The 69,038-nt window shown below is 41.8% G+C and overlaps 2 protein-coding genes across 2 annotated transcripts; both read right to left on the minus strand.

Annotated features, from left to right (window-relative positions):
• Positions 1-741: 741 nt before the first annotated feature.
• LOC147885717 (Histone superfamily protein) lies at positions 742-22,002 on the minus strand. Its single transcript, XM_087396947.1, has 4 exons — positions 21,872-22,002; positions 21,717-21,788; positions 17,924-18,004; positions 742-1,142 (listed from the first exon to the last, which is right to left on the minus strand). Exons 1-4 carry the CDS (start codon positions 21,975-21,977, stop codon positions 1,027-1,029), a joined length of 375 nt encoding a protein of 124 aa, XP_087253073.1. The 5' UTR covers positions 21,978-22,002; the 3' UTR covers positions 742-1,026.
• An 18,125-nt stretch (positions 22,003-40,127) lies between these two features.
• Positions 40,128-49,529, minus strand: LOC147885718 (uncharacterized). Its single transcript, XM_087396029.1, has 4 exons — positions 48,538-49,529; positions 41,660-41,795; positions 40,708-41,472; positions 40,128-40,543 (listed from the first exon to the last, which is right to left on the minus strand). Exons 1-4 carry the CDS (start codon positions 48,612-48,614, stop codon positions 40,292-40,294), a joined length of 1,230 nt encoding a protein of 409 aa, XP_087252155.1. The 5' UTR covers positions 48,615-49,529; the 3' UTR covers positions 40,128-40,291.
• Positions 49,530-69,038: the final 19,509 nt, after the last annotated feature.

Here is a 69,038-nt window from a genome sequence, read left to right on the forward strand (position 1 = left end):
CACATGAAGAGCTTTGGGCCTAAGACAAAGAAAAAGAACAAGGCATCGCTACCTTGTAATAGAGATTTTTGTGCTAAGAGAAAAAACTAACATTTATTATAATACTGCCTCCATACAAACTTGTAACACAATCTTAAAATCTAATCATAGATTTTAATCATAAAATCTAATCATAGAATATTACCATGATAGAATCTTAAAATCTTAACACAATCTGAAAATCTAATCTTAAAATCTAATCATAGAATATCACCCTGTAACACAATCTTAAAATCAAATCATAGAATATCACCACGATAGATTTTTTAGAGCCACATACTAAAAAACCATCGAATTTCAAAAGTTGAAAACATCACCATATTGGCATTCTGGATTTCTTAATCCATGATTGCCAAAATAAACATTTTCACAATCCTTGAAAATGAGCCCATTCAAGCTTGAAAATGCACCCTAGCTTTTATTTAGTTCACTAAATATGTGCACAACAAGAGAGCATGAATGCTCGAGGGTACTCCCACTTTATTTTAAATGGATGGAGTGAGAGAGGTATTCAAAAAAAGTAGCACAATAATTTTGGAAAACTAAATACATGTGGAAAATCCCCAAAATCGCCATTCAAGTCTATGACATTGCACTCCTCTATCAAGGACATGTGAGCAAAATTGAGTTCCCTACCTCTTCGACTAATTAGGTCATGGGTCGTAGCCTTCAAAACAAATAAATGTAGCTCATGGCAAAAGATTTTACTCATGGCAAAAGATTTAAAATTTGAAAACTCCTCCACATCAATGAGCCTCAAATGAGCCATTCGATCACCTTGATGATAGTGCAAATAATTTCCGTTGACTGATTCCCCGGGATAAATTGCTTATCAGCACGAAACCGGGCCGAGGCGACGTTTCCCCCGCACTCGATCGGAGTAATACGATCATATTTCCGGGCATAGGATATGGAGACTTTACACAGCTGCACATAAATGCCCTCTTCACCGTTAACGATGAAACTTTTCATGTATATAAAAGGATGCTAGGCTGTTTTCACAATAGCCTTCTTTCGCTTTCGATCTTGCGCTTGGTCTTTTGACTTTAAAAGATCCTGAGAGACCAATCTTAAGGCAGAAGCAACATCTTCATTCCTGTGAGCTGTGTCAACCATTCAATTGATCAGAACTTCACTCAAATCTTACCTACTTAGTCTTTGGACATGTATAAGATGACAAAGCATCTGTCTTGCCTCATGGACTGGTTTTACAGCACTATAAAGTGTGAAAAACAGTTCAATCAAGCAGAAGTGCCATTATCTCAATCCTGAGCAGTTTTGGAAGAGAAACTGCTTGGATCACTATATCTTCAAACAAGGTAGCCCACACGTGCTCTCAAAATCAAAAGAAGCTTTTCATGAGTCCCGTCAGAATGTTTAAAGACTGTCTTTTAAAGCAGATAACCAGCTTGGTGCAATATCAATCAAGTGCATCTGTGTTCTTATGACCAGAAAAAGGTGATTCCCAGTAGAGATGTGGTATTTGATGAACTTTGAATCAAAACAAAATGTGAGGAATTATGGACAAGGGAAAAATAAAGCTCGCCTTTGGGATGAGACAACAAAGATGAAAAACAAGGTCCAATGGAGGGCTACTTTGATGATAATCATGATGAATTATCCTTACCAACAGAAAAATGCTGTCACAAATCAGTCCATTTCAAGACAAATGTACAGAGCTCCAAGATGGAAGTTTGCATCCAACAAGCAATGGTGAAACAAGCCAAAGAGAAGAACAAGGTAATATCTCAATAATTATGCACTTATGACATCTATTCTCAATGATGTTGGAGAGCCTTAACATATGAAGAAGCCAATCAAGGTTGGGCATTACTCAAATTGTGAAGAACAATAGTTGGGATCTTGTGAAAGCAAGGGATGAACATAGAAAGAAGTACGAGTCCAATGAAATCTTGGACAAATACAAATGCAAGGCTATGGCAAAGGGATATTCTCAAACGTAAGGCGGAGACTATCTAGAAATATTGTCAACCATAGCCACCATAGCAAAGATCACAACCATTCAGCTGATCATGGCCTTTGCTACTCAATTCAGGTGGGAGTTATACCAATAAATGTAATGATTTCATCTTTACACGCTTACTTAGCAAGCATATATGGCCCGATCTCATTGAATTTGAACTAGGGAGGATTTTTCGTGTAAACTAAAGAAGGCACTCCATGCTCTTGGCTCTCAAGCAATCTCTGAGGCAATGATATCAAAGGATGGTTGAAGTCTTTTGAGAAGTCAAATTTTCTGGGACCAAAAAATGTTTTTGAGGAGTCAAATGATGATTTAAACCTCTATTTAAAAGACAAAAAGAACAAGCGAAAGTTTTTTCAATACTGTGTCTCGATGATCACAAGCAATAGTGACGCACTAATCAATAAAGTGAATGGTCTAAAAAGAATTTGACAACAGATTTAAAAAAATTACACTATTACTTGGGTGTCTAGCTTGGAGAGGTGATGGTAGTACGTTTCTTACACAAAGCAGGGTACAAATATGAAGTCTAGGGAAGATACAATATCTGGAATGTAAGCCTGTGTCTATCTCATTTGATGCAATTCAAAGTTGACAATAAATGGCATGCCAAATATGGTGGATGCTACAGTATACAGGCAGCATGTTGGATGACTAATGTACCTGAACATTGCATGCCATAAGATGTCCTACACTCATGAGCAGTCCATGACATTTTGAGCAACCAAAACAAGAATTAGATGTATATGAAATATGCTTGCTTATATGGCACTGAATACACAGTCAAGGACACAAATCTTGAAGGATTTACTCATTTGATTGGGCTAGGGTTAACTAAGATCACAGGTTACAATGGTTCTAAACAGGTGGATACCCTATTTCAATGGTGCACATTCTTTATGATTGAGTCCCATAGCGCAGAACGGCACCCCAAGCAACTATCACTTAGCTATCAAGATCAGGTCTGCAAAACCACGACTCATTAAAACACAATTTGTTCCTGCAAAGCCAGCTGCAACGTTATTAATATGCACAACTCATCACAATGATTTTCTTGAGACTGGATAGTTGAAGTTGCCTTCTTCGGACTTGCACATCCAGCTCCAAATCTCTATCACTCGCAACCAGAAGCCCACGACCTCACCACGAGCAAGGAGCCACTAGGGCTATTGCTTGTCATAGGCTAGGGACCACTAGGGAGACTGGATTATCAGCTACAAATCATAGATATGCATTATCTACAGCAAGAGCTCAGAGAGGTTAAGGCTCAACTTGCCTCTGTAGCAAGATAATAGTCACAAATGAACAAGAAGAGAGATTGCAATATGAATCAAACTAATGAGTCTTTACAATAGTTTTGGAGAAGAATCACTCCATGAAGGATTTCGATACCACCCGTCCACCCCCAAGCTATCTCACTCTCACTCTCACTCGCATGAAGATGTTCAAATCAGATGATCAAATGATCAAATCTCAATCACACTCTCACTCTCAAAATATCTTGATCGTATCTTCTTCTTTGCACTACCTTAATTCACGTGCGCTATTGTCACTTTCGCAACGCCTAGATATGCATGCCTTCTCTTCACTCGAGCAACCTCGAGATGCGTGCCTTCTCTTCTCTTTCGCTCAGCCTCGATATGCGTGCGTTGGATTGTGTGTTCTCCTTCTCACGATCTCCTCTTCTTTTATAGCCTTTCAGGACTCCAAAATAGACGGCCAGAAGCCCCCAAATTCGGCCAAAAACAGCTTTTCTCGAAAAGCATGCGTGTGCTTTTCACCTTCTTTTAGCGTGCGCTTTTGATAGCAAACACGTACGGAATCTCGACTTTTTTTTTTTTAACGACATTGTTCGGAGCATCACCACGCCTGCCTCGTAGATCCATGGTACACAAAGTCTATCATGGTAATATAAATTACCATTCACCAAATGAAACTTTCCTTCAATCTTTTCACAAGGTGTTTGAGCAATCTTTTGAAGAATAGGTGCATAAAAAACATCATGTTCAAGTTCATTTCTAATGTTTTCTGCAAGATCAGAACGAATAAGGGTGATGGCATTCACAAAAGGTCTTCTACTTAAAGCATCAACCACCGTATTCTCCTTTCCCTCAATGTACTTAATCTCAAAGTCATACTTGGAAAGAAGAATCATCCATCCTCTTTGCCTATTATTCAATAATGGTTGAGTGAAGAGGTACTTCAAACTTTCATGATCCGTTCGAAGTTCGAACTTTACACCAAGTAGAAAGTATCTCCAATGTTTCAATGCATGAACAACGGCAGCCAAATCGAGATCATGTGTGGGATAGTTCTCTTCATGCTTCCTTAATTTTTGAGACTCATATTCCACTACACGACCATCTTGAGAAAGTACACATCCAAGTGGGGTACCACTAGCATCACATGTCACTACAAAAGGTTTACCCATCTCGGGTATCTTGAGAATACAATTTTCAGCCACTTTGTCTTTTATAGTATCAAAAGCTTGTTGACACTTCTCCGTCCATATAAACTGCTTGTCAAGTTTTGTCAAATCAGTAAGTGGAGAGGCTATTTTTGAGAAATCTTTGATATGTTTTCTCTCATATTGTGCTAAGCCAATAAAGCCTCTTACCTCCCTTACATTTTTCGGTCTAGGCCACTCCGAAATAAGCCTTGCTTTGTCAAGATCAATATGAATACCATCTTTTGAAATCACACGACCCAAATACACAAGCTTGTCTTTAGTGAAAAAACATTTGCTCTTTTTCCCATGAAGTTTATGCTCCCGTGACTTTTCAAGTGTTTTCCTTAGATGTTGTTCATGTTGTTCCCCATTCTTGGAATATATAAAAATGTCGTCCAAGAAAACCAGAATAAAGTCATCTAAACACTCACGGAATACATCATTCATTAGACACATGAAGGTAGCGGGTACATTGGTCCATCCAAAAGCAAGCACAGTAAATTCATAATGGCCATAGCGAGTTCTAAAAGCAGTTTTAGGAATGTCCTCCTCCTTAATACGAATCTGATGGTAACCAGATCGCAAATCAATTTTAGAGAACACTGTGGCACCATTCAATTGAGTCAATAATTCATCAATGTGAGATAGATGATACTTATTCTTTATAGTATGCCAATTCAATTCTCTATAGTCAATGCAAAGCCTATAAGTTCCATCCATTTTCTTTTGAAATAAGACTGGAGCACCCCAAGGAGAAACGCTAGGCTTTATAAACCCTTTCTTTAACAAGTCATCCAGTTGAAGCTTTAACTCCTTTAGTTCATCCACATTAAATCTATAGGGAGCCCGACAATAAGGACTTGTGCCTGATTAGCATGGTCAAGATGTCTAGGCGGTGGCATCCTAGGTAAATCATCAAGAAACACATCGGAGAATTCTTCAAGGAGTTTTGTAACATAGTGCAGTACTGTCTCATCTTCACTTCCCTCCTTTAACTTATCAGCAAAGACGAGGAATGTGTCACAGCCTTGTCTTACTCCTCGCAGCAATTTCATGGCTAATATGAGAGAAGCTTTACTATCTCTTTCTTCTCCTTGAATAATTTTATCTTTGCCATCTTCATTAAGAAAACTAACGGTCCTTTCTCCACAATCAATAACTGCTTTGTTTACATTTAATCAATCCATTCCAATAATAGCGTCACACTTCCCCATCTCAATAACATAAAAATCTCCCTTACTCTTCCTCTGTGCTAAACTGAAGGAAAGATTTTCTAGAAGCCCTTAAGTATAATGTAATTTTCCATTAGCAAGTTGGACTGGTCTTCTGACTTGATCCCTAATTTCTACGTTTAGAGTCTTGAGGAATTTCGGGGATATAAAACAATGAGTGCTACCGGAGTCAATAAGAAAACTTATGTTTTGATTCCCAATTTTCCCCATCACTTTAATCACAGACGCATGCATATGAGTTGTGGAAGATACCATACATCTCATAGGTTCCAAGCACTTACCTTTGTCCCCCGCTTCGTCGATGGTTGGATTCGTCTGATTCGTCTTTGCTCCCATCATTGATCCTTTCATAAAATTAAATTTTGTTTTATTCAGACACTCAAATGTTCGGTGACCTTGCTCACCACATCGGAAACATAATCCCAATCTTCTTGCTCGTTCAATAAACTCTGGATCACTTTTCCAAGGTACGTTTTCTTGGGTTTTCTGATTTGAAACTCCTTTATTTCTTTGATTTTGATTTTGATTCTGATTCTGATTTCGGTTATTAACGTTTGGCCTTCCCACTTGGTTGTACCCAGGTTAGCTACTCCTCTCTTGAAATCTAGGCATATTCGAATAATCAGGTTTTAGTTGAGGCATACCTGAACCTTGTGACCCTTGAAAACGATGACCTCTTGGAATGAACTTTAATTTTGCTATCTTTCTTAGGTTATATTCTTCCATCTTTTCAAAGTTTTCGGCCTTAGCCACAGCATCCAAGAAATCACTTGATCCTATTCCTTTCATCATATATAAGTTCTTCGAGCCACACTTCCAAATCTTCCCCGATCTTCTCACCATCAAATTCAGAGAGTTTCGCTTTCTTAAAAACTTGCAAAAGAGCAGATTCGGCAACATCTTCCTCACCTCTTTGTCTCCTTCGGCTCGGTACCCCAGCACCAAGCTCAACATAGACCTCTTCATCTTCTAAATTTCTGCCAACAGCACCACCACTAGCTGCATCATCCACTACGCCTTTTCCTTTGGACAATCTATTTAATTCCATGATTAGCCTTCGAATCAATGAATCTTGTTCTTCTAGTTTCTTCATAATTGCCTCGTTGTCTGTCATCGAAACCGGGCTCTGATATCACTTATCACACAACGTTCTTTCACAATCACGATTAAAATTGTAGCAAGATAATAATCACGAATAAACAAGAAGAGAGATTGCAGTATGAATCAAACTGATGAGTCTTTACAATAGTTTTGGAGAAGAATCACTCCGTGAAGGAGCTCGATACCACCCGTCCACCCCCGAGCTATCTCACTCTCACTCTCACTCGCATGAAGATATTCAAATCAGATGATCAAATGATCAAATCTCAATCACACTCTCACTCTCACTCTCAACATATCTTGATCGTATCTTCTTCTTTGCGCTGCCTTGATTCACGTGCGCTATTGTCACTTTCGCAGCGCCTCGATATGCGTGCATTCTCTTCACTCGAGCAACCTCGAGATGCGTGTTTTCTCTTCTCTTTCGCTTAGTCTCGATATGCGTGCGTTAGATTGTGTGTTCTCTTTCTCACGATCTCCTCTTCTTTTATAGCCTTTCACGACTCCAAAAAAAGATGGCCAGAAGCCCCCAAATTCGATCAAAAATAACTTTTCTCGAAAAGCGTGCGTGTGCTTTTCACCTTCTTTTAGCGTGCGCTTTTGATAGCAAACGCATACAGAATCTCGACGTAAGGCATGAAAATGGCCCTGTTCAGAGCATCACCATGCCTGCCTCGTAGATCCAATGGACAAGCTCAATAGCTCATCTTGAAGATCGAACCCTCTTCTTTCCCTTTACAGTTAACCTTTCATGGCTAATTCTTCCATCTCGACCTTCGTCTAATGCCTGCAACTCTTGACACGGAAATCTAGATGCACTTTTAGCTCAAAACCACTTTATTAACAACTTTTGACCTCCATACAAGCATACAAACGAGTGAACCACAAATTCTTCACTAGGACAAAGTTTTTCTACTCAATAAGATCTAAAATTCTCTCATACACAGTTTCTTCAAATTATTTCTCTAACCAACTCAAAATCAAGCCACAAAATCCAGCCGACACCATAATGGACAAAAACCAAAATTTTTCGACCAACACCAAACTTTTCCAAAACCTTCAAAACATCAAAACCATCCTTTTTGAACACTATCTGTGATATATATTCCAAAATATTTCATATACAAAATTGGAGCGTCACAATGAAAGTCTTCAACATGGAAAACAAGAAAAATACAAGAAGTATTGCAGATACACAATGAAGCAGCACCTGCACCACAGTTAGTAACCAAGGTCCAAGACATGATCACCACTCAGCTCAAGTTAGTGAAACATGAAATTACAGAAATAATGGACTATAAAATTAACACATGCGATATGTATGTAGAAATATCTTAACAGGAAAAAAGGGCTGCTACTATCCGAAGCCTACACATAGGAGGACTACCTGAGGGCTGGCATGATGGGACATGACAAAAAAGATTGATCGTATTACAGAAGAAATCCCCCGAATCAAGTAGGACTTGGAAGATATAGCAAGGGGCCAGATTTATTCTTAATGACAAGATTACAAAAAACAAGGTTCTCAAGCAAACCAATAAGCTGAAAGGTACCAAGACATGGATCTTGGACTCAGCTCAAGATGAAAGACCAAAAACAAAGGACACTCAAAAGGAAGGAAAACGGCTATTTACAAAGATGGAAAAGAACTAATCGAAGACTTCGAATATAAACGCAAGGACTATCAGTCTTAAATTGATGTAAATGCAGGCTGATTATCTTTTTATAGCAGACAATATCTGCCATATAATAATCTCAGAGATGCTATACATACTCCCAAGAGACTCTCAATCTTTAATTGATGTTGGAGTTTATTCCTTTTTGGTTTGCTTTTTGTCTCACAGGCCCATGAGGCCTCCTGAAGATGCAAATCTCTCTCTCTCTCTCTCTCTCTCTCTCTCTCTCTCTAGAATTGCAGGTTATGCACACTGGTGGGGGTGGAGACAAAGAGCATTTCCTATGTACTTGCCCAATCTACTATGAGATCCAAGAAGGGGAAGCATTGTCATTTTCAAGAGGGACACAGGTTTGGGCCAATCTCTCGGTTGATCCACTTTCATGACCAACAAGTATGTGGTCTCTATCTGATGGAGATGCGGCAACACAAAGAGACCCTTGATATGGCTCACCAAATACAAAGATCACGAAGACCATGCCCCTGCCACAACGTGAGACGATCCAACGAACACAAATACAAGATATCTCTGCATCTCACAGGAGATCCGCCATGGCACCTGGTCATGTGGTTTGAGAACTAGTTGTAAATTTTGAATTTTTTAAATCTTCTTGGCATAGCACTCAACAAGGGCCCTAGCGAGCCCTTTTCCTCAACCTACAATGGCCTATATGAGTCACCCTTGGATTGTACTTTGTCTCATAGGGGGGGTCGGTTCCGTTAGAGGTCAACATCTTGATATGGTTCACCAAATACAAAGATCACGAAGACCATATCCCTGCCACAACGTGAGACGATCCAACGAACACATACAAGATATCTCTGCATCTCACAGGAGATCCACCATGGCACTTGGTCATGTGGTTTGAGAACTAGCCGAGGTGTCACTCTTGATATGGTTCACCAAATACAAAGATCACGAAGACCATGCCCCTGCCACAACGTGAAACGATCCAACGAACACAAATACAAGATATCTCTGCATCTCACAGGAGATCCGCCATGGCACCTGGTCATGTGGTTTGAGAACTAGTTGTAAATTTTGATTTTTTTAAATCTTCTTGGCGTAGCACTCAACAAGGGCCCTAGCGAGCCCTTTTCCTCAACCTACAATGGCCTGTATGAGTTACCCTTGGATTGTACTTTGTCTCATAGGGGGGGGTCGGTTCCGTTACAGGTCAACATCTTCTTATGTCACCTATAGAGAGAGAGGGCCTTACTTGTGGGTGTGCCCGGCCAGTGAGTGAGGCTAGGATAGATGAGTGAGGGCCAATGTTGTGGGTGTCTTGTGAGGCTTAGGTAGAGTAGGGTTTGGCACGGCTCATAACAAGGGTCGGGTCAATTGGCACGATACCTTGTGCTGAAGGGGTTGCTGGCCATGTGCGGCGCTGTTCAGGGCCTTCTTGAGGCCTTTTTTGCTGCCGTGTGGCAGCCCCTTCTGAGGCACCTTGGATGGGCTGTTATAGGGGCCAGTTTGGCTACCCTTTTGGGGCAGATAGCCAGACCTGCTGGTCGGCTATCTGGCAAAGGTGGGTTGACCTGTTAGTCAGCCACCTAGGCTGGAGCACAGCCCCTTATAGGGCAGGAGGAGGCCAGCCACTAGGGGGTCTGATATAGGAGCCAGGAGGAGCACAGGCAGTCGGCCTAGTGCCCTGCCAGTCGGGTTGCTAGAGCAAAGGCCAGCCCTTATGTAGGGACAGATGTGGGTCGGCCCAGCCCCCCATTGCTGATCAGTGGCCTAGGGCAGGGGGTCGGCCATGAGCCCCCCTCTGGTCAGTTGTTTGAGGCAGGGGCTGACCCTGTATATAGGGCCCCCTCCCCTCATTTGTTTTCATCTTCTTGTGCGGCTTTGGTCCAGTGATTTAGAGGGCTTTTCCAGGAGATCCCTTGTGCAGTCTCTCGAGCTCTTTCTCCCTGTGTACATTTCTTTGTGCTGAGTGCTCTCTCTCACCCACTGTGTGTCCATTCTGCTGTGCACTCTCACGTGGTATCAGAGCTCAGATTGACTGAAGATCCAAGGGGGGTGGGAGAGGTCATAGGGCCAGCAAGCTGTGCAGAGCTACAGGGAAGGAGTCAGAGCTGTTTTCAGGGCAGATCCTGCGTGGAGTATTTGCAAGGGAGACACGGGCTGTTTAGGTCAAGAGGGGGCAGTACAGAGGCTGCTGTTTTCGGCCAGAAACATCTTCTTTTTCCACCCTGCCCCCTTCCTCCTTGTATAGATCTATGCAGGCCCACAAATGGGTTCAATTACAGCATCAGGCAGGTGATGATGAAGTTTGTGTTACAGTTATATGATCTGGCAAATTTCATCTTGGTAGGTGTTGCCAGACTAGATCCCCTTGCAAAGGACCTTGGCATCCTAGCGGCGCAAAAGGAGGCCGAGACCTTGTCTCAGCTCTAGGACCCTATGCAAGGGTAAGGTCATTCATTTTTCTTAACTGTACTCCTCAGGTGATTAATCACGTGAAGCACAGGCACTGGCCAAGAGTATATGGGAGCAATTGGCGTCCATGTATAATCGAACCTCTCCCATGAAGAGGGTTCCCTCGAAGTCCAGATGCGGTTGTTGGATCCCAAGAAGTCTTCATCGATGCGAGACCACATCAACAAGTTACAAGAACTTCAGCAAGAGATCCTCCAAGCACAGAAGCAAAAATCATCCAAGGACATGGCCATAGCTCTCTTGTCCCAGTTATGCTCTCAGTATGGGGCCTTCTATTCATCCTTGATCACCAATGGTAGGATGAATGAGTTGACCTGAGAAGAATTGGTCCCAATGGTACTTGACCAAGAGGAGCACTTTGTCGATCGTACTTATGAGAGTTAGCCTGAGGCTTTGGCAACTAAGCAGAAAGGTAGAAAGCAGTTGATATCTAAGGAACGAGAAGCTCTCAAGGCATCCCATACATGTAACCGTTGTGGCCAGAAAGGTCACTATTGGCGGCAGTGTCCCCAAAGGAACGTTGAAGGGCCGAGTAACCAATTGGCCAATAGTGTTATTGCTGGGACGACGTATAGTCCAACCTTCTAGTAGCACGAGGCACACGCTGCCAACAGGCTTTCCGTTCCAAATGGAGGATTGCTTGCTTGTGGCAACGAGACCTGCCAATCAGGTGCAAGGGAAAGGGAGTCATTGATCAAGGAAAGCTTTCAAGCAGGACCTCGAGCCACGAGGAGTTGTTCCCGCCACTAATCAGTTTGTATTTTGTTTAGACGTCGTGACCTAACAAATCCAAAAGGGGTCTCCTAGTGTTCTGCTGCAGCTATTGTCTGATGCTGCTGGAGATCCGAATGGGTCAACAAATTGCTAGTGCAGGAATCCAGACATAGTTGCTTGATCCTTGTGAGCTATTATATGCCCATTATCGCTGAAGTTCATCGATCTGGCAGCAGTGTACCAGTTTGGACTTGAGAGAGGGCTATCTAGCTCTGAGATACATGTGCCCATGCAAGGAAGCAAACCCTACACCGATGGCGGTATCAGTAGGATTATTATTCCAATACCTTATGTTCCAATGCCAACAGTTAGATTGTTGTACCAGATGACCCATTGTACGATTACTAGACCAAAGGAGTGTACCTAGCACCTATGGCCTTGGAGCAACAGTTCCAAGTCTAGTACCAACAGTTAGATTGTTGTACCAGATGACCTAGTGTAACATTACTAGACCAGAGGAGTATACCTAGCACATGTGGCCTAGAAGCAATAGTTCCAGGTTTCCAGTGATCATGCTAAGGCGGTTCGCGCCAAGAGGGGGCTTCTTCAACGCCTGTGGCAGTCTTCAACGATGGATTCCTCCAATTGTTCCAGCAACACACCCAACTCCTTGACATCTTTGTTCCATCTAGGAGCTCAGAGGGGGTGTTAGAGGTCAACATCTTCTTATGTCACCTAGAGAGAGAGGGCCTTGCTTGTGGGTGTGCCCGCCCAATGAGTGAGGGCTAGTGTTGTGGGTGTGCCGGCCCCTCTTGTGAGGCTTAGGTAGAGTAGGGTTGGGAACGGCTAATGGCATGGGTTGGGACCCTCTGGTTCTATTGGTAGGATGCCTTGTGCTGGAGGGACTGCTAGCCATGTGCGAGGCTGTTCAAGGCCTTCCTGAGGCCTATTTTCCTGCAACATGGCAGCCCCTTCTAAGGCACCTTGGATGGGCTGTTACAGGGGCCAATTTGGCCACCCTTTTGGGGCAGATAGCCCAACCCACTGGTCGGCTATCTGACAAAGGTGGGCCGACTTGTTGGTCAGCCACATAGGTTGGAGCACAGCCCCTTAATAGGGCAGCAAAAGGCTAGCCCTAGGGAGCCTGATATAGGCGCCAGGAGCACAGGCAGTCGATCTACTGCCTTGCTAATCGGGTTGTTGGAGCAAAGGCCAGCCCTTATGTAGGGACAGATGTGGCTCGGCCCACCCCCCCATGGCTGGTCGGCGGCCTAGGGCATGGGTCGGCCATGAGCCCCCCTGTTGGTCGGTTGTTTGAGGGAAGGGGGGCTGACCCTATATATAGGGCCCCCTTCCCTCAATAGATTTTATCTTGTGTGGTTTTTGCCCAGTGATATAGAAGGATTTTCCAGGAGATCCCTTGTGCAGTCTCTCTACCTCTTTCTCCCTGTGTGCATTTCTTTGCTGAGTGCTCTTTCTCACCCACAGTGTGTCCATTACGCTGCGCACTCTCACAAGTTCATCCCCCTACTTGGTCATTTATGTTCAGGGCCCTTGAGGCTTGGGGGCTATAAAAGGGGCCATTTGCAGCCCCATAACACATCACTTGCAGCAGCAAATCGCCAAAAAATAGGAATAGCAAAGGAGCTTCCCTTGGACCTATATTCAAGAGGTGAAGGGAGCACAAGGAGCTGCAAACTAAGAGGTGGGAGAGCTGCCCACCTAGGCTGAGTTTCCGGACAACAAGGAGGAAGAGATCCTTTGGAAAGAGAGTCTACATACGCTCAGTGGAGCACGCAGGCTTAGAGACCTAGAGGTGCCATGCATATAGTAGGAGAACCTTTTGGTATTGTATCTTGTCCAATTTGTCGACGGATGGAAATATAAAGTGTTGCTTCTATATTATCTTTGAGCATAGTCTATTTGCTTAGTCTGCACACACATGAATGGCTGTGAAGTACGCACTTGGTTATGAAGCTTGATACCATAGTGAAACGCTTCCACATGTGATCCCTGGGCTATCTATCAGTCTTGCGCTGCTGCAAAGTTCCCTCTGGTGGGATTTCATTTTCTGACAATACCATGGTATCTATAGCGAAACTGATCTACAAAATAATCTGGCTGTAGAAAAGGATTAGCACTCTCACAAACCTTTTAAAAAGGGGTCCTTTCATATGGTTAGATGAAGCATGTATCACTTACAAGATCCTAAAGGCACCATGACGACTACTTTATTACTAGCATGTCCTCATTTTCAAAGGCACCATAAAGTGGAGATGGATGCTAGTGACAAGGGTTTAAAAGTTTTCTTGTGGCAAAAAGATGTAGTGAAATTTGTGGACATAAAGTTCGATGGTGAAGGTTGACCTCTATGGCGTGACAAGCAGACCTCCCCAAAGACACAATGGACAAGACCGTTCTCTAAAACCGAAGCTCCTCTCTGAGCACATTGCCTTGACTACATTTATTGTGGGAGAGGGGATGGGACCTTGCGATATGAGCCTTCTCTTGTTTTCTTTCATCATTGCGTGCTCTAGTGACACTCTTTAGCTCAAGCCCCCTCATGATTACACCCTTCAGATGACCATTCACTTCTTTTCTTTCAGTGGCAAAGGATCAAAGAGATGGGGACCTTAGGCAAGCGATTAACCATCGGATCTCACAACCAAAGGTGTGTTAGAAATGACCCAACAGAGGGTATGCACAGCGGAAGACTGATAGTAATGCCCACGAGCTCACACAGTGTGCGTATGGGGTGTGGAATCACGGACTTCGTAACTTATGTGCATAGATGTGTAAGCCAGTAAATAGACAATGCTCAGAAACAAATATAGAAGCAACTCTTTATATTTCCGTCCATCCACGAAGTAGGACAGGATACAATACCAAAAGGTTCTCCTACTAAATGTCAAGCACTCCTAGATCTTTGAGCCCGCATGCTCCACCTCGAGCAAATATAGACTCTCTGTCTAGAGTGATTCTCTCCTCAACCTTGCTGCCCTGAATGTCAGCCTAGGTAGGCAGCCCTCCAAGCTCAGTCTGCAGCTCTTCCTTCTCCGGGAATAGGCTCCAAGAGTAGGTCTCCTACTGCTCCTGTTGCCTGTCCTTTGCTGCTCCAGAAGATGTGTTACGAGGCCGAATGCCTCTCCTTTTATAGGCCCCCAAGGGGGCTGGCAAAAACCGACCAGCCTGTCCCAACCTAGCCGACCAGTCTGTGGCTGGTCCATCCCTATTAGGGCTCACAAACCGGGGCCTCTTGGGCCCACTCTTCTAGGTCCTTGGCCCTCCAATCAAGGCAAGGGCCCAGCCTATACAAAGGCAGGTCCCTGCCTCATGGCAGCCTCCTTTGCTGCTCCAACAGGCCTCATCCAGCCCTGTACAGCCTTGTACCCTGCTCTGTACAGTTGCACCACCTGTCTGGGTTTGCACACCCTTGTACCATGTTACGAACACTTGCTGATGTCAGCACCACCTGTGCGCCTCTATTTGGGGCCTGTTCCAGCCCATACAGACAGCCCTTGAAGCGCCTCTGACAGGCTGCTGTGCTGCCCACATGACAGCTCATGTGCTGCCCATGTGGCAGCCCCTTATGGCTGTCCTTTCCCTATGAGGTGTGGCAGCCCCCTCCCTTATCTTTCCTGCCTAGGTTTTTCCCCCCCATGCTCTCCTCATATGGGGGCTTTTAAATGGGGAGGTGACCATTCCAACAAGGTGAGCATGCCCAATGGCATCTTCTGTTATGGGAGGGTCACCCCTTTATGGAGGTTCATTGGGACCAAAGGGAGCGATTTTGGCTTACACAAATAGGAAACCCACATGGACATGCATGTGATGTTCTTCATATTGGCAAACAATTGTAATTGGTAACCACCCCCTAGACAACATCCTACAAGAGGCACAAGCCTGAGTAGCTAAAAGCACCACACAAGCTTCTCCACAAGTTGTTGTCACAACTTTACTCCACTGTCTAGCCACAAACGATCTCATGTTTCTTTTGGATGGTGGCACTCCATTGGCCCATGGCAAGGCAAACGAGAGATGGCACTTGTCATCACTGTTGCTCAACACAGGTTCAAGATATACCTTTTCAAGACTAGAATATATCCAATCATACAAATTCAGAATTTTTTTTATAAAGTCTGAAATTCTACAATGAATACAAAAGAGAAAACAAAAGAGAGGGAAAATGAGCTAGCAAAAAAATTTTTGAAAACCAAAGATAGATGTACCTAGTAAGCAAAGCAATGCTTATGTCGTCATTAGTGCCCAAAGCAAAGCAATGCTTATGTTGTCTTCCATGCCCAATCAATTACTCAACACAAGTTCAAGAGATGATCTCTCATTGCTTATGGAGCTGCCCATCGGCACAAGGGATTTGGCAATGTTCACTTAAGATCCTAGCATGTATATATCTTGTTGAATGCAAGGACATCTCAAACTTCCTCTAAAAACACAACATAGTGCAATTTCAATCTCATGATAGTCACTCAAAAGCTTGAAAACCATAAACTCCATCATGCATAGCAAGGACTAGCTACTATGGCATCCCCACTAACGTCATCAACTGACAACACCCAACAGTGGGTGTAGACCATAATATAACATATGCTCTCACACATACAAATCCACACACCCACACATACTTGAGCATCCATTTATACAAAGTCTTTGTACTGAATTTCTGTCGACACTCTGAGGGTGAAGGGAAGACTCAGCCATGACAAAGTCTAGCACTAAAGGAGAAAGCTAATCAAAAAGTAGTCCAAAGTCTCTTCATTCAAGATCCTAGCATGGTTGAGGAACATTCGCAGAGTGTCACTTGGGAAAAGGTAACCTATCTCTTAAAGGGGAGGCGAGCAGGTTGACAGAGGGAGGACACGCGTTCCAGATTGATGAGATCTCCCCAACCTACCGGATACAAGGTCAGAGCATTCAAAGGATTGCACTCCACGAGGCAGCCCCCCCTGACGCCCTAGCTCCTCCTTCCCCTAGGGAAGACAATGTTTGGGAGGTGGTAGCCAGCATCACGGCTTGGAACATTTGGGTGGCTTGCTGCAGTCTCGTGATGGAGGAGCACCTGGTTCCACCATTGGCTACCTTGGTTGCCATTTGGCAGGATATCATTTACACTCTACGGTCCACTTGGGAGCGTGGGACTCCAAACTCCAAGGCGACTATCGAGAGGCGTGCTCCGTTTCTACAAGACTTGGCCTACAGGTGTTTTCTACATTTTCACTCCACGAGGGATTCGCTAGTTGTATAGTCCCCCCACTTGGTTGTTAGCCCCAGTTCCCGAGATCCCCTAGGCACTAAGTTGGGCTTCTCTGAAACAGGCCAGTTTTTTCTTTCAGCCTTTTCCAATTTAATTACTCAACACCTTCGGGGCTGTTGTCTTGTATGAAATCTTTCAAGCATTAATAGAAGGTTTCTTTCTTTGAAAAAAAAAAAAGGGAGACGAGCATACAACATAGAGACGGTTTCTACTGCTCACTTGGTGAGTGGGAAGGCAATCATACACAAAGATATACAAGATATGCCAAACTCCCTTCAAAGCAACACCCATCAAGTAGTCCGAAAAATAGTTGGGAGACCATTGCCAATGTCATGGCCTAGAAATGTAGATAACACAGTATGGCCTTGTGATGGAGGGAAACAAGTTCGACCTACAATGACTCTCATCAACATCTGGCTGGACATCATGCAAAGGGTTCACGAACACTACTCAACATCATGAGCATTTTGCAAAACCTGGCCTACATGCATCTTTTACATTTCGGTGGATCAAGGAATACATTGGTTGTATAAGCCACCACGCTAGTTGTCGTAACCTGCTCCCAAGAAACCATAGGCAAGCAAGATTCATTTTGGCGACTTGGGCTATGGGCGGCTAAGCAAGCAGGATTCATTTTGGCGACTTGGACTATGGGCGGCTAGGCAACATGGAATAAGGTCCCACATGCACACTATGCGCACAGTGTCTCAAATTGGTGGGAGTATGCCTGCATCACATTTATGGGGTGAGGTACCAAGCAGGCACTTTCCCAACTGGTGAAGGGCCAAATTGCTATAGCCTTTCAAAAGTGTTGGGAATGCATGGATGGCAAAAATAACAAAGGTCTCAGCAATGCAAACAGTAGTAAGGGTGTACTTGTGAACTTACATCATGACCAAGAAAGTAAGGCAAACATTATGCACTCCCATACGTTGGGGGAAAAAATGGGCATCTCAAAAACTTTCCACTATACCCTTTCACAATTTCAAAGAGAGCTGAGTAAAGTGCACAAACCAGCAAGGATCACATCATCTGCATTGATTGACTTGCGATTTGCATGCTGTGCAAACAATTCTAAATCTCGTGCAAGCTGCTCTGCATCACGAAACATGTGAAATTAATTGGAAACATCAGAAGACTCAACAGCCTTATGCACAAACATGGTAACAACAAAATGAAAAAACAGTACAAAATGCAACATAGATAAAGATGCAAATGAATACATCAAAGCATGTAGCTATACTAGAGCTACGTTTTGGCAAAGCCTAGCAGCTTGCCAGACCTCCAAGTGTCAACTGCTCAATTTGAACATACAAATTTCTCAACCAACCCAAATCATGAGAAACATAACAAATACACAAATTAAATTTCATGATAATTTATATGTTTTAAGAAAAGAGGGAAAACATAGGAAGGGAAATCCTTCCTAGTCCTTCCCAATCGAAATTCCTAATTCTGAAGTGATAATTACAATTCAAGAGGAGAGGACGATGCCAAAACATCACATGTTTTCTTCAGCAGATACAAATACAGACATGAGATGTAAATAGGAGTGGAGAATGACCACTTTGTCAAAGACTAGGGATTGCTTAGTGTAGCCAAAACCCTGCAGCAGCAGACAATGGGTGGCCATACTTCAAACAACAACACATGTACAAAACAAGTGGAACACACACAAATCTGGAGAATCACTTAGCTAAGTAGAGAGCCAAAATTGATGTATATATATAATTCTTCAAATAAGATAGATTGAAGTACTAAAGTAGCCCTCAATGTACCTCACACGTACAGCTTTAAGACTTGCTCATATCAGGAAGCCTCAATGTTGCTCCAGCTGCTGCAGATTTCCTCCTGCCACATGCACTTTGCTTAACACTTCTGTGGCTGCTGCTGGGAGGAACAAGTTAGTTGTACTTGGGTCATCCCAGTCTATACATGGTTGCTCTACTGACTGGAGTCTGTCAAGGCTTTCATGCCCTATTCGCCCGGATAGGGTGCAAATCTTCACCAAGGAAGAAGAGCAGTTAGGAGGTCTATTGCAACAGTCATTCCACACTACCCCGTGGCATCAATCTAGAGCCTAAAGTACAAAGTACAAGGCTAATAAAGACGCTACTAAAATACCACTTTTGTTACACTACAAATGTGCCCCCACATGGGGGGGTTTTACAAACTAGAGAGTCGACCAGTAGGGGGCTTCTGGGTAGGCTAGTTTGCCCCTACTGGGTCACTTGATTTGGGGGCATCCAGCCCCTATAAAAGGAGGCCATTGGGGCCTCATTCATTATCGACTGAGCAGCAAGAAGCCCAGCAAATTGGAGCAGCATATCAGCAGCAAAAAGGCCTACTCCAGGAGGTCTAGAGCAGGATGAAGAGCAGCAAACAAAGCTTGGAAGGGCTGCACACCTAGGCTGACAATTAGGGTGGCAAGGTGCACACAGTGATAAAGTCTACAAAAGCTCAGCAAGGAGCACGTGGGCTCAAGGATCTAGAAGTGCCACGGAGGTAGTAGGACAACACCTTTTGGGGTAAGGATAGAGGACCACGATTTGGTGGGACTCTGGACTTCTTTTGTATTGTGTCATGTCGGATGGAAATATATTTTTGGTTGGTGTATATCTCCTGTGGAGTGTCTATTTACTAGCTTACACATACGCACATGTTTTTTGAGTACACATAAGGAAGGAAGTTTTGGATTCCATAGTTAAACACTTCCGCGTGTAATTCCTGGGCCATCTATCAGCCTTCCACCATTGTAGGATACCCTCTGTCAGGTCCGTGGCTGATCTGGAGGTGAACTGTTGCTTGCAGGTTGGATGTCCAGACCAGTCTCATAGATTGGGTCAATCCAATCTGTAGGTCTACTGGTTGAGTACCCCTATGGAATCCACCAGTTCGAAGGGCTAACAACCCAATATAAGGGGGCCCTTGGGGGCCTTGCAATGCTATTCTCGAGCCTCACAATTGGCTGAACTTTGGAGCAATAGGGAGGCCAGGTATCAGGGTACCTTGTACATGACATAGTGGCTGCAGACAGGTGCAACAAGGTCGTCTTGGATCATTACAAGAATAGGAGTCCATATCGAAGCAATACTCTTCTACCAGATGGTGGCACACTGAGCACGCCTTTTGCTAGAGTTTTGTCCATCTTTGGAACAATACATGTTTACTGTTTCTGCTCTACTGTGCATATATGTGTGCATCTATATCTATCTACCTGTGTACACACGATGGAAAAGGAGCAAGATTTGAATTTAGCACTGTGTATTTCCTGGGCTACGTTTCTATACACATTCTTCCACTACTACAAGACGCTTGGCTACAGTAAGCAACCTTCGTCGTCTCGGTTTCCTAACAAAATCAACCTCTGTCTGTACAGATATGGAATCCAAGCTTCTCCCCTACCATGCTCCCTCCCTCCAAAGCTCCAATATGGGTGGAAGTCCTTGACCTTTCACCTCAATTAGAAGCCTTGTGTGTTCCCCTAGGTCAACATTTAGACTTAGAGCGAGAAAAGTTTATTAATAGAAGGAAAATCATCAAGCGTGTTTTGTTTTAATGGATCTTGTTGTGGATCCCTGCGAATGTTATCTTGCTGGAGGACGAGAAAGGTCATAGTATGCTCTAGAAGGTGTTGTATATAAGAGCATCCACAACTTGTGTTTCTTCTGTGGGATAGGGACACTATCAAAGTTTGTCCTCAAAGATTGAGCAAAAAAAACATTGTGAAACAAGAGAGAGAGCCTAGCAAGGGAGCTCAAAATGAGTCCTCCAAGACAGATGGCGCCCTTAAAGAACTGGCATTTGGTTCTCTCCCGCCTAGGACAGTTGTCTATTAAGAGATCGTGCTACTAAGGATACTCTGAAAGTGAATAAACAGAAGCTGAGAGCTTGAGGAGACCTTTGGGATAGGGCCTTTCAAAGTTGGCCAGATCTGAAAGTAGTCCCCCTTTCCGTTTCGACCAAAGTGGGCCCATCCAGGTCACCTATGAAAGACTCCTTAAGCAGCCCCATGTCGGCTCATCAGCCGTACAAAGGGCCACTATGCGGCAGCTAATATTGCCCACATGGCGGCCAGGATGCTGTCCATGTGTTGGTCCACTCAGCCCACATCACTACCCGTATTCAAGCCCATGTGGATGCCCTATGTGGAACCACCTCATTTGCTTTTAATTTGGGGGCTCACATGTGGAGAGACATGACCCTCGTTCTCTGAAACACTCTCTAATTCCACATAATGCTCAAATATCAGTCTGCAACGTTGCAAGATGTGGCACGCTTGCAAAGGTTAGCCGTATTAACAATGCTTTTGAAGACTACCAGCAGTAATATAATGATGAGCTGGGGGCGATACGCAAGCCTGCCCAATGGCGTAGAGGAGAATCTCAACCCATACTTTTGGTTCACCTTTTTAGGAGGCGCTGAATATATCATTCAGTCTGCAAGTATTCTAAAGGTTGGAAAAAGTGTTTATAAGTAAGCATCCATTACGTCATAACCACCAGATCAAATCGGCTAGCCTGCCCAGCATTGTTACTAAACTAAACTAAGTTGATGTAGTATGTACTTTGATAAATATCCCTGACAAATTTTAAAAAGAGAGCACAAGTTTGAACAAATAAAAATTCAGCTCGAGCTACAATTGTCGTGCAAAACACCACGTATGAAACTATCGAAACTGCAGGAAGGGAATGCACGCTCGAAACAAATGCGAGGGTGACTTCCAATTGCCAAACGCCCAAAAAAAACAATCAATCAATACCCATTGAAAAGGGTCCAGCGCACAGTCAGGGAGATTGAAAATTACCTGAGTACTTGAACGTCAAGTCGACCAAAGCTGCCATAACGGGCGTAGAAATGGCGCAATTACTCTTTTGAGCTGAAGAGGAGGAGAGAAAATTTTGTGAGACTTGGATGGAGAAGACAAAGAAGGAAGATTGGAAAGGTGTATCGGGTATTCACCTTCGCTCTCAGATAGACGAATTACAGAGATTGCGAGGCGATCCTTGAGGCGCTGAGCTCGGAGATGGTGAAGCTCGGAATCAACAGGGTCTTCTTCTTCGTCCATCGCCTCAAACTCGTTTTGGCGCCAACAAAAGTTACTTCAGTTTCAAATGCAATTTGCTTTATGTGAACTACCCTAGGCACTCGGGCACAACATGATTGTCCCTAGGCACTGCGGCACAACATGATTGTGCCTAGTCCTGGAAGGTCAAATGCGTGCATCTGGGTGTGCGTGCATCTACGTGTGTAGCGTTGGAGCATTCGGGTGCGATGGGCGGCATTGGAGAAGCTTGAGTCCCACAAATTTTGTTCGACTCGTTTGGCCACCTAGTGTTGGTGCTCTGCACACTGCACAACATTGCCTAGCCAATCGGGGGCCTCGAGCCTCCTACGTCCTGTGTGGCTCTAGCCAATCACGCACCTTCATCCTCCTAATTAAGCTGCAAACACTATGCACCTTGCTCTGGACAGGCACTGTACCTGCCTCTCATGGAAACACGTCCAAAGCAATGAACCTGGAAGCAGCAACAAATCCATGTGCATTGCAATTTCTTGTGTCACCACCACACCTTCATTCGAGAATTCAATAATAGGCAGGAGTGGTGGGCACAGGATGGGGTGTTGGGCAATGCTCGTGGGACAGGGTGCCATGTGGTAAGTCCTTTTTGCCACTTCTTGTGTTGTTTTTTTATTAACACCGCATTTTTGGGAGCTTTGTGAAGGCGACACGTGTAGAGAGAGAGAGCATCGAGTTCTAGAGAGAGCAATGTTAATTATATATAGTAAATGCGGTCAACAAATTTAAGGATGTTTATAGAGCAAACACCACGGGTTGTGCGCATATGTCCACCCCGGAAAAAACGATAGGTTCCTTAAAATTAGAAGTGCCCATCACCATGGGCAACCAAGGTCCCTTGTCCAAGCACCCGTCACTCACAGGTGGAAAGGTGAGGGTGGTGGGGTTTCAAATTTCTACCGACCGTTGATCTTCCACATCGTGTAGGCTGTTGCTCTAATTTCTACATGTTGCTACTTTGGTTTGTTAAGGGGTTGCACCCACATGCCAAGGAGGCTATGGACATTACTTTGGTCTATTCTCAGCCTAAGAAGAAAGGATTTGATAATATAAGCACAAAAATTTTATAATTCACCATTTCTTTAACAATGGATAGTGGAAATTTGCTTTTATAGTAACAACATGCCCTCTCTATGGGTAGATGGTTGGTTTTTTGGGTCCAAATGGCCTTCCATGTTTTTCTGTTGTATTTGGTCAAGCTAACTTTGTTAAGGAGATTATTAGTGTTTTAAATGACTTTAAAATGTTAAGTCAAGTTAGTCTACATCTGGTCTTTCTTTCATTAATAGCTTCATTAAAAGCAAGGCCATAGCAGTTTTGCCACCGTGTTTTAAAATGTCTTAGCAATGCAAAAATGCTTATTAAATACTCATGTGAGGGTAGCGTCGAGCTTTTCCTATTAAGGGTGTTGGCATTCAAAATTTGCAAGTGATTAATGGAGGTGCTAGGAGAGAGATTTGAGAACCCTCCAAAGAAGCCTTACTTGAAGGTATGTGAATGTCTAGAGTTGCACCATCCCTCGTGTCCACGTTGAAGATTAGAGATCTTACAACCTCTCTCATCTCCATACACAAGATGTGTTAAGAAGTAAGTCTTGCACTTCCATGGAGAAACAGCCAGTCCAACGTCTTTCTTATCCAACAAGTGAGAAGATATAAGATACAAGTAGTATATCCATTGCTTTCCTCCTATGTGAGCCACAACCTTATCTTACAATTTTGACCACACAACTCATAAGCAAGTCATGTACTAATTTTCATGTATTTTGGGCTTCAGGGGCACTGCCCTCGAACCCCCTCCAAGGGGGGCCTAATGCATGTCATTGCCCCCCCTTGGAACCTGTCGGCGATGTCCTAGGGGAGTCGTCGTCCCCCCCCAGCATGGAATGGGTATAAGCACGCCTGGGTCCAAAGCACGGCCATAAACAATCTCTAAAAAAGGATCAGGCTCCACATACAACAATCTTTCACTTAAAGACTGAACATAGTCATGTCACTGTTACTAAACTAATTGAAATTCTTTGAATCTGACTGTTCCTCATCTTGAAGACCAATTGAAATTGAGCAAGAGCTCAACTTCTCCCCAGTTACCGTCATGGAGTCACATACCCACTTCAAGCTTAACTAGATATCTTTTGAGAGATGTAAGACATGATTTGTGAGACTCTTGAGAGCGTGACACATGTTTCTATCAACACAGGATCAATACCATGTAGGATTCAAATTGCTATACAATGTATTTTGTTCATTTAGTGTTGACAAGGATGGCAACCATGTGATTCATTCATTCTATACTATGTCACAAGAGGAAGATGTGTTGGAGCATTACCTTCCTTGCATGAAAGGGATATGTGGCACATGTGGTGACCTAGCTAGACTTTCTAGAGTTGAGCAAGTACTGGCATGGAGATAGTGCAGTGGCAACGTTATGAGTATGTTACACATGTGCTAGACGGTTTCGGTAAGTCCAAGAGATTTGAAATTGTAGATAGAGAGACTCAACATGTTATATTCGTTGGATATTTTAGAGGATAGATCTACTTTATCATACCCACAGTACAAAGTGGTAGAATCATTAATTTTACTCAACATATCTGCAGGAGTCTGATTAGTGTGTATCTTTTCCAACTTCAACCATCCATCCTCCAAAACAGATCGGATGAAATGATATCTGAGCTGTATGTTTGGTTCTTGAATAGAAGGCCTAATTCTTTGTGAGATGAATAGCACTCTGGCTATCACTATACAAGCTGTAAATTTCTTGCTTCTTCCCAAGCTCCTCCACAAACCTTTGCAACCAAATCATCTCTTTACTAGCCTCTGTAACTGCAACATATTCTGCTTCTATTGTAGGAAGTGCAACAACCTTTTGCAACTTTGAAACCCATCTTACTACTATTCCACCTACAATGAAAACATACCCGATGGTGTTCCTTCTTCCATCTTTATCACCTGCCATATCTGAATCAACATATCCTTATACAGAAATGTTTGAATCTAAAACATAATGCATGAGTAGTCATATCTCTCAAATATCTGAGAATCCACTTTACAGCCATCCAATGTTCTTTACCTGGATTATTCATAAATCTACTCATTAACTCCCACTGCATGTGCAATATCTGGCCTTGTGCATACCATTGCATTCATTAAGTTACCAATTGCTGATGCATATGGAACCCTTGACATATAGTCAATCTCCTCATGTGTCTTTGGACACATATCCTTTCATAATTTGAAATGATTAGCCAATTTTGTAGAACCAGTTTTGCATTTTGCATTTCAAATCTTTACAATACCTTTTCAATGTACTTACTCTGAGACAATGTCAACTTGCAGTTTTTCCTATTTCTTGTTATTCTCATTCCAAGGATTTGCTTTGCAACACCCAAATCCTTCATTGCAAAGTATTTGTCAACTTCCTCTTGAGCACATTTATATCCTGCATGTTAGAACCTGCAAGAAGCATGTCATCAACATACAATAACAAGATCAAGTATCTGCCATTGTCTAGTTTATGAGGATAAACACAGTGGTCTAAATGAGATCTACTAAAGCCTTGTTCTGCCATAAACTTATCAAACTTCAAATACCACTACCTTGGAGCTTACTATAAACCATACAAACTTTTCTTCAACTTGCATACAATTCCTCCTTTCCTTTGACCTCATATCCCTATGGCTACTACATATACATCTCTTCCTCTAGATCCCCATGAAGAAAAGTTGTCTTCAAATCTAATTGTTCAAGATGCAAGTTTTCTACAACCAGAAGACTCAAAATAGTTCTGATTGAAGTCATTTTAACAATAGGAGAGAACATTCATCAAAGTCTATACCTTTCTTATGTGCAAACCCCTTTACAACAAGCCTTGCCTTGTACCTCCTCTTTCCTCCGTCTTCTTCCTTCACTTGTAAACCCATTTATTCCGCAATGATGCTTTTCCCATAGGCAAGTGAACCAAATCCCAAGTTTGATTTTGTAGGAAAGAGTCCACTTCCTCTTCCAGGCCTCGCTCCCACTCCTTTTTGGATTCTACCTACATTGCTTCTTCATACGCTACTGGTTCACCGAAATCAGACAACAAAACATAATTAAAAGAAGGAGAAAATTGTTGAGGTGGTCTACTTACCCTCGCAGACCTTCTAAATGCACCTGGAGGAATTTGAGGTTCTTACTGCTATTGTTGCTACACATTCTCATTTTTTGCAACCTTTGGAATTTCCTCTCCTATGATTTCATCAAGAGTTGTGTATTCTATGTCTGCATTTTCTTTCTTCCTTTTTTGCAAGTGATATTTATACATAATAGTCTCATTGAATACAACATCTCGGCTTCTGATAATTTTATTACTTTCATAATCCCATAGACTATAACCAAACTCATTACCTCCATATCCAATAAAGATACACTTTTGGATTTTGCCTCAAGCTTTGTTCTCAATTCCTTATCAACATGGACAAGTGCTTCACAACCCAAAAACTTCAGAAAAAAATAGTTAACCTTTTTACCTGTCCATGCCTCTTCTAGAATGCCACCATCTAAAGAACTTAGAGGCGATCTGTTTATCAAGTAAACAATTGTATTTACTGCTTCAGGCCAAAGCTATAAGGGCATCCCTGTGTGTAGTCTCATGCTCCTTACATGCTCCATGATTGTTCTATTCATCCTCTCTGACACATGATTTTCTTGTGGCATTCTTAGAGTTGTCTTCTCTCTACGAATTCCATTGTATGAATAGTAACTATCAAACTCTTTGTTGCAGTATTCACCTCCATTATCAGATTTGAGAGCTGTCAACTTCTTTCCTGCCTCATTCTCATCCAAATCTTTCCATTTATTTAAAGTTTCAAAGACATCAGATTTCCTTTGAATGCAATAAACCCAATTTTTTCTTGTTGCATCGTCAATAAAAGTAACATAACAGTGAGAACCACCAAGAGACGATACATCAGTAGGACCCCATACATCTGTATGCACAAACTCTAACTTTTCTCTCTTCTTTTCTTTCCCAACTCTAAGAAATATGACTCTCTTCTGTTTTCCATCAACACAGTTGTCACAAAAATCCAAAAAGAGGCTGATATGAAAAGCATTATGTATTTTCCAATTATCAGGTAATTCAAGCCTATAAGCTAAATCATTTATTTTCTGAATCACCTTGAAAGGTCCATAAAAACAAGGGGACATCTTGATTACTAGCCATTTCTCAACACTCTTCAAACTTCTTTTCTCAATTCAAAGAAGTACATAATCACCTTCTTAAAAAGGCATGTGTTTTCGTTTCTTATTAGCTTGTTTTGTGTACTTCTCTTGAGCGATTACAATGGCTTCTCGAACCTCTTTGAGAATATTTTGATAGTCATGGGTAAATGAATCTGCTGCCTTCACTCTATGGGTCTATGGAGTGATAGGAATAGGTAAAACCTTCCCATAGATGATCTCAAAGGGTGCTCTTCCAGTTGTTGCAAAATGAGGGGTATTATTATAAGCAAACTGTAAGAGGTGAAGATATTTGTCCCAAATCTTTGGCTGACTTCCCACATAAGCTCTTAACATGTCCAGAATAGTACTATTTGTGACTTCAGTTTGTCCATTTGATTCTGGATGAAAAGCTGATGAGAAATCTAACTTAGTGCCTAGATTATGAAATAATGCAGTCTAGAAATTACTGCAAAACTTCGAATCTTGATCAGATACTATAATCTTTGGCAAGCCATTATGAACAAAGATATGTTTTATGAATATATGTGCTGTTAACATCTTCTTGCATGGGATGAAATAAGCTTGCTTACTAAAGTGATCTACTATCGTCCATATCATATCATTTTGATTCACTGTAGTAGGAAAACCTATTATGAAATCCATGGATATTTGTTCCTAGGGTTTCATAGGAATAGGCAAAGGCATTAGCAATCTAGGGGTCTTTCCTTTGTAACTCTTGATCTTTTGACAAGTGATGCATTTGGCTACAAACTTAGCCACATATTTTCTTATAGTAGGCCAATGAAATTGTCTTGCTATCACTTGTAAAGTGGCAGTTACTCCCCTATGTCCCATATATGGTGGTTGGTGCATTTCTTCCATTACAATTTGTCTAAAGGGTCGAGTGATGCATAATTTCTTTTGATAAAGGAGGTATCCATCATTGCATGAATATTCCAACATAGGATTCCAATTATTATTCTCTAATTTGTTCCATATATTGGAAAAATCTAGATCCTCTTGGTAAGAATTCTTCATACCTTCGAAAGGCTAGGTCTCTACAGCAGTGATGTGATTAATACTTGGCTTTCTGCTAAGAGCATCAGCAACTACATTTTCTTTTCTAAGCTGATACTATATCATGGGCTGAAAACTTTGTATAAATGAGGCCCACCCTATCGGATATTAGTGGCTGAGTCAACAAATGCTTGATACTTTATGATTGGTTTTGATAAGAAACTCAGCTCCCAATAAATAATGTTTCCACATTCGTAAGGCATGCACAACAGTGGTTAATTCTTTATCATATGTACTATAATTGCATTCCGTTGGTTTTAATTTTCAGCTCTCATATGCTATAGGATGTCCATCTTGCATAAGCACGGCTCTAATTCCATATCCACTAGCATCGATTACAACTACAAAGAATGGTCTAGAGAAATCAAGTAATTCCAACACAAGATCTTGCATGAGAGCTTGGTGAGAGCTTCTTTCAAAGCTGCAAACGATTTATCTTGACGCTTGGTCCATAAGAAATGCTTAGCTTTTCTAAGGTCTGTCAATGTATGTGCAATGTATCCAAATTCTTGACAAACTTTCTATAAAAGCTGCACAATCCCAATAATGATCTTAATTCATGTATATCTTGGGGTTTAGGCCATGTGACTATGCATTCACTTTTCTTTGGATCTACTCGAATCCCATCGGCGGATACTATGTGACCCAAATACTCTAATTGATCTTGAAAGAAACTACTCTTTTCAGGATTTATGTATAATTGATTTTCTTTCAAAAGTGAAAAGACTAGCTTTAGATGTTCCTTATGCTCTTTAATGTCCTTGCTAAACACTAGAATATCATCAAAAAATACTACCACATAATCTTGGTGTTTAAGAAAGATTCGGTTCTATGAGTTCCATCACCTGTACTCAAACCACCAATTACATTAGTTAATAACAATCGAATGAACGAATCACCGAATCAATCAATCCCAACATAACCATGCTCAAAGCACAATAATCAAGCACAACACTAATAACAGTAGCAACATCAGTATTAACATGGAATCACCCACAATACCGACCATCTAGCATGGCAAAAACACAAGCTAGTCAGGTGTCCCCAACTAACCACACAAAGTATCCACTAGGACCCCTGCCGCGTCCGGTGCGCTCCTATGGAGTACTTTTCCATAGTCATACTTGACTAAAATAATAATGTCCAAAGCAAGATATACCAGAAATATAATTTCTGTAACAACTACCCATACATCAATGATAGTATCCAACAAAAGAATTAAGGCATATTGCAACACACTACCTACTACATTTGCTTCTCGCATATTCTCTTGTTGTCCATCTCCCTTCTTTTTATTTTGTGACCAAGAGTCTTTCTTCAAATGTCCTTTCTTCCATAATGCCAACACTCTAGGTTCCATTTGTATTTGGATTTGCTTCCTCTTGACTTGTCACGATGTCCTGGGGTGTTTCCTCTCTCCCTTTGTCTTCCCTTATTCTCAAGAGTCAAAGCATTACTTGATGTTTCACATTTGCTCTTCCATCGCATTTCCTTGCTAAGGAAAACACCAACTACATCATCAAACTTTAAAGTGTTTGACCCAAAAACAAAGTTACTCCTAGCCATGACCAAGCTGTCCCAACTTTTTGGCAATGAGAGCACAAATTCAAGAGAGCTCGAACCTCATCATCAAATTTTACTCCTACAGACTCTAGTTGGCTTGTATTTGTATTGAATTGATTCAAATGATCAGCTATAGACCCACCTTCTAACATCTTCAGATTGAATAGATACTTCATAAGAAATACCATGTTAGAAGCTAATGGTTTTTCATACAGTGTATCTAGTGTGATCATCAAGGCCTTTGTTGTCTTTTGTACTAGAATGTTAAAAGCCACTGACGCTCCCAAACACAATCGTATTGTTCCTAGTGCCTTTCTATCAAGAACCTCCCAATCTGACATACCTGCTGACTTCTTTGAGACCCCACCTAATGGCAAGAAAAGGTTCTTCTAATATAGATAAGCCTCAATCTGCATCTTCCAATGCAGGTAGTTTTTGCCATTGAACTTCTCAATTTTTAGCTTGACTTCTTCCATCATTGCTCCCACTCGAACCTAGAACCTCCTTTCGAGCGAGTCAACGGACGTTGCTCAAACAAACACTCTGATACCAGTTATTAGGAGCAACATGATAACAAAGCAACAATGCAAGAAGCGAAATGCGTAAAATACACAATACAGAAAGCGCACAGAATGGAAGAGACAAAGAGACACCAATATACATGGTTCACCCAATGTGGGCTACGTCCATGTAAAAATAGCTAGTCCTGCATCTTCCTATCCATAGCAAATGAGAAGATACAAGATACAAGAAGTATATCCACTACTGTCCTGCTATGTGAGCCACACCCTTATGTTACAATTTTGGCTACACAACTCATAAGCAACTCATGCACCAATTTTTATATATTTTTGGCTTCGGGGTGCTGCTCCCAGAATCCCTACCAAGGGGGGCCTAATGCATGTCACCGCCCCCCTTTGAACCACTGGCGATGTCCCAAGGGGGCATTGCCCCCCCTTACCCCCCTTCATGGAATGGGTATAAGCACGCCTAGGCCCAAAACACAACCAAAAGCAATCTCTGAAAAAGGATCAGGATCTACATACAACACTACACATGTGGTAGCTTGTTCATTCCTTCCCTTGGGGGCTAATTAATGGCGAGTTGACCCTTATTCTTGTTAAGGTGGTGTAAATTGCACCTTACTAGAGGGCATATAGTAAAACCCTAGCCTAACCCTTACTATAAGGTGTAAATTGCACCTTACTAGGGTATATAGGCAAACCCTAACTCGACCCTAAGGGATTTATATATATTCATCTTTATATTCAATACAAAATAGTGTATAGTAAGCTATCTTACAACATAGTGTATAGTTAGTTATCTTGTGCACCCCACTCTCTCCCCCCAATCATCCAACATGGTATCATAGCCAATCCATTGTGAGAAAGTGCAAGTCCTTGCTTCCATCACAGTCACAAGCCCTTGCTTCCATCAAGTCACAAGCCCTTAGTTCCATCAAGTCACATCAAGCCATTTTGAGAAAGTGCAATCCCTTGCTTCCATCAAGTCACAAGTCACAACTCTTTATATCTATTTTGCTATTCCTCTACAACTCCATCTCCTCATCGTTTTGACATAGAAAACTTGTCAATTTGAGTTTTGATGAGGGAGATATGGTTCTTTAAATCTTCTTGAGTATTATATCTTAAAATTTTGTGAGAGTTTTATGATGGAGAGAAATAGAGTCATGAAGGAGCATCTCCAACCATGTTTACCTTCCAAATCAGGTTGCACAAAGATTGTCTTTTTAGTAGTTCTCTTATAGTTATTTCAATTTGAGTCCTCTTATAGTTATGTCAATTTGAGTTTCAATAGTGAAAGTTCTATATTTTCAAAGATACCTACAACTGCAACATTTGAAAGTTTTGTATTTTCAATTTGAGTTCTCTTATAGTCCTCTTATAGTTATGTCAATTTGAGTTTCAATAGTGAAAGTTCTATATTTTCAAAGATACCTACAATTGCAACATTTGATGCAAATTAGCAACAACAAACAACAAGCAAACACATGGTGCATGACAACGGTACAAATGTTCAACAATCATGTGGCATCGCCATATGGCCCCTCTTGTATAGATCTAAGAAAGGAAAAGAAAATGAAGAAGGTGGACCTTTACAGTTGAAGGGTTGAAGAGATGGCGAGATGGCAGGGCAATGATGAAGAAGTGGATCCTGGATGCGTCAATTTTACGAGCAAAAACCTATGAGCAGGTTTATCCGAGCGTGTTTTTCAAGAGATTTTTAAAAATGTTTTTCTTTAGGAAACATGGTTTTTACACTTTTATTTTCACTAGAACTAGATCTCTTTATCATAAAAATATACAGACTAGTCACTCATTCATTTTTACACAACATAATTTTCTTATTTAGAGACATCCCTTTGTACCCCTGTTATTACCTTAAAAAAGTGTTGATTCCTTTAAGAAACATTCCTCATAATCACTCTCAATGTAATAATACTATGCATATATAATTACTTATTAACACATTTATATCATATGGCAATATCTTTTTAGTATTTTTATAGCATATTTATGGACATGTTTCTAAAGAAGTTTAAATTACTATAAATAAGTATTAACTTGGGCTTATATATCACTCTCATAAAATACATGTAATATTTAATACTATCTATGAAAGATTTTCCAAAATATAACTCCATAAATGTGCTCAAATGGGGTGTTCCGATCAATTTGAGTGGTTGAATGACTATATTTGGACATTGGATATGAAAGTTATGTCACTTTTAAAAGTGCTGTCCAAGGTAGTTTCGCCAGCGAAACTACCTTGGGAGACTTGCTTCAAAGGGGTTTCGCTGGCGAAACTACCTGGATGGCTTGCTTCAATGAGTTTTCTTTGAAGAAACTCTTTCATGAAGATAGGTTGAGAGAGGGTTTTCAATGTCACCCCCTATTAAGTAAAAGTTGTAAGAAGGATCATAAGGGAATTTTCATAGAGAAGTCTACTCTACATGTGGGTTTCTTCAAAAGCCATCCCATTATGCTCTCACCATTCCTACAGATTCACCTAAAGATTTTTGTATAAAATAGGCATTGCTGTAATACTTTGCATATTTCTAAGTGAAACTATGTTTTCTTCTGATCGATTTTTGCCATATTTATGCATAGTTGGAAGCTTTTTTTTTCCTTCGCTCGGACGCTCGGAAGATTTCGCTCAGAAAATGCTCGTCCCCGTGGATCCTTAGAGCTAAAGAGGCGATGATGAAGAAATGGACAATGGAGGCCAGTGGAAGCTTGTGAGGATGGAGAGCATCATGGATGCATTGTGCACGTGCATGTTCTTCTTATGTGTTCTTGATTCATTGCTTGGTGTGTCATCTCTTAGTAGTGTGTCAGTTGTAGTTGGCTTTCTTGCTGTTGTAGCCATTCCATATTATATGAGCTTAGTTAGGTCTATGTTGCAATTGAGTGCTATGTGTTGCTTGCTGATGCATGTGTGTTATGTGCACTACATTGCTTTAACAAAGCTTGTCTAGCATCTTTGTTGTTGATTCATGGTCATTGACATCATGTTGCCCTGGCTTGTGTCTTTTATTTATGGGTTTTCATTGCTATGTCTTGTTTGTGCCATCTCCCTTGTGTTCCATATGGGCTGACCACTTACATATATTTAGAACTTGTTGGATGTTTTTTTGACCCCTCCCTCTTTATTTCTTGCAAAACCACCTCTAGCTTAGCAAAACCACTTGACCCTCCATTATGACCCCTCCACATAGGATGAGATTAAGTTCCATAATCGAGCCCCTAATCCATTCCTTATGAGGCCCTTTTGAGACCCCATTTCTCCCCTAATGGCTAAATATGTGTTTTCACATCCTTTATCTGATATGAGAACTTTGTCCTATCTGATTCTCTTCCATGACCTTGAACTCCTAAAATCTCAAAAAATCTTTAGATTTCTCTTGGAAAAAATAGACTCCAATAATGTCTAATACAATCATTGCTGAAAGTCAAGTATTACACTAAACCATTTGTGATGTGCACAATCCCAAAAACCTATGTGAGCCAAATCAAGAGAATTGCTTACTCAAGAGGTGTTTCTTCCAAGTTGGCTCTTGGTTGTTTATGAAAGCAACATGCTTTGCAATATTTTCCAAAAATTTTGATTCTAGGAATGGCAATAAGCATATATTAATATCTCAATTGCATTAAACTTCTTGCAGCCACAGAGGGTTGCAAGGAGGCTATATGGCTTGATCGGCTAGTGGGAGATTTGGGGATTCATATAGGTGTACAGACATTGCATAGTTATTCCATGAGTACTATTCAGCTAGCACGGAATCCACTTTTTCATGCAAAGACCAAACACATTGAGGTCAGGTACCATTTCATCAGGGAGGTACTTGAGGACAAGTGCATAGAGCTTGTCAAGGTTCATACTAATGATAACCCTGTAGATATGCTGACAAAGAGTCTACTTAGTCAGTGGTTTGAGTACTATTGTGTATTCATGGGTATTGGATAATATGTTCATGGGTTGTTCTCCCTTAAAGGCAGATTGGCCTTTAAGTGGGAGGTTGTGGGGGTTAAAGGCCATTGTGGCTTAACCCCTGTTATATACAATACTCAGACACCTATATATATGGATGACATAGAAGCTTAGGGTGTTCTACACCCACCAAAACTTGTGTGGCTCTCTCTCCCCCTCTCACCCTGTTTCGTTCCACTTCCACTTTCACAAGTATTATGTATCCGAAGTAGGGATGAGAGACCCTATGTAGGGGGTATACCTCACATGTACTAGTGGTGTGGATATTCAATATTCCGATAGGCCCTTGCATCCTCTTCAACTTCAACAATAAGCACTTGATCTTGAATAAGTTCTACATAGTCATAAGGAAGATTTGGCTATGGAATTTGTAGACCCATGCCTGAAATAGCGCAGCCATCTAAAAGGTATTAAGGCGAGAGCTCTGGATATTCAATATAGCCTTTGCAGAGAAAAGGAATTGAGGAGGCACTGGCAACTATCAGGGAGTCTCTATTGGCTGTAATAGCCATTTCCTCTAAGGATACTATCTTATATAGCATAATGGTAGAGGCTGAGTTAGCAATGCAAGATGGAGAGCTAGAAGAAGCTGAATCAGCTAGCGTTAAGAGCTGCCACAATTGTGCCTGGCGGTAGGCAACTACTCTTCAAAATCTTTCTTGCAATCAATCAAAATGAAAAAATGTAGAGAAACCATTAATAGGGTGGTCAACTCCCAAGGAAATCTAGTGACCGAGTTTTGGCATGTGGCCAAAATTTTTTGTGAGGAATTAAGTGGCATCATGGGGAAGATTGCAGTACAAGATGTTGAATGGTCTGGTAGTTTGAATGAGGTGACACAATAGTTGCCAAGGGGTTTCTATTAGAGGGTGTTAATGCTAGCCTGGTCAAGTTATTTCCAAAGCAACAAAATCTCTTGAAAGTGGGGGATGAGCATTTTTCGAGCAAAATCTTCCGAGCATCTGAGTGAAAGAAAAAAAGGCTTCCAACTATGTAAAAATATGGTAAAAATAGATCGGAACAAAACATAGTTTCACTCAGAAATATGCAAAATATTATAACAATGTCTATTTTATACACAAATATTTACATGAATCTTTGGGAATAGTAACATAATGGGATGGGTTTTGAAGAAAACCACATGTTTTTTTAATTGTTGATCCATTCGGAGGAACTATGTAAGATATTGGGCACGGTGTTGGGCTTCTTGTAAGGAGAAGGAGAAGGAGAGGGAGAGGGAAGAAGGGGATAGGAGAGGGAGAAAAGGGAAAGTGAGAGGGGAATTGTTAATGTGCATTGATATTTGGTGAATGTGGAACTTTCATTAACATAGGTACGAGTAAATCAACAATGAAGATAAGCTACTGAAAGCCCACAAAGTACCTTGTCAAAGATTTGCGAGCAAAAATGTGAACAAATAAAGAGGATTGCTAGCAAAAATACAAAGCATGGATGAATGCATCCCCCTCCTCCCAAAATTTGATGGTAATATAAATATTAATTCTAGGATATTGACACATCAGTTTTCAAAAAGTATCAAGAAAGTGTTAAACAATGCCCATGTCTAGGCAAGCGGTATAGCGTCCTTCCTCCTTAAGCCACGTGGAATCAATCCTATAGTTATAAATTCCTCCAAAAATATGTGTGTGTAGTTTCTACTCCACATAAATGAAAACTACATTTCCTTGATTTTCTCTTGCAACGTCGTATAGCGCTATTATAGCCTACATCTTTTCTACAGGCCACATGCAAACTCCATCACCCTAGCCTTCCCAACGCTTCCCTCGACCCTCTACACCTTGCTCGCCAATGCTTGCCATCTGTTTATTCTTCATGTTGATGAATGAGTCCATGAACACTAATAATAGCAAACATATGGGACATGGATGTTGGGAAGTCGATGAAGATGCGGTTGGTGCCATTGAGAATAAAGCTATTTCACAAGAATTTCTACACATGATAGATGATGGCAAAGGTAGCTTTAGAACTCTTGATCAAAGATTAAGATATTGGTCCACAAGCGACATCTGTAGGAAGAAAGGTGAGCATAAAAAATGTAATGCCTTGTAAGGATTTTATTTAGATCTTGGCGAATACTCTTCCTATGATTGGATGATAGAGCTTGTGAACAAGATGAAAAAATGGCAAGCAAGGGAAGAGAAGGAGGACTCGATATAGGTTCAAGTAGAAGCATTTGATGATTGTATGTCCACCTCCATCGTTGGGGGCTCACCCCTTTGGTTCCATTCGATGTCTTGTCAATTTTCTCTACAACCTCCAAGAGACAGAGGTTGCTTTGAAAGAAATTGAAAACCTGAGAAGCATGTTGCACAATTACAACAACGTCTTCTTCACTGCTCAAGCCACTGGCAAGATTCCCCTCAACATTGATGAGATGAAGATTGCTTGACATCTTGGAGTAGACACAAAATATATGGGCCTAAAGGCATTGGTGCTTTGTACATGAGGCATATATTATCAAGTGTATAGTTAGAGCCCCAAAATGATTGGTGGAGGGCAAGACAGGGGAATCAAGAGTGGGATAGTGCTTGCACCTTTAGCTATTGGTTTTGTGATGGAGCAAGTGTGTGGCAATTGAATAGGATTCGGTTGTGCCTGGGTCTACCATCATGGTCCTAGTATCTTCTCAGTTCTCCAGTTTCTTACAGAGTAGGGAGTCCACAATAGAGCTGGTTCCAAAAACATAAGATGGGGGGAAAGAGTTTTCCATCTGGTGCAGAGGAAAGATGTCCTCTACATTCGAAATCTTCTCGACAAGTAAGTTATGCACGTAAGTTTTTCTCATTCGCCCACAAATTCATACATGCAAAAGGATTGTGTATATGTAGCACCTTCTGATAGGAGAGTTGAACCGGGCAATCTCACTTTCAAATCCATCTATGAGTAGCATGATAAGAAGAAGATAGCTTGCATCCTGCTCCTCAACAAAGAGATGCTTCAATTAAAGCTTATATGGATCCTTAATATACACCCTGGCCAAGATCCTATGAACGAATTGAAAGATCCTATGAATGTATTGAAAGCGATGTGAAGGACCTCGAGGTGCAATGATCTTGTCAAGAAAAATGGAAGAAGGACTTTGGAAAGTCAAGAATTCTATGGGTTGCATGTTAGGAAAAGAAAACATGAAAGGATGACATCAAGAAAAATAGATTGAAGGCACATGTGCATGAGCTAGGAAGCTCTAATGTTTTGCCTTTTCTTGCAGTTACAAGGAATTTGAGACACAGTGATGGGTCAAACAACTTATTCAATCCATATCAAAAGCCTCAACACCTTCTTTATCACCTCCTTGATCTCTTCTCAAATGAAGATAATTGGGTACTTCATTTGTCTTCTGAAACATGTATAACTTACTTTGCTATTGTGCATAAGCCTTATCTTTTGCTAATGTGTAGACGTCTTACCTTTTTCTACTATAATAAAAATAAACATTTTGAAATCATGTATAATAGGTATTATAGTAGCTTGTACTAAATCTTTGTATTCTATAAAATAGGTACCATAATAGCTTGTGTTGTAAAGCATGGATGAAATCATTTAGCATTGAAGAAGGATGAGATACAAGCATCTTTTATTCAGATGCATGTGAAGGGCATAATGGAGTCGCACAATGAAAAATGAAGAACTTGGTGCTTCTGTGCTAGAAAATAGCGAGTTCCAACCAACATCAAGAAAGCCTAGAGAGATAGCTTAATTGGTTGATTTAGAAACCTCTGTTCCTTTACAAATAGACAAAGAAGGATAGATGGCAACTAATAAAGAGGATGCACCTAGAGAACAACATGAACAACTTCTTGCTGTTTGAGTTGGGAAAGAGGATGTACCCAAAGATCATGTTTTGAGTAGATATTAGGTTATATTGATCATAAATATCTCAAAGTAGCTTTACACTTTGCTTTTTTTGTATGGAACTCTTTTTGTCTTCATGCTTCAGCCCTTTCAATAGTTTAATTTTGGTCTCTATGCTTAAGTGCTTTGAATATCCATGTAAACTTTAGTTCAAGAAACATTTATTGAATCATATGCAAGCTAATAAATTTCTTATTGTTACATAGCAATTTATACATGGTAATTTATCATCATGTTTTTAAAGTTAGAGCATGATGCAGAAAGTAATTGGCTTGTACTCTCTTTTGTAATCATTCTTTGGTTACTTTCGGTTGGATTGTGCTTTTTATCTAATCACTTTGATCTTTCACTTATTTTCTCTCTATCCAATCACTTTGGATAGAGAGAGATATCTATGCTTTGTTACTTTCTCTGTATCCAATCACTTTGATCTTTCACTTACTTTTAAGCACTTGTCCTTCAATTTGAACACCACCAATTTGAGGGTTCAACAACAGTGTCGACTTTTAGGTAGAGAGCGTCTTAAGCAGTATCAACCTTTTAGCTTTTCTTTTTTGAATTGCATGTCCCTCTTAGTCAGTGCTTGGCTAAGGGTGTGGTCAATCTACACAAGTCCCCTTGATCCTCCTCATAGTCTTGCCTCATGAATGGTCTTTTTGCTTTTTCTTACATTTTAAAGGAGCACACCATTCTCAGATAGATATGTTGTTCAAGCATTTATGCACTTCAAGGTTAAGAAAGAAATGAGCAAGCCTTGGCAATCGAGAGATAAGCATCGAGAAGTAGCTAGTAAAGACTAACATCATAGCTTGAAGCACATAGACCACAACAGGCCTTGAGCAACAGTAAAGTAAAGTAGCAATTGAGTGAAGCAATCCACAAGAGACACTGCAAAGTTACGAGGACTGAAACAAAAACCTTAGCAGACTATATTATTGGAGACTTAGGGTTTTCTTGGATGCCTAGGTGAGAGCTAGCGATTGCTTATGATTCCACATAGCCAACTATGTAAACTATATGGTATATTGATGGTCTCACATGATGGGACATACCCAACTCTCCAAATTAAATTCAAGCAAAAGAACGTTTCTAATAAATAGTTTCATAAGAAAGAGAGGATACTTTGACTGTGTTTTGCATGTTTTAAACTTTAAAAAATCACTTATTACACTCTCAAGGTTATGGAATGCTCAAATATATTTGTGTGTCTTCCAAGCTTTTACCTAAAGGAGTCCTTTATAGGCTTTTGTGTATCCCCATGTGATTTAATTGCTAGTGGGAGTGGGTTTTTCGAAAAGTAAAAAATGAAGCTCAAGAAGTGGCAAGGCTCCAACCTTCCCTTCATCCAAGGAAACTGTTCTAAATCTCATTATTTATCCTTCTATTATTTACTTCATTTCTTGTCGGAACCCCCTCCAAATCTAGATTATTTAAGAATTTTGGGAGATGGGGAGATTGAACTAAAAAGAAATCAAAATAAGAGATCCATGGGATTGTGGAAATTGAGGGATGCACTGAAGAGAAAATTTAGACTTGAATTTTGATATAAAGTAGGCTCACTTGGGACTCTAAATACTTTGGATGGATGGGAGAGGGGTACAAATAGATAAATTGAATGACGCTCCTTCCCATCCCAGCGGAGTAAAGAGATAACAGTTGATTAAATTGGAGAAATCAAAGGTCGTTTTGATTATGGTTGGCAATGCATGACTCATGATTAACGAGACTTGAGGATTTGCTTGAATAAATCTGACATCATCCATTATAGAGGAAAACAACATTATCAAATCTTAAGGGGAAGAAAAAAACTTGTGCAAGATGGAAATGTGAAGAAGTAATCTTAGCAAACAATTTGAGTGACAACATATACCATCATAAAGGCAAAAAACTCAAAATTGAGCACGTAGATAGCAGTGCTCTATACATTAGGGGACATGGGATATTAGCCATGACCACACCTTAACCCAGTGTAGTAATTTTGATTATTTGAATGGTTACAATAAAGATGTGATTGCACAAATCATATAGGCTAGAGGCCCTCCTAATTGTCAATCCTAAAGCATACAATCAATTTCAATCCTGAAATTTGTACGGAAACACTGTGTTCATGTAAGGCACAAGACTCGACAGGAACCAGAAGTACATACAACACAGGCATAAAGCTACAACTGTGGCCATAGCTCTGCGAACAGATGGACGGAAAGCTGTCTCAAACAATGGGCCGGATCGCTCCTGCATGGTCCATCTTCCCAGCACGTTTGGCATTTTTCCACCATGCCCAGAAGAGCTTTTTCTGTTGGTCCTACAGCCTCCATTGAATTCCCCCTACATCAGATTGTAACAATAGAAATTAAGATTGTAGGTCTTTTAAAGAGGTTAATATAATTTCACAAGGAATAGACAGTTGTTTACTATTAGTAAAACTATATAGAGGTCTTACTTCAGTAAGGTCCTCCCACTGCTTTTTACAAAGGGCTTTACAAACTTACCTTCTCTACACCAAATAGCAGTCCAGTATCATTGATCATCAGCCTCTCCTCTTCCACATTCAGACTGTGATATCCATTCTTCCATCTTTTGAAACCATTCCTAGATGTTTGAAACTTATCAATTTCCCTGACCTCCCCAAGAGAATTCCAGGGATCTACTTCATTCATGATTTTATCGGTAGTTAGCGGCTTGTTTGAATAGTCCCTGTTGGGACAATCACCTTCTTTTGGAAGTCTTTGCCCATCGAACTCTTTAAATGAGCTAATTTCATCCACTTCAACAATCTCCTCATTAGACCCACGTTCACGACCAGTATCCATGACTGTAAATCCATTTGAAGTAGACGATAAGCCAGATAGTTGAGTGCCATACTGTTCATTCCAAGACTCTGGTTTTGATCTACACTCTTTGTTTTTCGCCACATCAGAATATGTATGTGGTTTCGATGCAATAATTGGGGAGCTTTTTTCAATGTGGTTTTCCTCAATGGGATGAATGCGCCCATCATTTATGGAATGGATGCCATTAGATGGGCATCCAGACAAGAACATTGCAAGTTGATCTCTTTCCTCGTCATTGAAATTGACTGAATATAAAGAATTAGATGTCTTTGGATCTGTAAACTCATATACTGAATTTTCAGTCATGCTAATCTGATCCTGAATAGCATCTATAAACGAAAAATGCCTCTTTGAGGCATCCTCTCTCATTTGAGAACCATATGTTACTGATGCTTCAGTTGCAGCCTTCTTAAACTCCTCCAGCTACTCCACAATGTCACACATAAACCAAATAAGAATAAGCAGACTGCCAACCAGAGCCAACATTCTATGTCTGCACTCACTATAGAGAATGGAAAGAGTAGGGCCACACAAGATTGAACAAAATTCCGCAGTCAAAATATGAGAGCAGCAGACAACACAGGAAATCCCCAAGCTTTCTCTGACTTACCTGCCACTTAGCTGTATCAAGGGCTGTGGTGAGTTCTCGCCAAGACAGTTCAGCACTCTTCAGTTCTATTGCATTTCCTGAATTTCCTTCAGCAATGGCCTTGCTGTACAGCCAGGCTCTGTAAGTAGACTCCAACCTGCAACACAGATGACATTATTGAGAAGTGTCTTCTCTAGTACACTGGTATTTTGACACTGCTATGCCGAGGCAGAGAACAAAGAAATCAAATTCCAAAACAAATGCACATGACCTCACGTCTTGCAGAATCAGATTAAAAACCGTCTTGTTCATCTGCTAGGCAATTCCCTCAACAATGTCAACATTCATACAGCAGGCAGTTTCCAGGGAAACCTTCTCTTGTACAAAGCTCCTTTACACACATTTAGTGTGCCAGACTGACTACATTGTTCCATTTTAGACTCTGAAAGTGAGGAATAGAACACAGAAACTGAAGAAATTAAAAAGTATATCAAATTGGGTTTGAAATTCCTAGATAAACACAATGGGAGAGTTTGAAGAGAGAAACAAGAAAGAACTGAATGCAAGACAAAGCCAACAAGATAGTGTTTCCATTGACAGCTACATTTAATTTGAAGAGACACTGACAGATGCAGGGCCTCTTGAGGAGTGCTTCTGCCAGCCTCACCCTACATCCCTCCCCCTTGCGTGAGCCTTACATCCAACTGCCCCTTACCTGTCCGCGCACGCATGAGGTCAACTGGGTTATCAGGGAGGATCTCTTACATCTACACACATTTAGGACCTGGTTGGCACCCATCGAGCTTCTTGTGAAGCTGAGCTTCGATAGAGACCACTGCTTACAGATTTCAGTGGAGGGCTTCATTGACCCACCAGGCTATACACAGATCCACCTACCCCATTCACTGAGGATAACGATCACGTAGTTCCATGTCTCATCACAATCACTACACATTGAGAGTGAGCGTGTTCAGGACATATCTAGAGAGGGCCACATCTGTACTCTATGTGAATCACCAAGAGATCAAGTCAGAGGCTCAAATTCATAATCAGATAAGGGATTGTTTCAAGGATGGTCTCCATGGGTCTCTTCCCTTCTTGAATCTGATTTCTCTTGAGATGATCAAAGCTTTTGTTCATAGTTGCAGATAAATTTTGCAGCCTTTGACCCATTCTCTACTATTGAGCTTACTTTCATTGGTTAATACCCTGAATTGTTGTAGCATAGGGCCCAAAAAACTTTGAATCAATTGCTCTTGAGTTAACTACACTTGACTACGATGAATATCCTCCGGAACTTGATTATTGCCCACTGGATCCTGATTTCGAAGTGTATTCTCAGCCTGATCTGCTGCTACTGCGCCCAATCCCATAACTGCAATGTCTTCAAGTGCTTCTCCCTCCATCCTAGGATCTGAATCCAACACTGCTTGCTTTTTAACCTGATTTCCAGCGCCCTTTGAAGGCATTTCAATCCCCAAGTTCTGATTCGAAATTGGCACTACACGCTTACCCTGTACCCCTGAGACCGGGATCAATTGAGCTTTTCTCCTATCTTAATGCATATATAAGATTCAATTGAGCATAAACAGAACCCAGGATTGCAGAAAATCAGCTGGAATTAGGCACAATTGTCCATTGTGCCCGGTACTTTAAAATTGGGCCTGTCTGCAGGTTGACATGTGGCATCCACTGAATGGAGCAACTTCTAGCCCAGATTTTGCACAGAGGTGTGCCCTAGCATCAAGAATCAGTGCTCCAGGTTTCAAGTTGAAATTGACATGCTTTACCCACAATTTCCAATGATTCTCATGTTGCTCTCTCATACTATTTTAGCCTAGTTAAACAGTCCTAGTCTAGTCCTTTTCAAACCTAGGGCAGAAATGAGTAACTAAGATAAAAAAGTACTTGCCTAGGCTAGATCCATTCCATTTAGAAGTAGGAAGTACAATGCTGAAGTAAGCAGGAAATACAATGCTGAAATAGGCAGGAAGGTACCTTTTAGAGTTGGAGAGAGAGTGTCAAGGGCTGGACTTGCCACAATACTTGAGTCTTGTAGGTGCTGCTTATAAATTTTGATGGTGATCAGAGTCCAAACACAGAAGCTAAGAACATATTCGTATGCACTTCTATATCTGTGATTCGCATCAATCTTGGTGCACCTCATCGCCTATCTCCCTAAATGCAGATGATTAAGCTTGACAAAGATCTGATATATAATTGTAGGGTAATTCAAAATCGGCTACACTAGCTGGCGCAAGACAACAATTTGACAAAGATGCCAGAATTTCTTGCAATTCAGGTGCACCTTTGTGATTTTCTACCCTTCATTGGCTCTTTGGTTCCTTCTCTACATAAGGATTGCCTAATCAAGGTGGAAATTTCAATTTTCTCCTAAACACTTGACTTGCAAAAATAGGGCAAAGTTGGGAATTTGGGGGTTTTAACTGTAATCTACAATTCTGGCACTATCTTATGGTTTTATATTCCCTTTAGTACTTTTACTCAGAATTGCATTGAACATTAGAGAAATCTGATCCTAAGCTGAAGCAATTGGAAGCAAAGTTGTTTTCAATGGCCCCAAGGAAGGATAAGATGGCAATGAATTTCAATCAGATATGGACTATGAAGAGGCTCAGGAATTGGGCTGAACCGAAGGAGCTGCAAATTTGGTTGTTGCACCTACTGATGATGTCCAATTGACTGACCATGAACCAATAGAATCTGTCCCTACAATAAGTCCAGGAGTCCTTCCCCACGATTCTGTAGGCAATCATCTTCTAAGTCACCCCACCATGGGAGTCAGAGTCCCATGGTTGTTAAGACACTCGTGTCTTATGATAAGACACGTGTCTTATCTTAAGACACCTTTAGACACTCCTTTTTTTGAGAGGGGGGGGTGTAACAACAAACTTTGAGTTTGACTTAATTAAGCTATCATTGATGGTGGCTTTCGATCCAGCAGTGGCAGTGACCGTGCAGATTCGGATTAGGATGAATCTTGAGAGATTTTGACTCTTGAGAGTCAATAGTTTCGTTTCAATATGTATTGAGATGCAGATTTCATTCATGTCACATGTGACTGACAGACTGTTGCCATGATATTTATGTTTATTGATCTATGATGATTGGTATATAATCTATGTAGCCCTCTAGGCTCTTGTTAAGTTGTTTATCTGGATTTTTGAATATCAAGATTCAAGTGTCAGTTTAGACCTTCAAATTTGTGGGTCGTGACTTGCAAGCTCTTGAGTCGTGACTCTTAACTTGCAAGCTCTTGAGTCGTGAGTCTTAACTTTAACTTTGAAGTCTTGAGTGACGAAAACTACATTGTACAAGTGCATTGTTACATCTTGCATTGTTTAAGAGGAGCTTATTGTACTTCTAGAATATAGCAGCTAGCTATGCTAGCAAGTTGTACACTTGTAACTTACACATATATTAATTAAATATTTATTATTATAGCCACAAAGACGTGTCTTATCTTTAGGACACTTTAGATACTCGTGTCTGAAGTGTGTCTGACGTGTTGTGTCTTACAACCATGGATGGGACTGAGCATAATTTTGAGGGCTTCATGGCAGTAATGCTGGATGGAACAAAGCAGGATGTAGCAACTCTTGGACCAACAACAGCAATTAATTGGTCAATTTGGTCAGCTCAGTTCAGCTTTGGAGCAAAGGGGTTGAGGGTGTGGAAAAAGATTGCAGGGCTAAGTTTGGCAATGCCTTTACTCAGTTGAGAAATGTTAGAAGTGATGTGAATTGCGTAAGGAGCATGGTTGAGCCTAAGGGAATGGAGGTCACTAGGAATGAGTAACCTATGAGGCCTATGGATCACGGTCAGGCTGGAATGATCTCAGGAACAGAGAATTTATGGCAGAAGCAAGGATATACCTTTGTAAGGCTAGAATATATCCAATCACACAAATTCAAATTTTTGGACCTTTAAAGTCCAAAATTCTACGATGAAAAAAAAAGAGAAAACAAAAGAAAGAAAAATGAGCTAACAAATATTTTTTGAAAAACAAAAGGCAGCCATACCTAGGAAGCAAAGCAGTGCTTATGTCGTCATCAGTACCCAAGCATAAGCAGCTATACTGGGTTTCTAAAGATCTGCGGAGTCTCTTAGGCCAACCCAGTGCTAACTAAAATACATCAATTAAAAACAAAGGGAAAGATAGCAAGAAATAAAGAAGAAACGAAGAAGGTGACTAAGCAAAAATAAACAAACAAATCAAGAAACAAAAGAGACAATAAAATCAATTCTCTCCCTCTCTCTCTCTCATGTATGAATGAAAGAATAGCAAGGAGGGCCAAATTTTGAATAATCCCTTAAGCCTACACCTACTTCGACTAGCACCATTCCTCCTAGTTCAGATTACAGCCCAGTTCAGGGTACAACCCTTGATGGTGTGCCAAGTTCTTCCAGGGTATATTAAGCATCTGTCAAGAAAGGTGAGTTTCTGTCTCAGCAACTCATGGCTTACAATCAAATAGATCCTGATGTTAGAGCAGCCATCATTTTCACTAGTTTGTGAAGACTATTCACAACGTTATTCAGAAGGAGATGGGGAAGAGTCAGGCATGGGCAAGGAGCAATGGGTAAGACCTTCAATGACTACTTGGGAGGGATTTAGGCAAGAGATGGTTGAGACATTTCTTTCACCTCTTGTTGTTGACCAATATATTTGCCAGTGGCATGACCTAGTGCAACATGGCTCAGTCAAGCATTATATCAAGCAATTCTAGAAACTATCTTTGTTTGTTAGGGGAGTTCATGAAAAGCAGAGGATGATTAAATTTATCCATGGGCTACAGCCACGTATTGCTTCTGATGTGATGGCTCTAGACCTAAGACTTTGGATGAAGCTATGCAGTTACAGAAATGTTTGAGCCAAAGTACAATTCCAAGGAGAAAAGCCATTGCTATTGGGTATTTCAAGAAAGCAGCCGCTGTGGACTTTTCATTGAGGAAGCCTACTGGAGCGCAGAAATCTCATTTGGAAAAAAAACCTTTCCAACCAGCTCCCGGGATCCAAGGTGATTTATTCCTAGGTATTTTCCTGTTAAGGCTTCAAAGTCCAGCCGAGATGGTAAGAATTTTAACTCAGAAGATAAGAGAAATGATTCTCAGAAATTGTAGCTGGTAACAGCCAAACAACTTGGAAGGGTCCTCCAGAAAGATGTAAGTTTGTTTGCTTTAAAGCTGGAGACGACCAGAAACCAAGAAAAGGCTTCAAGGTGGAGGATGTTGACATGCTAGGGTTGCTACAGCAATATCAGAACATATTCCAGGAACCCCCACCTGATCTCCCTCCTAAAAGGGAAGTTGATTATGCCCTTAATTTGAAGGAAGGATCAAATCTCATCAAGAAGGCTCCTTACAGGCTATCGAGGGCAGAAAAAGATGAGGTTGCCAAGCAGATTCAGGAGTTGTTGGACAAAGGCTTCATCACTCATAGCCAATCTCCATTCGCTTCCCCTGCTTTGTTGGTGAAGAAAACAATGGCACTCTCAGATTATGCATTGACTATAGGGAGTTGAATACAATGACAATTAAAAACAGATTCCCAATCCCTAGGGTGGATGACTTAACTCAGACACATTTGGTCTAGACTAGCACTCCACCACAAGAAATAGATATGTTTGATCACAATACTCCCAAGTAAGATTGTGTCCCATACAACACAACCCCATCTGCGCACGATGTCATTAGAGAAACAGAGCTCCAATCTGGCTCATTCTTTGCAAGGCCCCACTCAGTCTTTATAGGCACATGGTGTCTAAAGTGTCTTTACACGAGCGTCCGTTTCGACAGTACTACATGTCCTAAATGTCTTAAGGTTAGAACACAAAACCGTACGTAACTTGACCTCCATAACACATCCATACAGTGACATAGTATTCTTTCCCCCTTATCCAGTGACTGTTTGGGAGATGAACTCTAGGGAATTGGCTTCAAAGAGAATCAAGACTCTCCTAAGCAATCTTTCCACTTAACCTTCAACTCTAGAGCAATCATGTTCCTAAGCTCTTGTTCCCCATAATCCCAAAGACATTCCAACTCATGGGACGTAGGGCAGATCCTCAAGTCTAAGAAACTCATCCTTAACAAATAAAGGCAATAGACAATAATAACATGCTCGGGTATAGCTTTTTTTCGTGAAGATTAGGTAATATATTGCATATGGTAACTTGGCCGGCTGGGCATCCAGACTTCAAGGCAAACTTGGTGTAAGAAGATTCAAGGAAAACCCCAGAACAGCCAAGGGAGAGATCGCCTTAACAGTGAAGAGAACATGCCATTTAGAGTGCTGATTTCATCAATGGGAACTCTTCACTGCCGCAATTCTGGAGACAGATTTTAACGTCACACCACAAAAAGAAGAAGAAGAATGTGGTAACCCTTGCAGGAATGTAATAAATTATAATTATGCATTTCTCATTAGCACCTGAACTAAAAACGAAATACTTCAAGAATATAGCATTACCACTCGCTTTTTAGCAAACTAAATGCACAGAAGGAGCGTAGGTCTATTGTGTTCGTTTCCTCAAGTAAAATTCTCTCTCTCTCTCTCTCCCTCTCTCTCTCTCACACACACACACACATTTCTTTTCTACCCTCTTTGGTTCCACGGACACTCAATAACACTATCTACGAATATGGCTTAGTAAACTTGAACTATTGTTCAAAGTCCACAGTCTTTTTATCCAACACGCATCGTTATTTAGCTTAACACAATCCTTGCTATGGATGATGCCACTGCTATTTGTTGAACAAACTCCAAAAGTGCACGAAACAAACAGACACGAGCCATTTTACTGGGGCCACATGACCATCATATAAAACGTGAGCAAGCCACAGAAAGAAACAAGTCAGCCTTGCCAATGAGCCACCTGTCCGCTGATTGTTGGACATCTTCGGCTGCTGCGAAGAAAGGATCCCTCTCCCACGAAACAAAGCTGGAGTCCATGCCCTTGTTGCTGATTCTTCACATTACTCAAACCACTACTTTGATAACTAGAAGCGGCTCGTATATGAAAGCCATAGGTTTTCAAGATAAGCTGAACCAGGATGATGCAGGCTAGAATTCCTGCCGGAGAAAACAATTTTGCAATTAAATTTTACGTATCCACGGATATGCTAGTGGCCTCTTGAGCAACACATCTTGCCGTCGATACTGATGTCCCTGAAGCTGGCCACAAGAAACTAACGGGAAGTCCAACAGAAAAAGATTGTGTTGGTTTAATTTGGAAGTCCTGGGCACCTTAGGCCAGCCCTGCGTGGAAGGGTGATCACAAGATGAGCTCGATCCTCTAGCGAGACACCAAGAAAAAAGGGGCGTGGCGCCATGTCATGCTTGCAGCATTTGCCTGATTTCGTTTCCGCGATGATTGACAATAAAATCTCTGCTTGAAGAGGCGCAAGACCAGAGCTCCGCCGATGTTTCCTAATTGTCGCTGTGGCTGTGGAAAAAGAAAATCGGCCCCGCTAGAACTTCACAATGCCATCGTCCTTGAAGCATAGCGGTCGCACTGCATGTAAGATCATTCAGCTCTGCACAAATCTCTTGGGTGATCCAGCTAACAGGGCTCTTCAGCAAGCGTCCTGTCGATCCTGAAAGACTATAAGCAATTCCATCGTTCGATCACGCATCGCAGGCGATGCATTACGTCCCATGTGGCAGCCGTGCCGTTTCTCGCGATGTTGTGCCGATGTGCATTGACTGCAAACCTACTGAATGGCCAAATTCTGCGGCGTCGCTCAATCCGCAACCGAATGGAACCGATTGTGGAGAAGGTAAGTAGGAAGAAAAGGGAAAAGATGGAGGGATTGGGAGGCGATGGCGAGCTTGAGCTCATGAAAGCTTGCAGGGAAGAAGAAGCTGTTGAGAATGAAGAAGAAAAGAATTAACACTAAACAAAAGGATTAACACTAAAAGAAAAGGATTAAAGACGTTATTGTTGAGAATTAAGAAAAGGGCTTTTGACACTTTTCACTAAAGCACACAATGAATGAATGTGACTCTACCTTTTTGGCTTTCCACACCCCCCACATTTCATTTCCGTTGGATGACTCCATTGGAGTCCACATGAGTGTACACCAAGCACCCAGGTTCAGAATGCAGCTCAAGGCTTGGGCATGGAGTCCTAGTTTGTGGTTGCGTGTGTGTGTGCATGTGTGTGTGCGTGTGTGTTTAAGAGTGTGTGTGTGTGTGTGTGTGTGTGTGAGTGCCACAACTATGGCCCCATTGCCCACCAGTCCAAGGCAGGGTGCCCCTCCGTAAGACCACGAGTGTGTGAGTGTGGTGTGGGTGTGTTTTAAAAAAAAAAAGGGTTCAGAATGCGACCAGTTACACACACCCCACGCACCGGCCAAGCGAGGAAAGGCATGGGCGAGGCATGGGTTACACACCCCAGGACCAGATATAAGAAAAAGAAGTCCCATGTTTATTGCCAGAAGCTCGAAATGCCTACATGGCTTATTGGTCGACCAGAATTCGATTCCTGCTATCAGATGATGGGTGGGCGTTGAGGTTAATGATTTTGTGGGAAAAAAGACTTTGTGATGCATTTGACATAAAATCTACATTTTCACCAAACACTATGATATTAACATGTGAATTGGTTTTTTCCAGAAAATCCCTTTTCCCACCATGTCATTAGGGCTTACGAATGGCTTTGTTGGATGTTTTTCCCTTGGAAGAGCAGATTATGGACATTTTGTATGACATAATACTCCAACTGAAAATGGAGAGAGGACTATAAAGAAATGTCACAACCATCATATCAATGGTTCTCGAAGGTGTGCAAAATAACACCGTGAGGTCTAGAGCATGGAGTGCTCTTTTTCCCCTTATTTCCCACATATTTCCCCTCTATTTCTCATGGTACATTTTGCACAGCATAATGGAAATTGTTGTTTTCCCCTCCATGACATAACTCCCTTAGAGCTTGTTCACACATGCATCCCTCGCTAAGGATGGAGACTTTTCAAGAACTTCTATAATGAACTTTGGATTCTTAGGATCGTCCACTTATCACCATCTGATACCCATAAAGGCAAGTCCTTGGCCTCTTATTGTCTCTGATTCCATCCACCTCTCTCTCTCTCTCTCTCTCTCTCTAAATTTGCATAGACACAAAGAACAACTACATATCACGGTCAAAACCCACCTCACAATTGGAGCGAGACTTTGGGCACCATCGCATATGTGTCAGTTTCACTCTTTGCTTTTTCTAATTCAAAGTCTAGCTGAATTCTAGAAATGATGAAGAAGTCTCGAGTGGAATGGCTATTACATGTAAACCATGTAGGAGTTCTAAGAGATACTCCAACTTTTAAAAATGTTATCACTCATAACATAATGGTGAGTGAAGTTAGGGTGAGAATCTCTAATGACTATGCTTAGCTTTTGTTAACAGGTCCATAAACAACACTTGATAACATGGCTACAAAGAGTTTAAAGCTTTTTCTTTAGCCAATGATTATTGCCATGATTTCCTCTTGGAGGCATATGGCTCAATGGCCTTTCATAACAACACAATCTATTCCCTTAGAACTTGATTAGAAGACTGAAGAAAGCAAAAGAATGTAAGCAACAAGCTAAAATGCAATAGCCATTGGAGGGATTTACAATATTAAGACTCCAATCATAATTATAGAACAAAGACTAGTAACATAAGTAAAAGAAGTGCCACATAGAGGGGTTAAAAATTACAAGCAAAATGACAAGCCACCACCTATTGCATCAACATGGCCATTGTTAGGTGCTAATAGTTTAATTTGAGTTTGAACATGGGACTAGGGCAACTAGATTACATAGAATATGCCCTACTATCGTCGATTCATGATGATTGTTCTTCATCTAGTTCTTGGACAAAGTTTCCAAGGCAACTTCTATTGTGTTCACCCATTGACTCAATAGTTATGCTTATTGCTTTTTGTTGAGACTTCCGTTCTTCGATCAATCTTTTGTTGGAATGAAATCATGCTTGACTTAACTTCGAGCAAAAGGATATATCTAATTATTTTTCCATATCGATTGTCTCTTTTCTAGATAGAATGTTTTATTCCTTGCTCCTATCTTTGAGCCCGCATGGTGCATACTACAAAGCATATGGTTGACTCTTAAATCTGTGCAAAGCATATGGTTGACTCTTAAATTGGTGCTTTCTAATAACCATTGCAGTCCTTTCACGTGAATGTGTAGATGACCTACAAACTAGTCAAAGAATGAGTCAGGGCTTTGAGAAAAGCAATGCCAATAAAGATGGATAGTCTCTTGTTGGGCTTTCTAGAGTTTGTAATCTACATTATTACAATTTATAGTTTTGTAGTTACCAATTCTATCATGTGCATGATCCATCAAAGCCATCTAGGTTATACATCTACGAGACTTTACAAATGTAGCTACCATAACCCAACGAGAGTAAAGACTTGGCAATACGAGTGAAAGAGCACTTGGATATGCCCACCAAGAAAACTTAGAGGGAAAAGATCACTAGACATAGGAAAAACATCTTGAAAAAATGTTCTATCTTGAGAAATTAATATTTATAAATAAACTAAGTTTTCAACACAACCATCCACATTGAGCAAAGCACAAATAATGTTATCTTTTTTTCAGATTGCTTGTGCTCTAGCTTTTGCATTGCCAATCTAGGTCGGGTTTGAATATGCCTTTCAATTCATTCTATGTGATATTAGCCCCCTCATGGTGGATACATTATTGTAGCCCACATCCAATCGAGGTAGGTCGATTTCCACTTGATCTATGAGTATTGTGGCCTTAGTTGCTGGATCACTACCCTTGGCCTGTGATTCTTCACATTATAAAAGAATTTCATTAGTGTATGATTCTAGGTAGTTGGGCAAATGATAACTCAAGCTTACTTTGTTTGAGTATGTACATATTTTGCAACAATTGTATAGTTTTCTTATACTTTCAAAATTCTCCAAAAATGGATACTTGTTGTCTCTTTTTCTCTCATTTCTAGGTTCCGAGGGTGTTGGTCACCTACAGTCGTGTCATTGCTCATTGTAGCATAGGTGTTCACAAGTATAGCATAGGTCCTAGGGTATTATTCTAGTGAGAGGTGTAGGATGAAGCGTGGAAGGCAGCTTTCGTACTCGCGTAGGTGAGAAAGAAGGGTTGGTTCTTGGTCATCAGTTCGCATTACCTTTCTTAGCTCCTTTCTTCTTTTTGCTTGTTGGTTGACTTTCCATTGTGCACATGTTAGTGATAGGGGTTTCTGTTGAAACCATTGCCAAATTGCCCTCATTATTGTCCAGTGTGTTTGATGATTCTATTTGCTTCAATCCTTTCTCGATCCTTCTCAATTGATTCTTCAATCATTATTGTAGCATCATATACCTCTGTTATAGTTTTACAATTATAGTAATCCAATTGTTCTTTGATTTCTTCATATAAGCCCTTAACAAAACTTTTGAATAACCGGTGCTTTGTTCGTGACAGATTTCTCTCTATGATAGTATTTTTTAGCTTTTAGAAATAATCTGTCACAGTATCCCAATCCTTTTGAACTACTCTTGGCAATGTGATTTCTAAATCCCTTTGTCTGATCTTTCATGATTACCAAAATGTGCAGATGACACAATCTAATGGAGATCCATCATCCCTCCATGAGTGACTGCAAATTGTTGTATAAAATATTGTTGTATCATGGGCCATGAGCTTTGAATTTCCACATCCATTTTGCAATACCAATCAAATGGTTCTCCTATTAGAGCTTGTGGGAAAATGTTCAAATAATCTTCCTCCTACCTTCAGGTATCTCCTAACCATTTGCACTCAAACAAAGCAATGAATTCTTCAAGATTACCTCTACCAGAGAACATAGGTGGGTATATAAGTGGATCTTGTTGTCTGTCAAGTATTTGTGGAATTGACTCCAAATGGTCCCTTGGATTGTTGGTACACATGTCTATGTATTCATGGTAGCCTTCTAGAAGTTGATCCCATATGGTTTCATTTGGGATGTTGAATTGCACCAATTGATGATGTCCTTTTTAAACAGTTCCAATTTGTCGATGATGTGTTGCCCTTGGAGTAATGCTTTGACAAAGCTACCTAATAATCCTCAAAAGTTTTGCAATTTTATTACTTGCCTATGGCTAATCATGTTGATTGCAAGCAACTCTGGTACATTTTGGTGTATGATCATTTTTCTATGGAAATGTGCCTCAAAATGGAGCAATGATTGGCGTTCAAAATAATGTTGATAATAAGACCCAAAGTAGTGGAAAGTTTTTGCAAAACATGCTCTTTTAGTGTGTGAAAGGTGGGCTTTGAAAGGGTCCAATTGGGTCACAAATGGGTGCATTATGGTTAGTTAAAGGAGGGGTAAAAAAGGCCTTGGGGCTTAAGGATGGGTGCGAATGGGCCCTAGACTTAAGGGAACTAAACTAGGTTTTGTTATTCTAACTACCCAGTTAACCTAATAACCCGATTAATCTAACTAACCTAACTATCCAATTAGGCTAACTGGCAAGTTATCTCAACTAACCTAATTGCTAGTTGACTGTAGTTCGCTTAATTAACTAACTATCAGCTAGTTTACTCTAACCTAACCCAATCTTACATTAGCCTATCCTAAGTTAGGTTGACCTAACCTATCTTGACTTAACTAAGGTTAGTCTAGGGTTAGGGTTACACTTTTTTTTCTAAAGGATGGGGGGGCGCCACCTTCACTTGTGGGGTGGACTGTGTGGGGGTGGGGTTGAGAGGCGAGGGGGAGAGGGCTATGAGGGGAGGCATTGGGGTGAGGGGTTGGGAAGGGGGGTGTAGGGAGTGGTGTAGGGGGTAGGGTGGAGAGCTGATGTGGAGGAGGGGGTTCGTTGGCGGAGGGCGATGGAGTAGGGAGGCATTGTAGGGAGGAGGCTGGGCACGGGTGTGGAGGAGCCACCAAGGGTGGGCTGAGAGGAGCGCCACCATCAATGCATAGGCGATCGTTGCCTTAGGGTGGGCCATCGCCGATGTGTGCTACGAGTGGGTGCTGCTATATGGCCACTGCTCAGGGAGCCCCTAAACCTATAAGAGGGTGTTTTGAGAGGATGAGAGAGAGAGAGAGAGAGAGAGAGAGAGAGGAAAGGGGGGGGGTTGGTGGAGAGGGGTCAGGAGAGAGAGGTGGGGGAGGAAGGGGGAGTAGTGGAGAGGGTGGGAGGGAAAGAGAGTGGTGGTGGAAGGGGAGGGGGGTTGGTGGAAATGGGGGGAGTGGAGGGAGATGGGGGTGTAGAGAGATGTAGAGAGATAGTGGGAGGTGGGGAAGGGTTAGGTGGAGAGAGGTAGGGGGATTACCTTGAATGATGGAGATGGTGACTCATGAGTGGAAGGTGGAGGGGATGGATGATTGAAGTGATGGTGGAGGGGGAATGTTGGATGGGAAAAGTGGTGGTAGAGGTGGGAGATTGACGAAAAAAAGTGTGGTGGTGGTGGTGGAGATGATGGAAGGTGGGCAATGGAAAATGGAGGAGAGATGAAGTGGCTTAGAAAGTGAGGAAAAAGAAGTGAGGGGGTTGTTGTTGCTTTTATAGGATGTGGGGGTGTTAAGAGTTAATTTTGTGTGATTAATGTATTAATGTGCTTATGTAAGTCAACATTGTTTAGGATGTAAATCTCAAACTTTAGCACCAATTGAAAAGATTTTTTCACTCCTTTACCTTGAGGGATGTTTCTTGAATGGTTTTTCGAAGGGGGTTCTTTTTCACATATGCAAATGCGTGCTCTGCTTTCACTTCAAGTGCTAACCTCCCTACTAACGGTGCTAAAATGTTCTCTTTTTCTCTCATTTCCAAGTTCCGAGGGTGTTGGTCACCTACAATTGTGTCATTGCTCATCATAGCCTCTTTTACATGCATTTCATTGCTAGCAAATCACCATTAACATTCTCTTATACAACAACAACGTACTTGATATGGACATGATATAGTAAGTGTCTTGAGATAGAGCCCCATGCATTCATTGTGACATACCCCACTATACTTTCCCTTCAAAACTAGAAATTCTTAGGACTAACAACTTCATATGCACCTAAAATTGAGTGGAAGAAGCAGTATGCTCATGACCTTGCATGTTGATTAATGTGTCGATTAAGTTATTCCCAACTCGTTGGACGTGATTCGAATGTGCCATCATGGAGGCTGTATGAGGGACGTTGCAATTGATACTTTGAAGCTTGTAATCTTGGTGTGGTGTGTACTTGCTTCACATAGGGAGAGGCTTTAATGTATATTTGAGGTGCATACAAGGAGTCGAGAAGGAAAGATTACCTTTGGGAAGGAAGCGGTAGAGGAAAGGTCATCTAGTTGAAGGCACATAAGTGCACGAGAGAGAGAGAGAGAGAGAGAGAGAGAGAGAGAGAGAGAGGTGGATGGAATCAGAGACAATAAGAGGCCAAGGACCTATCTTTATGGGTATCAGATGGTGATAAGTGGATGATCCTAAGAATCCAAAGTTCATTATAGGAGTTCTTGAAAAGTCACCAACATCTGAAAGATGCACCCCTCCAACAAGAAGTTCATCAACATAATCCCCACCAACTTTGGAAGTTCCCTTTTTCCTAGCTCAAAATCTTGAGCAACAATCTCTCACTAGATCATTCCCTCCTCGTTCATTTCCTACAACAATACTAGATATGGCTAGCAGCTCCAAGTTGTTAGCTCATTTTTCTCAACAAGATCATTGCACCTCGAGGTCCTTCACATCGCTTTCAATTCGTTCATAGGATCTTGGCCAGGGTGTATATTAAGGATTCATGCTTTAAGTGAAGTGTCTCTTTGTTGAGGAGCAGGAGGCAAGCTATCTTCTTCTTGTCATGCTACTCATAGGATCTGAAAGTGAGCTTGCCCTGTTCAACTCTCCTATCATAAGGGCTACATATACACAATCTTTTTGCATGTACGAATTTGTGGACGAATTAGAAAAACTTACATGCATAACTTACTTGTCGGGAAGATTTCGTATGTAGAGGACATCTTTCCTCTGCACTAGATGGAGAACTCTTTCCCCCCATCTTATGTATTTGGCACCACCTTCTATTGTGGACTTCCTACTCTGTAAGTAACCGGAGAGCTGAGAAGATACTAGGACCATGATGGCAGACCCAGGCACAACCATATCCTATTCACTTGCCACACACTGCTCCATCACAAAACCATGCCCTTCTTTTTCTATTTGTTTGTATCACCCTGTGCCTTATAAAGAGAGATTTTGATTTGGAGTTACCAGTCAAAATGGAATCATATACAGGATAATGACCTTGCGGTTGATGGGATCATACAACTTGTATGCTTTGCCTTCTACATCGTAGCCAACCATGATGCATTTGTGTGACTTCGCATCCAATTTCCTACTATGATCATCATGTATGTGGGCATATGCTATGCAATCAAATATGCTGAGATGCCCAATGTGTGGCTTGTGTCTAGTGAATTCTTCATAAGGTGTCATACCTTGAATCGGTTTGGTAGGAAGCCGATTAAGCAAGTAGTTTGCAGTGGCTATTACTTCTACCCAATACTGATTTGGAAGATGCTTCTCACTAAGCATTGCTCTAGCACTGTCTGCCAAAGTACCATTCTTCCTTTCAGCTCTTGCATTCTGCTGAGGAGTATCTGCACAAGTGAATTGTCTTAGAATGCCGTGACTTCTGCAAAAGTTCATGAATGCTGAAGACATGTATTCAGCTCCTCTATCTGATCTCATGACTTTGATCTTTTTGCCTATCTGGTTTTCTACCATAGCTTTGAATTCTTGAAATATGGAAAAGACTTCAGATTTCTCTTTTAGAAAGTAGACCCAACAATATCTATTGTAGTCATCGATGAAAGTCACGTAGTAAAGTGAACCAGTGATGCTGCAGGTCTGGGCATAACCCCATACATCAAACCATTGATGCTGCGGGTTTGGGCATAACCCCATACATCTGTGTGAATCAAACCAAGAATACCTCTTGCTCGAGAGATGCTGCCAAAGTTGGTTCACTTTTGTTTACCAAAGCAACATGCTTCGCAAACTTTTCCAAGAAACTGTAGCTTTGGAATCCCAATTGCCATATTTTGATTCTTGAGATCTAGCAAGCTCTTGAAATTGACATGACCATATCTCTTGTGCCATTTTGCGGATAGTGGAATCTGTTGCGGTTGAGCCTTATAGATTTGTCTCTGATAGTGCATTCATCTCCGTCGAAGATGACTTTGTAGTTGTGTTCCGTCATTTGACCTATTGACAAGAGGTTTATGCTGAGCTTTGGAACGTAGAGTACATCTTTCACCAATCCTTTCGTACCAGTGAAATTGTTCATAGGGATAATGCCTATCCCTTGAACTGGATTTGGTGTATTATCTGTTGTGTAGATGACATTCTTTTGACCTTCTAATGGTTTCAACTCTGCGAACCATTCCTGATGATTTGTCATGTGAGATGATGCACCGCTGTCGATGTACCAAGGATCTTGATCTGCTTTGGTTGACTTGATAGCTGAAATCCTCTTTTGAATTACAATCAGTTTCTAGGTACACTGTATCAATCTTCTGCATTTCCTCGTTTGCAAGAAACATATTCCCATGTTCATTTGCAAAATGATTGTGAATAGAATATCCACCACAATGATTTCATCTTCCACGAAAATTTTCTCGATTATTGTTGGATTGATTGCCTTGGTCGTACTGCTTCTTGCGGCAATCTCTTTCATAGTATCCAAACTTATGACAGTAGTTGCACTGAATGTTTGACACATTGGTGGATGCATTCCCTCATCCTTGGAATCTTCCTCGATTGGAATGATTTTCTCTTTCTTGATTCTGATGTTGAGGATAATGCTGATGCTGATTCTGACTTTGACTTTGTTGCTGATGATGACCACTTCTCTGGAATGATCTACCTCTACCTCTGCTTCTGTCTGAAGCTGTGAATGCCTGATCATTAGAATGACCTTTGCGTGCATAAATGGCTTGCATCCTGAGTTCTTCACCAAGTAATACTGACTGAAGTTCTTCCAGTGTCGGAATTTGTCGTTGGATGGCAATACTCTGGACTAGATTCTCGTATCCCTCTCTTAGTCCATTTAGGATGACTTGAACCATTTCTGTTGGATTCATGCTCTCTCTTATAGCTGCGAGTTGATTATTGTAGTCTTTGATTTTGAGTACGTAAGCATGACCGGTTTCGCTGCTGTTGCAAAAATTGTGGTTGTTTTGTTTTCTTAGTGTGAGAATCCTGAAAGTGTTCTTGGACTCATAGAGAGCTGCGAACATATCCCATGCTTCTTTGATGTCTTGAAGGTGTTGAGCTGTCCTAACATGACATCTTGCACATTCTGCTTGATCAGATGATATGCATACTTATCTTTCTTATCCCATTCTGCAGGTACTCAAGCAACGACAAGATCTGCTACAGGTGTGAAAACTACTGGTGTAGCTGGAGATCCTGCTGTTGGTGCCGTGACAATAGGTAGAGTAGAGCTACTGCTTGTTGGATCATCCAATGGTCTAGGTGTAGATCCATCGACATACTTCCATTTGTCTTGAAGTATGAGAATGGTCTCCATTCGGTATTTCCATGTGCCATAATTGGAGTTGTCTAATTTAGTAGATGCCTCCAGATTGAGGTTGCTAGACGTAGACATGGTATAAGAAATGTACTCAAAGTGTCGTGAAAATCACTGTCTGAATCAGCTACAAAACACTGACTGTGACAAGTGAAATCTGAACTGTCGGTGAAGGTAGAACTCCAATATATAGTTCATCTAAATTACAAGGCTTGTGGCAATGATGCTGGGGATAGCCAAGAGGCTTTACAAGGCTGAAATGATGTGCGCAATGCCGTGAAATAGCCAAATAGGATTTACAATGATGGCATGTGTGTATGAAATCAAATCATGTGCTATCTGCCCACACTGATAAATCGGCAATGCCACTGACAACTCTGAAGTTTGCTCACTGAACTGATGAATGTCAGGTTTTAGTTTATGTGATGATGTGAAACCGTATGTGAGTGTAGGGACTGACTTTGAGTAGGAACTAGTCGAGAATTTCGAGCATGGCTTCGATTGGCAACTTGGAGAAATTCAAAGCGTCTCCTCTATGGCGATCTAGTCTACTTTGATCTAGATCTATACCAACCGTCGATCGATGAAAGAACAGCAAATAATTTCTTTTCTTTGGTTCTTTTTATGTGTTGGGTCAGATGCGTGAATGTAGAGGCTGATGTGCATATAGGAAGTAAATTTGTCGATGGCGAGGCTAAAAAATTAGTGATACTTGTGCCGAAATATGCACGTGATATGACGAGCGCGTAGAGCATGAAAAATCGATCGTTTCACCTTTTTGTAGCACCCTTGAATTCCTCTTGAATCAAGAGATACGGTTTGATCTAGGTGGAGGGGCAAAAAACAGTGAAAATGTGCTCAGTGATGTGGCAGTCAGGATCACATGTAAACTGTGCTTGTGAAGAGGTGTTCCTGTGAAGCACAGTGGTGATGTGGTAGCTGTATGCACATGCTATGGGAAGACTGTGCCTGTGGAGAGGTAATTGTGTGCTAGTAGGAGACTGCCATATGGCACTGTTGAGGTGGCACAAATGATGTGGCCTTGATGATGCGGCAGGTGCTGACTTGGCAATGTGCTAATGTGGCGGTGACGTCACTGCTGATGTGGACCTAATGATGACATGGCCAGATGAGAGGATAAGATGATATGGCACTCAGATAAGGTTGCCACATGGTAGACCTTTGACCACACCTTCTAAACTCCAGGTCAACCAACCGTGTGTTAAACTGATCAGCTCAAATGCTTGGCTGCGAGATTATCAGGGGGATGTAGGCCGTGTGCCTTGCCGGCTCTGTGTTGCTGAAGGTTGGCGTCGGGCTGAGTCTGGCAGTTGTTGAAGCTTAAGGCTTTGGTGCTTTGCAAGGGGAGCTTGAATGCCTAGAGGTCGACTGTTGTAAAGCCTTTGGGAGACTCATTGGAGGCTACAGTCGACTATTGGTGGCTATGAGGCTATAGTCAGCTGAGAGTGTTGGCTATAAAGAAGCAAGCTGTAGATAGAGAAGCTCCCAAAGAACAAGATCTGAGACCTCTCTCTCAGAATTGTCAAGACTAATGCAAGAAATTGGTCTCTGTCGCTTCCTATTTCTCAATGAATCTCTCTCAATTCTCACAATGGAGTTCTTTCTCAAGGCAATGATATTCTCTCATGAACTAAGAAATCCCTTAGAAATCTCTCAAACTATAGCCTGAATCTCTCTCACTCACAATGAAGGATATCTCACAATGGACAAAAACTTTCTCTCAATGAATACCTCTTTTCTCTCACTCGAACAAGAAAGAATTCTCTCACCGGAAGAGATAGAATGAACGGAATTCGCTATCACTCACAATCTCTCAATCAATGGACGGAATTGTATGACGAAAATTTCTTTCAAAGAAAGCGAATGTTCTCTCAACGGAAGAAAACACTAAATCTCTCAATCAATCACTCTCACACAAGAATGGCGCCTCAGCGAAAGGTAGAACCATGCTCCGATACCATGACAAAATATGAAAAGGGGAGACGAGAAGAGTGGAGATGAGGAGAGAGAGGGCATAGCTAGAGAGCACACCACAAATGACTAACTGTATACTAGATTTAGTTGAAAATGTAGAATATATACAAACCCATTTAGGGTTAGGGTTAGAGCATCTAACCCTTTTCTTTATAGCACTCTATAAGTGTTAGTGCTATTCACATATGATCACATGATGTTGAGCATGATCTCTCAACACCATCAAATTTTGGGAGCAGGGGGATGCATTCATCCATGCTTTGTATTTTTGCTAGCGAAACTCTTTATTTGTTCACATTTTTGCTAGCACATCTTTGACAAGGTACTTTGTGGGCTTTCAGTAGCTTATCTTCATTGCTAATTTACTCATACCTATGTTAATGAAAGTTCCACATTCACCAAATATCAATGCACGTTAACAATTCCCCTCTCACTTTCCCTTTTCTCCCTCTCCTCTCCTTCTCCTTCTTCTTCTTCTCTTCTTGTTCATTTTCATCTTGAACTACTTCTTGTTCTTTGCCTTGCTTCAAGTTTCGTGTCCAACCTGTGCTACCATGACCAACCAAAATGAGAAGGTCAAATAACCATATGCATAGGCACCTACACCCTTGTAACTAGGCACCATCGAGTAGATTACTGCATCAATAGGTCAGGTTCTCTAAAGAGAATACAATTATTCTACCAGGGTATGTCAATGCATGAGCTAGATCAATGCAAGGCATCATAACAATGGAGGGAAGAGATCCTGTACGGATGAATGAAGTGGAAGAAGATAATGAACAAAGAAGAGGCAAGAAAATGACATCAAATGATGTTGGGAAAACCATTCATATGGAAAGGCAACTCCCCAAATTATGTGGATGCTTTAGGCTACAAATATGCAATAGAAAAACGAAATTTCAAAACATAGGATGATACACAAGCAAGGCAGCTCAATGATCAAGTGTAGTTGATTATGTGATCACAAACTCGCATGCAAAGAACATGATTGAATACATCAAGATTGTGGAGGAGTCTCTTGAGTCAAACCATAGAGCAATGTTTATAGTGTTGGAGAAAATGGTGAGAAAGAGAACAAAAAGATATCCGGGAAGAGACGTGAGGATCAGATTGGGTGAGTACAAGCCTCATTTCGTAGGCTGAGGATAGCCTTATCTTCCCACACTGACACCTCATAGGTGAGGTCACATAGTCTCATATCTAATCTAAGACTTAGTCTACTTACAGAAGAACTCTTCACACCCACAAAACCCGAGGGCTATCACATGTAGGCCTCGATATCTAGAGAAGGCCTAGCAAGAGACATTCACAAGGTTGAAGATATGAACCACTACGACTCATCATTAAGCCAACACCTGAACTCTCATGTCAGGCTTGATAAGAGGCTTGACCTTCACACCTATACTCTAGTCCATCCTAAAGACACAAGTACCATAACATCCCCTTGTGGACAAACCCCTCTTGCTCTAGGTAGGTTATAGAAGGTATCATGAAGCCTTTAGAGGGCACACATACAATTATTTTGCACAACTACCCAAGGTAGAGTACCATTATTGACACACAAACACAAAAACATTCATTTTATGCTAAAGCAAGGGCAGAGGACTCAACAAAAAAAAATTAGGAAGCCCAAAATTCAAGACTATCTTCCGTAATGGAAAGATTTGGCATGACAATGAGAGCATTGTTTGTCAGCTTATCGATCGGACTCTACCTCCACGAGACCTTCTTCAAGCTTTTCAAGTCATCTAAAGCATTGATTGGCCATATGTACAATTAAGAAGTATTGCCTTCTTATCATCGTCACATCAGGAGGAGCTTTCAAAGCAGTGAGTGTGTACCAAGATACCTAAAGCATTGAGATGCGCTAGGAGATATCCTTAATGGACATCATTGTTTGACAAAGAGTTTGGAATTATTAAGATCTTCTCCAAATAGGTCATTTAGAATGTCCCATACCTGCTAAGTTGTATTGTCAAGATCAAGGTGATGAATGTAGTTGTCTGCAAGACCAAGAACAATACTTGGCGACGCTCGATCGTTATTTTCATTCCACGTGGCCACTATAGCTAAATTTTCTTCAAGGTTGGGCTCTTCTCCCTTGACAACGTTCCACATTGTACTGCATAAGGACAAGATGCATCTTTGTCTGCCAATGCATAAAGTTTGTACCAGAGAATTTTTCGATCAAGTGTCCTATGATCTGTCTTAACCTTGATTTTGCTACCATACAGGTAGTGGTGCCATTTTTCGAAAGCATGGAGGATAACCAACATTTCCTAATCATACACATGATAATCTAGTTCCTTGGCATCCAATTTCTTGCTTTCAAAAGCAATTACCCCGTGTTCCTGTCTTAGCACAACCCCTAATCCTTTGCCACTGGCATCTGCCTCCACAATGAAAGTACATGAAAAATCAGGGCATACCAACACAGGAGCATGAGTGAGGGCGAATTTCAAGTCTTCAAAGCTGCACTGTGCATCTGTAGACCACATAAAAGCATCCTTCTTCAAAAGGTCTGTCAAAGGGATTGCCCTCTTGGCAAACTTGCGAATAAAGCGCCTATAGAAGGAAGCAAGACCTAGGAATCCCCTCAACTGAGTAGGGTTGCGTGGCTGCGGCCAATCCTCAATGCATTTCACCTTTGCAGGATCCACTCAAATGCCATCCTTGCTCACAATGTAACCAAGATACTCAACCTCTTGTGCCATAAGAGTGCATTTGCTGGCTTTAGCATAAAGCTGATGCAACCTTAAGATTTCCAACACTTGCTTAATATGTCTGATGTGCTCTTGCTTATCCTTGTTGTAAATGAGGATGTCATCAAAAAATACCAACACATATTTGAAAAGGAGAGGCTGCAAAATCTTGTTCATGAGTGCCTGGAAGGTAGTTGGTGCATTGGTCAATCCAAAAGGCATCACCTTGAACTCATACTGTCCCCTCTCTGTGCGAAAGGCTGTCTTGTGCTCATCCCCAGCTTTCATTCTAATCTGATGATAGCCGGACCTCAAATCAATCTTAGTGAAGAACTGAGCACCCTTGAGTTCATCCAACAGGTCATCTATCCTGGGGATTGGAAACCTGTTTTTGATGGTGACCTTATTCAAGTCTCTGTAGTCAATGCACATACGGTAAGAACCATCCTTCTTTTTCACCAGGAGCACAAGAAATGCAAAAGGAGAAGTGCTATGAGTGATGAATCTCTTCTGAAGTAAGTCCCTCACTTGAGTTGCCACTTCTTCCCGTTCTACCTTAGAGAGTCGGTATGGGGCCTTATTGATTGGCTTACTGCCAGGTTCCAGGACGATGGCATGATCTACATCTCTTCTCGGAGGCAACTGTGATGGCAAATCAGCACACACATCTGCAAACTCTGGAGCAATCTCTACATATCACAATCATCAACATGGGGAGTGCCACCCTCTTTCATTTACTGACACATTTAATGCATATATGGCACTGCCCCTCTTGAGCTCTCTAGCCAACTGCCTTGCTGAAATGACCTGCAATTTAGGAGCTACAATACCATGCAATGTAACTGATCCATCCCTGTGGACAAAGCTGAGTGTTAAAGCATTGAAATCCATGCTGATTTTGCCCAGTGATTGCAACCCAATCACAGCCCAGGACAACATCTATTGGGCCCATGTCAAGTGCCAAGAGATCACCTGCAAATGTATAGTCATCAAAGAACTTAATCCTTGCATCTTGGCAATAAGATCTACTGATCATATGCTGTCCATTGGCCACTTCTCCTCTCAGCCCATGGTCTATCTCAGTAGCAATCAGTCCCACCCTCTGTAAGGTCTTGCAGTTAACAAAACTATGGGTCCACCAACACATGCACAATCCTACCATTAATCATCCCTGTTAATATGATAGTATCAACACTTTTGGCACCCATCAGGGCATGCATGGAAATAGTATTAAGTGTTGGCTCACAGAAGCATTACCACCCGCATCTTCACGTGCATAAAAAGGTATCGCATCGTGATGCTCCACAAAAGAGAGTGTTGGCCTATGGCCTCTCATGCCACCAATGGGCAGAATCTGATACGAATGCGAAGCATGAGTGTCATGCGCAGTAGCACCACCAGGATCAAAAGGAAAGTCAGTGCCCTTCGTGGCTCCAGTGTCAAGAGTCTCATCTGCATCATGTGTATTTGCCATCTCATCCTGAGACGTATCCAAAGACCTTGGGGCATCAAACAAATCCTCGTCATCTGAGAGGTCAATGATCATGCTCAGCTTGGCAGTACCACTGTTGCGCATCTTGCACACATTCCTGTGCTCAGGATTCCATTTCTCGCCACATTTAAAACATAAGTTGGCCTTATTTCTGTTGTCCATTATTGCTCGTGTATGCTGTTTTATCTCAGCCTGCTCATTTCCAGCAGTAGGCTTGCCTCCCGGCTTGGCATCAGGATACCTATAAGGCTTGGCATACAACATCTTTCTACCCGAGATAGTAGGAAAGCGAGAAAATGGTGCTGCTGCAGATTTCTTGTCAGTCCACTCAGCAAACTTAGGCTTCGATTCAATGTCATACCCCATAGTATGTGAGCTGCCCATGGCATTTCTGTGCTTGCCAGCATATTTAGGCTCGAATACTTCTGCAAGCTGAGCTACCCTCTCAATTATTTGAGGGTTATATGCCTTCACATTTGCAGCAAGAGAAGAACTAAACCCATGGATGAAACGCAGCAACTTTCCCTTTTTAGATACATCCTGCACAAACAAGGAAAGCCTCCAAAAATGTTGCAAGTACTCTTGGACCGTACCGATCTGTGACAAGACATAAAATTCAGCCAAGTATTGATTCAACACAAGTGGGGATACAAATGTAGTGACCATCAATTCTTTGAAACCTATCCAAGTGGTTGGTTTCTAAGGTGAATCCCTCATGTATCGCCACCATGTGTGGGCATAGTCTTGCATATGTATACCTGCAAAAATGATGCGCTCCTCCTCAAACTTGGGGTAGAAGTGGAAATAGTGTTCCAGCTTCGTGAGCCACTCCAACTCATTGGGAGTGCAAGTGTCCCATTTAAACTTATGCACTGTGAGTTTGTCCTTCATATCCTTGGTTGCATAATTCTTGTGTGTGTAGCCTCCAGAAGTGCGGGCATCATCATGCTTGAGGTTCACATAATCGGAGAAGGGCATCTCAAGTTTGATGGCCTCAGGTAGGGCCCTGTATGAATGCAAATAATCTGCCAACATGTCATCAAAAGTGGCTTGCTGCCCACCACCAACCCCCTGCTGCGTAGAAGCTGCTGCCATCTAACGCAATGGCTGCGTCTGGCTATATGTGCTCGCTGGCAGAGCCATAGGTGCATGAACTCCAGGTTGGGTCTCTCTGCCAAATGCTGATGGCATACCAAAGGGCTGAGAAGAGGAGTGACCTCTCTCCCAAGGGTGTGGGCTGCCATATAAACCCAAGCCAACTCCAAGCATACTCGTTGGTGCGATGAAAGGAGCACTAGCCGCATGCACACCAACGGGTCTGCCCAAAAGAGAGAGCTCAGCCAGCATAGATGCAAAAAGCTGAGAGCCAAAAGATAGCCTAACATCCTGCAAGAAGGTGCTCTGTGGCACAGAAAATGCATCATCTATGTCTAGATAATCCCCAAGCTGGGGTACATGCAATGGTCCAAAAGACTGATGCTCATAAGCACGACAAGCATTTTAAAACCAATACGTGGAGCAAACAAAACATCCTGACTGTCTGGATGGTCCCCTTGCTGGGGTGCAGATTACTTACTCTTATCCTGCATAGCAATGGCAGATGTGATCTGCTGACCAATCTGCTGTCCCATCTGGACAAGAGACAAGAGCCGTATCTTGCATAGCCATGGCTGTGGTAAGCTGCTGGCTGAACTCTTGTCCTATCTGACGGAAAGCACCCTGGAGCATAGAGGAAAGGGCATCCAAAAATTGCGTCTGCACTGCTTGCACTTCTCGGGATGTAGGAGAGAGGCTGAGTGGAAGGAATCTCTGCATCACCAGTGGATGCAACCACTGTGGCAGGCACTTGCTCATACTAAACAGCCTCATCAGAGTCATGCGATATATCACGAGGAGCACGCTTCGATGCCATTATGACTGGTCTTGGAGAGAGAGCTCGAATGTAGACAAGGAGAAATGGATAACAAAAACCCTACTGTAATGAGCCCCTGAGATAGTGTGTGGAAAACATGAAAATGTCAATGGAGAGGCTCATAAGAAAGGTCGTCGAAGAAGCTTCAAAACGAAGCCAAAATGGCTCCAAACGGGCTCTGAAAGGCCCCTAAGAAGAGACTGAAAGTAAACTAGGTTTTTTTTTTTTGGGGGGGGGGCGGTCCCTAAGTCACCTAGGACAATTAGTACATCAATAACCTAAGACTCCTAAGTTAGGACTGTTGGTTAGTCTAATCTAACCAACCCATGAGGTACTCAATCCTAGTTAGTTTGACCCAACCTAACCAGACCAAACTAACTAAACCTAAACAAGGTGATTCAACCCACTAACTAGCTAGACCTAACCAAACCTAAACTAACCTAACCAACCAACTAACCTAGCTAACTAAACCTTAGGAAACTAAGGTTTTTTTGTTACATGCGTTGCTTGGCAACGGGGCGGCGCGACGCGACGCAACGACGGCGACAGAGCGGGACGACGTGGATGGTGAGGTGGCGTGAGGCAAGCAAGAACAACGAGGACTGACTGGCTAAGGCACGAGATGGCTAAGGCCTGCGGGGATGATGGGGGAGCAAGGACGCGGGTGCTTCGTCGGAATAGCACGAACCTCCTTGAGGCTATGGCGGCTGACGGACTGAGGACCTGAGTGACAAACCGAGGGCCTGAGGGGCCGAATAGTGTGGATGGCACAGCAGCAGACGGAAGGGTGCTCATTAGCATGTCTTTAGTAGATGGAAGGCAACGGCCTCACGTGGCTCAGCGGATGGAAGACCCTGACAAGCTCAACGAACGGAAGACCAGCAACAAAAAACCTTCGTTGATTTGGGAGAGCCTACTTCTACGGGATGACATCTAGCTTCGTTGATTTGGGTGACGTCTAGCTTCTTCAACAGTTGTACAATGGTGTTCCTTTGGTCTTGCTATAGCTATTTAGTGCTGCTGTTGTCATAGTACTGCTAGCAACTCCAGAGATTCATCTTGGAATGATGAAGAGAGGCTTAAAGTCCTAGGAAGGTACTCTAATACCAATGTAGAGAAGTGGGTAGGGACAGATTTGGAGAAAGGGGGATAGCGGAGCAAAAGGGAGAGAGAGGGAGAGGGGAAGAGGGAGAGAAAGGGTAGGAGAGAGAGAATGAGGTAGGAAAGAGAGGGAGAGATTGAGAGTGAGTAGGGAAGAGAGAGAAAGAGAGTGAGTGAGCGTAGGCAGGAAGGAGGAAGGGAGAGTAGATAGGATTAGATCAAAAGGTACATAGTAGAGTGTGGATGGAGACTTATATAGTCCCTCCACATTTACCACCTAAAGGGCCTCTAACTTGGCCTCTTTTTCCCCTTCATTACAGGAACAAGGAGTGAGGGTGCCATCCCAAGCAAGGTTTCGTCCCAAAAACCCAACGGTTGATCATCTGGCTGCCATAAGGGCTGCAACTGAAGGCCCCAAAAGTAAGAAAGAGGATGCGTGCACGCTCTCACATCCATGAATTGGCACATGTGCCAATGCAGCTTTGTAAATGGTTCTATTTTTAAATTTGTTTTGAATTGTGACGATCAATAAAAGATGTACTCAGCGATATTAAATGTAATCATGTCCTAGACCATCTAGCATCTACAAGCTTGTGGAAACGTTGTTTTGTGCAAAACCAGTGCA

This window comes from Dipteris shenzhenensis, chromosome 25 (genome assembly GCF_047967505.1).
Source record: "Dipteris shenzhenensis isolate YYH24624 ecotype China chromosome 25, Dip_SZ_1.0, whole genome shotgun sequence".
NCBI classification, from domain to species: Eukaryota; Viridiplantae; Streptophyta; class Polypodiopsida; order Gleicheniales; family Dipteridaceae; genus Dipteris; species Dipteris shenzhenensis.

Excerpts from the sequence above, each read along its gene's own strand:
- LOC147885717 (XM_087396947.1), bottom strand. The coding sequence starts at position 21,977 with ATGGACGAAGAAGAAGACCCTGTTGATTCCGAGCTTCACCATCTCCGA. Across the intron at positions 18,005-21,716 it reads CTTGACGTTCAAGTACTCAG|AGCAGCTTGCACGAGATTTA; the intron begins GTAATTTTCAAT and ends TTCGTGATGCAG. Across the intron at positions 1,143-17,923 it reads AGATGATGTGATCCTTGCTG|CTCACAGGAATGAAGATGTT; the intron begins GTTTGTGCACTT and ends TGGTTGACACAG.
- LOC147885718 (XM_087396029.1), bottom strand. The coding sequence starts at position 48,614 with ATGGACTCCAGCTTTGTTTCGTGGGAGAGGGATCCTTTCTTCGCAGCA. Across the intron at positions 41,796-48,537 it reads GTCCAACAATCAGCGGACAG|GTTGGAGTCTACTTACAGAG; the intron begins GTGGCTCATTGG and ends TCTGTGTTGCAG. Across the intron at positions 41,473-41,659 it reads TTGATACAGCTAAGTGGCAG|CTGGAGGAGTTTAAGAAGGC; the intron begins GTAAGTCAGAGA and ends ATTGTGGAGTAG.